This window comes from Xyrauchen texanus, chromosome 49 (assembly GCF_025860055.1).
Source record: "Xyrauchen texanus isolate HMW12.3.18 chromosome 49, RBS_HiC_50CHRs, whole genome shotgun sequence".
Taxonomy (NCBI): Eukaryota; Metazoa; Chordata; class Actinopteri; order Cypriniformes; family Catostomidae; genus Xyrauchen; species Xyrauchen texanus.
The window spans coordinates 21,492,796-21,564,884 of NC_068324.1; the positions used below are offsets into that span (position 1 = coordinate 21,492,796).

Sequence of the window (72,089 nt, forward strand, 5' to 3'; positions counted from 1 at the left end):
CGCCTGACTAGTGTGACAATGCAGCTTTCCTTCAAAGTGTCTTACGTAATATAGTGGTCAGGATTCCTGGTTTTCACCAGGTGGCATGGGTTCCTCTCCCAGATTGGAAATTGATGACACGTTTATTGTTCTCCTCTGTAAATTACCCAAATCTGTTAGAGAAAAAGCATCCAAATCTTGCACGTCTCTTATTAACTTTCTCTCAAGATCACAAAACAGTTGCTAAATCAGCATGAAGGCACTCCAGGAGATTTGCAAGCTCCTAGCAAACAGAGACCAGAGCAAGGCATACTCTTCTTAGTGTTTGTGGCATTCATTCTTCAAGACATTCAGGGAGTGAACAAACTACACCACGAGTTCTTATTCCGGTTGCACAAGTGTAAAGGTCATATATGCTCAAACGTGAAAAAGTCAGATATAATCATTTGGAAAACCAAGTCTCTTGGCCCCACTGGTTGATGTATTGGCAAATATTGCCTGGTTTTCACCCAGGCGGCCTGGGTTCAACTCCCGGTATGGGAAGCTTTTCTCACTTTTGTAGTAGCCTTTATAAATTAACTCATTTTTTACAGAAAAAAAGGATACAACGCAGGCTCGTTCTGATTGTCCATTTATAATCTCCTGTTAAGATCACCAAAGATTTCGTAAATCACCATAAAGAGATTATACCTCCTTTGAGGAAGGCTTTTTCCAAATGACCAGCAAAGTGTTTGCGGTGTGAGTTATTTCTTTTGTACAAGTTTAACTTTCGTACATGCTCAGACATGAAAAAGTCAGTTGATCAAATTTTAAAAACCAAGTCTGGTGGCTCCACTGGTTAGCTGATGAGAAAATGTTGATGCGCCTGACTGGTGTGACAATGCAACTTTCCTTCAAAGTGTCTTATGCAATATAGTGGTCAAGATTCCTGGTTTTCACTCAGGTGGCCAGCTGGTGGCTCTACTGGTTAGCTGATGAGAAAATGTTGATGCGCCTGACTGGTGTGACAATGCAGCTTTCCTTCAAAGTGTCTTATGTAATATAGTGGTCAGGATTCCTGGTTTTCAAAGAATCTCATCTTGTCTAGTGGTCAGGATTCCTGGTTTTCACCAGGTGGTTTGGGTTCCTCTCCCAGATTGGAAATTGATGACACTTTTATTGTTCTCCTCTGTAAATTACCCAAATCTGTTAGAGAAAAAGCAACCAAATCTTGGCCTTCTCTTATAAACTTTCTCTCAAGATCACAAAACAGTTGCTAAATCAGCATGAAGGCACTCCAGGAGATTTGCAAGCTCCCAGTAAACAGAGACCAGAGCAAGGCATACTCTTCTTAGTGTTTGAGGCATTCATTCTTCAAGACATAAGCTCCAGCAAACAGAGACCAGAGCAAGGCATACTCTTCTTAGTGTTTGTGGCATTCATTCTTCAAGACATTCAGGGAGTGAACAAACTACACTATGAGTTCTTCTTCCGGTTGCACAAGTGTAAAGGTCATATATGCTCAAACGTGGAAAAAGTCAGTTGTAATCATTTGGAAAACCAAGGCTCTTGGCCCCACTGGTTGATGGATTGTCAAATATTGCAATGCCTCACTGGTATCATTCTCATTTCGAGTCCCATATGGTCTAGCGGTCAGGATTCCTGGTTTTCACCCAGGTGGCCTGGGTTTAACTCCCGGAATATGAAGCTTTTCTCACTTTTGTAGTAGCCTCTATAAATTAACTCATTTTGTTACAGAAAAAAGGATACAACGCACGCTCGTTCTGATTGTCCATTTATAATCTCCTGTTAAGATCACCAAAGACTTTGTAAATCACCATAAAGAGATTATACCTCCTTTGAGGAAGGCTTTTTCCAAATGACCAGCAAAGTGTTTGCGGTGTGAGTTCTTTATTTTGTACAAGTTTAACTTTCGTACATGCTCAGACATGAAAAAGTCACCTGATAAAATTTGAAAAACCAAGTCTTGTGGCTCCACTGGTTAGCTGATGAGAAAATGTTGATGCGCCTGACTGGTGTGACAATGCAGCTTTCCTTCAAAGTGTCTTATGTAATATAGTGGTCAGGATTCCTGGTTTTCAACCAGGTTGCCTTTCTAAGAATATCGTCTTGTCTAGAGGTCAGGATTCCTGGTTTTCACCAGGTGGCTTGGGTTTGTCTCCCAGATTGGAAATTGGTGACACTTTTATTGTTCTCCTCTGTAAATTACCCAAATCTGTTAGAGAAAAAGCATCCAAATCTTGCTTGACTCTTATTAACTTTCTCTCAAGATCACAAAACAGTTGCTAAATCAGCATGAAGGCACTCCAGGAGATTTGCAAGCTCCTAGCAAACAGAGACCAGAGCAAGGCATACTCTTCTTAGTGTTTGTGGCATTCATTCTTCAAGACATTCAGGGAGTGAACATTGGGAGTACAACACCCCTTAAGTAGGTGAATCTGCTCTTCAAAAGGAAGTGCTTGACCAAGACGTGATTTGAACAAGCAAACGTCTGATCGGGAGTCAGACACACTACCGTTGCGCCACGAGGTCTGGCTTTCTGCAATCAACCCCTTTGTAGTAGCTCCTCTGAGTAAGGCTTTTTCAAAATTGTACAAGTTTAACTTTTGTACATGCTCAGACATGAAAAAGTCACCTGATAAAATTTGAAAAACCAAGTCTTGTGGCTCTACTGGTTAGCTGATGAGAAAATGTTGATGCGCCTGACTGGTGTGACAATGCAGCTTTCCTTCAAAGTGTCTGATGTAATATAGTGGTCAGGATTCCTGGTTTTCACTTTGGTGGCCCGCTGGTGGCTCTACTGGTTAGCTGGTGAGAAAATGTTGATACGCCTGACTGGTGTGACAATGCAGCTTTCCTTTAAAGTGTCTTATGTAATATAGTGGTCAGGATTCCTGGTTTTCACCAGGTGGCTTGGGTTCATCTCCCAGATTGGAAATTGATGACACTTTTATTGTTCTCCTCTGTAAATTACCCAAATCTGTTAGAGAAAAAGCATCCAAATCTTGCCCGTCTCTTATTAATTTCCTCTCAAGATCACAAAACAGTTGCTAAATCAGCATGAAGGCACTCCAGGAGATTTGCAAGCTCCCAGCAAACAGAGACCAGAGCAAGGCATACTCCTCTTAGTGTTTGTGGCATTCATTCTTCAAGACATTCAGGGAGTGAACATTGGGAGTACAACACCCCTTAAGTAGGGGAATCTGCTCTTCAAAAGGAAGTGCTTGACCCCGACGTGATTTGAACACGCAACCTTCTGATCTGGAGTTAGACGCGCTACCGTTGCGCCACGAGGTCTGGCTTTCTGCGATGAACCCCTTTGTAGTAGCTCCTCTGAGTAAGGCTTTTTCAAAACGACCCGAAAACTACACTACGAGTTCTTCTTCCGGTTTCACAAGTGTAAAGGTCATATATGCTCAAACGTGAAAAAGTCAGTTGTAATCATTTGGAAAACCAAGGCTCTTGGCCCCACTGGTTGATGGATTGGCAAATATTTCAATGCCTCACTGGCATCGTGCACATTTTGAGTCCCATATGGTCTAGCGGTCAGGATTCCTGGTTTTCACCCAGGCGGCCTGGGTTCAACTCCCGGTATGGGAAGCTTTTCTCACTTTTGTTGTAGCCTCTATAAATTAACTCATTTTGTTACAGAAAAAAAGGATACAATGCACGCTCGTTCTGATTGTCCATTTATAATCTCCTGTTAAGATCACCAAAGATTTTGTAAATCACCATAAAGAGATTATAACTCCTTTGAGGAAGGCTTTTTCCAAATGACCAGCAAAGTGTTTGCGGTGTGAGTTCTTTCTTTTGTACAAGTTTAACTTTCGTACATGCTCAGACATGAAAAAGTCACCTGGTAAAATTTGAAAAACCAAGTCTTGTGGCTCCACTGGTTAGCTGATGAGAAAATGTTGATGCGACTGACTGGTGTGACAATGCAGCTTTCCTTCAAAGTGTCTTATGCAATATAGTGGTCAAGATTCCTGGTTTTCTCCCACGTGGCCCGCTGGTGGCTCTATTGGTTAGCTGATGAGAAAATGTTGATGCGCCTGACTGGTGTGACAATGCAGCTTTCCTTCAAAGTGTCTTATGTAATATAGTGGTCAGGATTAATGGTTTTCAACCAGGTTGCCTTTCTAAGAATATCATCTTGTCTAGAGGTCAGGATTCCTGGTTTTCACCAGGTGGCTTGGGTTCCTCTCCCAGATTGGAAATTGGTGACACTTTTATTGTTCTCCTCTGTAAATTACCCAAATCTGTTAGAGAAAAAGCATCCAGATCTTGCCCGTCTCTTATTAACTTTCTCTCAAGATCACAAAACAGTTGCTAAATCAGCATGAAGGCACTCCAGGAGATTTGCAAGCTCCTAGCAAACAGAGACCTGAGCAAGGCATACTCTTACGTCGGTTTCACACTGCACGCGTTAGCAGCGCGTAAGCAGCGCAGAAGCAGTGCGTACGGTGAGCGGAAGCAGGACACGCGCGTTTTGCTTTCATACTGGCAGCGTTTGACGCGCGCGGCGTGTTTACAGACAAAGTAGGCTACTCTATAATGGGTAAGTTGGCATTGCTTTATTTCGTTTTCAAATACATTTATATTATATTATTATAATAATATTAATATAATATTATATAACTTTTGGTTCATCTTTGTTTTTGTTGACCGTGTAGTGCGAGTTGTTGATAGAAGGAAGGCCATTGCGCTGTATTTGCTATCACGAAGACTACGGAAAAGACGCAGATTTTGGGTTCACTCCATGAACCTACGAAGGAGAGAATATGGTGCATATTACCATCTTGTCGCCGAACTCCGTCTTGACCGTGACCGACACCTAAACTACTTCAGGATGAATGCAGAGCAAGTGGATCACATTCTTTCCCTGATTGGAGGCCAACTAACAAGGCAAACAACAAACTACAGGCAGTCCATTGAACCCAAGCAGCGACTTGCAGTTACATCTGCTTCTCTTATTTATGTGTGCTTACTGTGTGCAAAATGTAAATAAATGCTTACATTTGTTGTTTCTTGGAGAAAGATTTTTTATTTAGATTGTTGAAATGTCTGATACACATCTAATTTACAAACATTACCCATCATGAACATCTTAAAGATAATTCATAAATGTTTGTAATAACAAACAGCACGGTTTCTCGAAAATTCAACAAAATCATGCATACTGAATGTGTGCTATAATAACATGTCTATTCTATTTCACTTTCTATATTGAGTTAAGTTGTTTGGGCCAGGGAAAGGTTGTCAAAAACACTTTTAAATTACTTACCATCGGCACCAAGAGCTACTGCAACTTCATCCCATGCCTTTTCCTTTGCCTGTGAGTCTTTATAAAGCATATTTCGTGGATCATAAATAACTGAACGTTTCTCAACCTCCACAATGAGACGAGTGTCATCCATTATTATATTTTCAGGTGCACTCGACCATGCCACCACGTGCTTTTGTTTATGATTGTCAGCATGACATCCTTATGACAATATATATATATATATATATATATATATATATATATATATATATATATATATATATATATATATATATATATATATATATATATTAGTTATGTGTATATACATTTATACATTAAATTAATCTAACTTAAACTAAACTGGCAGTATAAATTATTTAAACTTGTTTTTGTAGTTTGGGCAACAAGTTTGTTTTTGGACATTTGTTATCTTTTTAAATTGATGAAGGTCATTTGATTGACTGTTTAAAACACAATAGATATCATCAGTGCGCTTTTGGTAACTGCTGTGTATTTTTGCCATGATCATGCATTGTCACTTTAATTCAGCGTAAGCCGCGCGTCAAAAATAGACAGGACGCCGAAACGATCGCGGCACTGCTGCTCCTGCTCTGCTCCTGCTATGCGCTGCCGCCGCGCCGCCTCTGCGTGCGGTGTAAATGCTCTAATCTGTTAACATGGGCGCCGAAAAAAATACGCGCTGCTTACACGTGCAGTGTGAAACCGGCGTTAGTGTTTGTGGAATTCATTCTTCAAGACACTCAGGGAGTGAACATTTGGAGTACAACACCCCTTAAGTAGGGGAATCTGCTCTTCAAAAGGAAGTGCTTGACCCCGACGTGTTATGAACACTCACCCTTCTGATCTGGAGTCAGATGTGCTACTGTTGCGCCACAAGGTCTGGCTTTCTGCAATGAACCACTTTGTAGTAGCTCCTCTGTGTAAGGCTTTTTCAAAACGACACGCAAACTACACTACGAGTTCTTCTTCCGGTTGCACAAGTGTAAAGGTCATATATGCTCAAACGTGAAAAAGTCAGTTGTAATAATTTGGAAAACCAAGGCTCTTGGCACCACTGGTTGATGGATTGGCAAATATTGCAATGCCTCACTGGTATCGTGCTCATTTTGAGTCCCATATGGTTTAGCGGTCAGGATTACTGTTTTTCACCCATGCGGCCCTGGTTCAACTCCCGGTATGGGAAGCTTTTCTCACTTTTGTAGTAGCCTCTATGAATTAACTCATTTTGTTACAGAAAAAAAGGATACAACTCACGCTCGTTCTGATTGTCAATTTATAATCTCCTGTTAAGATCACCAAAGATTTTGTAAATCACCATAAAGAGATTATACCTCCTTTGAGGAAGGCTTTTTCCAAATGACCAGCAAAGTGTTTGCTGTGTGAGTTCTTTCTTTTGTACAAGTTTAACTTTCGTACATGCTCAGACATGAAAAATTCAGCTGATCAAATTTTAAAAACCAAGTCTGGTGGCTCCACTGTGTAGTGACTGGAGGAATCAATGAAGGATAATCATTAACTCTGCGGGTTCGAAAAAACAAGAACTTACTGTTAAAAACTCCCTAATTACTGAAATAGCCAACTAGTCTCCACAAGCACAATAAATGTTAACACTTTTTAATCCTATATATATATATATATATATATATATATATATATATATATATATATATATATATAATCCATGTGATAAAAATATTGACATGTATCTTATGTTCCATCTCATGATTTTCCTAAATGTTGTTTGGTCTATGTTTCTTGCAAACTCTAATGGGTTAATGTTTCAGACTTTGCATACCATGGTTACCCGAAATCATATGTGTGGCATATTTGGTCTCTATAACTTGGTATTTCGAAGATTGAAATGACTGTGTACATGATATGTCGATAACAACAACATATTAGTATTACAAGTATATTTCCTAGTTTTCTTTCTTGCACATGCAATGAGAAATGTGAGAAAAAAAGAGCAATAAACCAAATTCCCGCCTGGAACCCAAACCTTTCTCATTGGTTGAGCCAATGAGAGGTGGGACACGTTTTCTAAGGGCATAAATTGCACCAACAACGGACCTTCGCTCTCTTACTTCCCTCATCTCCTTACAGCTTAGTTCTTCCTCTTAGCTCTTATCTTCTTCCTCTCTCTTCCTTTTCAACTCCTCTCCTCTTACTTCACTTCTGGACCTCCCTTGGACTTCTCCCGGATCTCTTCAAGCCATCTTACATTTTTCTCTTCTCTTCTGCTGAACATTGCAACTTCTCGGAACAACCCTTCAACTCTCTCTCAACAAGTGAGTTTCAACTCCACGCTCTGGAAACACCGAACCGAAATCCTCCATCTCAAAGGACGCCACGAGGACCTGACATACGTGCAGACTTGCTCAGCGACACACAGAGTTCCTTTATGCAAGTATTATTTCACCTGAAAATCAAACGCGTTAGAATGTGTAATTTCCTTGCTGGCTTCAAAGGGTTAATTGTTGTAATAAGTTGCTATCCTTAATCTCTTTATTTTCCTTATTGCTTCTACTCTGTTTATTTTATGTTTATTTTGTGTTTATTTTATGTTACATGTTAAGTGTCTGTTTGTCAAGTGTAGTGATATATTCTAGTTCCTTGTATTAAACCCAATTATATGCTTGATTGTCTGTGTGTGTTGATCATAAATCAAAGCCTCTTTAATGTGCGATTTTAAGCTACGAGCTGATATTATCAAAGTAAGTTAACGTGCTTTGATGAGTAGCTTATAACTAAGAATAAACCTTCAAGGGAATTGATCAGAAATATTTAGCAAAGCTGTTCGCTGGACGAATTGACTGGTTGCGGTAGCCTACGGGTCAATTCCATTGAGGGTCTAATTAAATTAATATAGCCTGTCTGCATATAATGTATATTCCTAATTAATTATAATTCGTGGTGTTTAATTATCTATATATATTTGAAGCAGACTCCTGGACTATATAAGCCCTTTTTGGGGCGTTTTTACAATGTGTATGGGTATCCGGGTCAAATCGTCTGATTAATCATTGATTACGATCATTGAAATTAATTATACATTTCCCCAAACCTGACCTGCATACCCTACAACTGGTTAGCTGATGAGAAAATGTTGATGCGCCTGACTGGTGTGACAATGCAGCTTTCCTTCAAAGTGTCTTATGTAATATAGTGGTCAGGATTCATGGTTTTCAGCCAGGTTGCCTTTCTAAGAATCTCATCTTGTCTAGTGGTCAGGATTCCTGGTTTTCACCCAGGCAGCCTGGGTTCAACTCCCGGTATGGGAAGCTTTTCTCACTTTTGTAGTAGCCTCTATAAATTAACTCATTTTGTTACAGAAAAAAAGGATACAACGCACGCTCGTTCTGATTGTCCATTTATAATCTCCTGTTAAGATCACCAAAGATTTTGTAAATCACCATAAAGAGATTATACCTCCTTTGAGGAAGGCTTTTTCCAAATGACCAGCAAAGTGTTTGCGGTGTGAGTTCTTTCTTTTGTACAAGTTTAACTTTCGTACATGCTCAGACATGAAAACATCAGCTGATAAAATTTGAAAAACCAAGTCTTGTGGCTCCACTGGTTAGCTGATGAGTAAATGTTGATGCGCCTAACTGGTGTGACAATGCAGCTTTCCTTCAAAGTGTCTTATGCAATATAGTGGTCAAGATTCCTGGTTTTCTCGCACGTGGCCCGCTGGTGGCTCTACTGGTTAGCTGATGAGAAAATGTTGATGCGCCTGACTGGTGTGACAATGCAGCTTTCCTTCAAAGTGTCTTATGTAATATAGTGGTCAGGATTCCTGGTTTTCAACCAGGTTGCCTTTCTAAGAATATCATCGTGTCTAGAGGCCAGGATTCCTGGTTTTCACCAGGTGGCTTGGGTTCCTCTCCCAGATTGGAAATTGGTGACACTTTTATTGTTCTCCTCTGTAAATTACCCAAATCTGTTAGATAAAAAGCATCCAAATCTTGCCCGTCTCTTATTAACTTTCTCTCAAGATCACAAAACAGTTGCTAAATCAGCATGAAGGCACTCCATGAGATTTGCAAGCTCCTAGCAAACAGAGACCAGAGCAAGGCATACTCTTCTTAGTGTTTGTGGCATTCATTCTTCAAGACACTCCGGGAGTGAACATTGGGAGTACAACACCCCTTAAGTAGGGGAATCTGCTCTTCAAAAGGAAGTGCTTGACCCCAACATGATATGAACACACACCCTTCTGATCTGGAGTCAGACGTGCTACTGTTGCGCCACGAGGTCTGGCTTTCTGCAATGAACCACTTTGTAGTAGCTCCTCTGAGTAAGGCTTTTTCAAAACGACACGCAAACTACACTACGAGTTCTTCTTCCGGTTGCACAAGTGTAAAGGTCATATATGCACAAACGTGAAAAAGTCAGTTGTAATCATTTGGAAAACCAAGGCTCTTGGCCCCACTGGTTGATATATTGGCAAATATTGCCTGGTTTTCACCCAGGCGGCCTGGGTTCAACTCCCGGTATGGGAAGCTTTTGTCACTTTTGTAGTAGCCTCTATAAATTAACTCATTTTGTTACAGAAAAAAAGGATACAACGCACGCTCGTTCTGATTGTCCATTTATAATCTCCTGTTAAGGTCACCAAAGATTTTTTAAATCACCATAAAGAGATTATACCTCCTTTGAGGAAGGCTTTTTCCAAATGACCAGCAAAGTGTTTGCTGTGTGAGCTCTTTCTTTTGTACAAGTTTATCTTTCGTACATGCTCAGACATGAAAACATCAGCTGATAAAATTTTAAAAACCAAGTCTGGTGGCTCCACTGGTTAGCTGATGAGAAAATGTTGATGCGCCTGACTGGTGAGACAATGCAGCTTTCCTTCAAAGTCTCTTATGTAATATAGTGGACAGGATTCCTGGTTTTCACCCTGGTTGCCCGCTGGTGGCTCTACAGGTTAGCTGATGAGAAAATGTTGATGCGCCTGACTGGTGTGACAATGCAGCTTTCCTTCAAAGTGTCTTACAGGTGAAACTCTAAAAATTAGAATATCGTGCAAAAGTTCATTAATTTCAGTAATTCAACTTAAAAGGTGAAACTAATATATTATATAGACGCATTACAAGCAAAGTAAGATATTTCAAGCCTTTATTTGATATAATTTTGATGATTATGGCTTACAGCTTATGAAAACCCCAAATTCAGAATCTCAGAAAATTAGAATATTGTGAAAAGGTTCAGTATTGTAGGCTCAAAGTGTCACACTCTAATCAGCTAAACACCTACAAAGGGTTCCTGAGCCTTTAAATGGTCTCTCGGTCTGGTTCAGTTGAATTCACAATCATGGGGAAGACTGCTGACCTGACAGTTGTGCAGAAAACCATCATTGACACCCTCCACAAGGAGGGAAAGCCTCAAAAGGTGATTGCAAAAGAAGTTGGATGTTCTCAAAGTGCTGTATCAAAGCACATTAATAGAAAGTTAAGTGGAAGGGAAAAGTGTGGAAGAAAAAGGTGCACAAGCAGCAGGGATGACCGTAGCCTGGAGAGGATTGTCAGGAAAAGGCCATTCAGATGTGTGGGGAGCTTCACAAGGAGTGGACTGAGGCTGGAGTTACTGCATCAAGAGCCACCACACACAGACGGGTCCTGGACATGGGCTTCAAATGTCAAACGTCTTACCTGGGCTAAAGAAAAAAAGAACTGGTCTGTTGCTCAGTGGTCCAAAGTCCTCTTTTCTGATGAGAGCAAATTTTGCATCTCATTTGGAAACCAAGGTCCCACAGTCTGGAGGAAGAATGGAGAGGCACACAATCCAAGATGCTTGAAGTCCAGTGTGAAGTTTCCACAGTCTGTGTTGGTTTGGGGAGCCATGTCATCGGCTGGTGTTGGTCCACTGTGCTTTATTAAGTCCAGAGTCAACGCAGCCATCTACCGGGACATTTTAGAGCACTTCATGCTTCCTTCAGCAGACAAGCTTTATGGAGATGCTGACTTCATTTTCCAGCAGGACTTGGCACCTGCCCACACTGCCAAAAGTACCAAAACCTGGTTCAATGGCCGTGGTATTACTGTGCTTGATTGGCCAGCAAACTCGCCTGACCTGAACCCCATAGAGAATCTATGGGGCATTGCCAAGAGAAAGATGAGAGACATGAGACCAAACAATGCAGAAGAGCTGAAGGCCGCTATTGAAGCATCTTGGTCTTCCATAACACCTCAGCAGTGCCACAGGCTGATAGCATCCATGCCACGCCGCATTGAGGCAGTAATTAATGCAAAAGGGGCCCAAACCAAGTACTGAGTACATATGCATGATTATACTTTTCAGAGGGCCAACATTTCTGTATTTAAAATCCTTTTTTTGATTGATTTCATGTAATATTCTAATTTTCTGAGATTCTGAATTTGGAGTTTTCATAAGCTGTAAGCCATAATCATCAAAATTATATCAAATAAAGGCTTGAAATATCTTACTTTGCTTGTAATGAGTCTATATAATATATTAGTTTCACCTTTTAAGTTGAATTACTGAAATTAATGAACTTTTGCACGATATTCTAATTTTTCGAGTTTCACCTGTATGTAATATAGTGGTCAGGATTCCTGGTTTTCAACCAGGTCGCTTTTCAAAGATTCTCATCTTGTCTAGTGGTCAGGATTCCTGGTTTTCACCAGGTGGCTTGGGTTCCTCTCCCAGATTGGAAATTGATGACACTTTTATTGTTCTCCTCTGTAAATTACCCAAATCTGTTAGAGAAAAAGCACCCAAATCTTGCTTGTCTCTTATTAACTTTCTCTCAAGATCACAAAACAGTTGCTAAATCAGCATGAAGGCACTCCAGGAGATTTGCAAGCTCCCAGCAAACAGAGACCAGAGCAAGGCATACTCTTCTTAGTGTTTGTGGCATTCATTCTTCAAGACATTCAGGGAGTGAACATTGGGAGTACAACACCCCTTAAGTAGGGGAATCTGCTCTTCAAAAGTAAGTGCTTGATCTCGACGTGATTTGAACAAGCAACCTTCTTATCTGAAGTCAGACGCACTACCGTTGCGCCACGAGGTCTGGCTTGCTGCAATGAACCCCTTTGTAGTAGCTCCTCTGAGTAAGGCTTTTTCAAAATGACCCGCAAACTACACTACGAGTTCTTCTTCCGGTTGCACAAGTGTAAAGGTCATATATGCTCAAACGTGAAAAAGTCAATTGTAATCATTTGGAAAACCAAGGCTCTTGGCCCCACTGGCAAATATTGCAATGCCTCACTGGTATCATGATCATTTCGAGTCCCATATGGTCTACCGGTCAGGATTCCTGGTTTTCCCCCGGGTTCAATTTCCGGTATGGGAAGCTTTTCTCACTTTTGTAGTAGCCTCTATAAATTAACTCATTTTGTTACAGAAAAAAAGGATATTATGATTGTCCATTTATAATCTCCTGTTAAGATCACCAAAGATTTTGTAAATCACCATAAAGAGATTATACCTCCTTTGAGGAAGGCTTTTTCCAAATGACCAGCAAAGTGTTTGCTGTGTGAGTTCTTTCTTTTGTACAAGTTTAACTTTCGTACATGCTCAGACATGAAAAATTCAGCCGATCAAATTTTAAAAACCAAGTCTGGTGGCTCCACTGTGTAGTGACTGGAGGATTCAATGAAGGATAATCATTAACTCGGCGGGTTCCGAACAAACAAGAACTTACTGTTAAAAACTCCCCTAATTACTGAAATAGCGCCAACCAGTCTCCACAAGCACAATAAATGTTAACACTTTTTAATCCTATATATATATATATATATATATATATATATATATATATATAATCCATGTGATAAAAATATTGACATTTATCTTATGTTCCATCTCATGATTTTCCTAAATGTTGTTTGGTCTATGTTTCTTGCAAACTCTAATGGGTTAATGTTTCAGACTTTGCATACCATGGTTACCCGAAATCATATGTGTGGCATATTTGGTCTCTATAACTTGGTATTTCGAAGATTGAAATGACTGTGTACATGATATGTCGATAACAACAACATATTAGTATTACAAGTATATTTACTAGTTTTCTTTCTTGCACATGCAATGAGAAATGTGAGAAAAAAAAGAGCAATAAACCAAATTCCCGCCTGGAACCCAAACCCTTCTCATTGGTCGAGCCAATGAGAGGTGGGACACGTTTTCTAAGGGCATAAATTGCACCAACAACGGACCTTCGTTCTCTTACTTCCCTCATCTCCTTACAGCTTAGTTCTTCCTCTTAGCTCTTATCTTCTTCCTCTCTCTTCCTTTTCAACTCCTCTCCTCTTACTTCACTTCTGGACCTCCCTTGGACTTCTCCCGGATCTCTTCAAGCCATCTTACATTTTTCTCTTCTCTTCTGCTGAACATTGCAACTTCTCGGAACAACCCTTCAACTCTCTCTCAACAAGTGAGTTTCAACTCCACGCTCTGGAAACACTGAACCGAAATCCTCCGTCTCAAAGGACGCCACAAGGACCCGACATACGTGCAGACTTGCTCAGCGACACACAGAGTTCCTTTATGCAAGTATTATTTCACCTGAAATTCAAACGCGTTAGAGTGTGTAATTTCCTTGCTGGCTTCAAAGGGTTAATTGTTGTAATAAGTTGCTATCCTTAATCTCTTTATTTTCCTTATTGCTTCTACTCTGTTTATTTTGTGTTTATTTTATGTTTATTTTATGTTACATGTTAAGTGTCTGTTTGTCAAGTGTAGTGATATATTCTAGTTCCTTGTATTAAACCCAATTATATGCTTGATTGTCTGTGTGTGTTGATCATAAAACAAAGCCTCTTTAATGTGCGATTTTAAGCTACGAGCTGATATTATCAAAGTAAGTTAACATGCTTTGATGAGTAGCTTATAACTAAGAATAAACCTTCAAGGGAATTGATCAGGAATATTTAGCAAAGCTGTTCGCTGGACGAACTGACTGGTTGCGGTAGCCTACGGGTCAATTCCATTGAGGGTCTAATTAAATTAATATAGCCTGTCTGCATATAATGTATATTCCTAATTAATTATAATTCGTGGTGTTTAATTATCTATATATATTTGAAGCAGACTCCTGGACTATATAAGCCTTTTTTGGGGCGTTTTTACAATGTGTATGGGTATCCGGGTCAAATCGTCTGATTAATCATTGATTACGATCATTGAAATTAATTATACATTTCCCCAAACCTGACCTGCATACCCTACATATTAATGGTGGAGATAATGCGGGCACATTTTAAGCTTTGTTTTGTGAACGAATGCATTGTCAATTTTGTGTATTTTTGTTGCTAATTTTGTACGCGAGCGCGCCGAACTGAAAGGCACAAAAAGCCCGTCCCAGTTCAGCACGATTAACAAGTTGCTAAATAATGTCGAAACATTTGTTACCACTGTTGAATGATAAAGTAAACCGCAGTTCATAATATTAAAATTGCTTCTGTAAAGACGCGCTATATTTTAATATTACAAACCAGCCCTGTTCAGAACGATGCTCTTCTGTCAGGGCGATAGAAGATTGAGTGAAGCGATGCTCCTTTTCTCATCTTAAGTAAGGCCTGAAGATTATAAACGTTATAAAAATAACTCCTGGTTTACGTTGACGTAGCTAATCAATCGGAAACCTAATACATTTTGAATAAGTGCTATATTCCTAATGTGTATGGGAGTCGAAGGACAGACGTACAATTCCTGTTGTCCACATTTACTCTAATGCAGGAAAAAAGAATCTGCCACGCCATTTATGTAAAGCAAAGCACCAGAAAGAGAGAAAAGACCCGCCGAGGTCTCAATTGAATAATTGTGATTTTGCAGAAAATCACAGCGTAACACACGCCCAGATTTGAGTCACACCGAAATATAGGGTGTTATTTTGCTAACAAACAATAGAGGGCAGCCTGTAAAAGCTTGACTAGTTTTCAAGTTACTCCCACCCCATGACGTCATCTTGCGCGTGCGCAAGTACGCCATCGTGTGGGCATTAGCAGACAGGTCATATATATTTAGTTAATTTAGTTCTCAAATTACTCCCACCCCATGACGTCATTGTGCTCGAGCACAAGTACGCCATCGGGTGGACATTCATTGTAGGTCATTTTTTTTTTTTTCTCAAACCCTTTCTCCCTGTGGAGATTTACAGGGCAGTTTAACTGTCAATACATGTTTGCATTTACAAGCTTTGCTTGTGCTAATATTATTGGATGTTAAACAATTCCTCTACCTCCGACTGTTACATTTAATTGGTTTCAAACAAAATTTGAATTTAAAATTTAAAGTTAAGTCTCATTCCAGTTGGTTTATTTCAGATACCATCACTGATATCTCACAGCAATCTGATTATCATCGGACACAATTCTGATCTCTAACTTTTCTTACACTTATTCAAATTTGGTTTGAAACAAACACATTTCGAATGTAAATTTGAATTAAGTCTCTCATTTCAATTATTATTAATTAATGTGATTAATTATTATTAATTATTTTTAAATTTTTCTTTAATTTTTTTTTTAGTCATTTTTTTTCTTCCCTCTCTTTATCTCCCTTTGTCTCTCCCTCTTTTATACGCCATTACGACTGTATCCTTACTATCTTAGATGCTACTTGACATCTCTTTACGCGCTTATTTTAAATTGAGTTTAACAAGTTAAATTTAATTTAAATTAAGTTTGTCTGTTTATCCTGCCTTGTTTACTTCTGTCTTTTCTTGTGGTCAAATTGTTTTGATAATTAACATCATTATCAAACTTCTCTATTTATCATCATTTGGTAAAGCTTTGCCTGTTATTTCTACACACATAATTGCTCAATTTGGTTTAAACAAGAAAGCCTTAATTCACTTTAAGACTTTCACTTGCTAAATCCTGTTCTGTATTTGTATGTAGAATTCCCTAGTGTGCTGTGGTGATTTGGCAGTCATCTCTGGTTGGTTCCCAGCAAGCTGGTTTGTCCGACCGGCGTTACCGACGCTGGCTGTATGTGAATCTCGGACTCTTCTGTCTCTTTTCATTGATGCGGCACGCAACGACATCAGCAATTTGGCACTCCAAAGAGAGTCAACCCCGTCAGTCGACACACACAGCAAGTTGGAATAATTACCTAAACCGGGGCCTAAAGAGGGGCCACTCTTACGAGGGTTCTAGGGAAAATCCAATCTTGTTGTGCCGTCTGACAGTTGACACCTTGGTGTTGCCGGTTGTGTTTAAAGTCAAGTTGTTTGAGAGGGCGCACCGTGATAGTAGCAGAGGGCCCGGGGACACTGCGGTCCAGTGTTCGGGACCGTTGGAAAGAGTGACCACGCGCTGGTCCCCAGCAGAGTGACACCGAGTCACCCCAGGCAAAATAAAAGAAGGTAAAATCCATCCAACAGTATAGGCCACATAATAGTAGACATTTCCCCGGTCATTTAAGCATTTGACCCATTTCTTTTCTGTTCTTTCTCTCCCCTAAGCCACACCATCTTCCTGGGGTTTATACCTCGATAGCGCCCCACCCTGTTGGTCCTATCATAAACCCTAAAAGTAGTGGTAGACTTAGGCCCTTTTTTCCTCCTGCCTACCTATTCCTAACATTAATTGTGCTCTATTTTATTCTGCTGTTCTGTTCTGTCGTAGTGTGTACTTCCAGTTCACATTAAGACAGAGCCTACAAGAGCCATCAAGGAAAACTGAATAAAGAGACAAACAGGCAGCCCGCATCCTCAGATAACCCTTGTGGGCTGCCGCCTTGTCAAAAACCTTTATTCAGACCTGCACTGACCCGCGAAATTAGGCCCACCTAACCACCTAACTGTCTACCCCAGTTAGTCAAAATTACGGCTTATAATAGCCACCTCATTGTAACTCGCTAACCCTACGCGTACTTGCATTGGCCTCTTTGTGTGTGCTGTTCTTTTCTCTCACCTACAGTAAGCCGGTATGTCCTGTTCGTCCAGACCCACAGCCAATTGGGATCACCTCGAGACCTGGTCGAGCGCAATGACGGACACCATACTACCCAAGGACGCCAGGGACCTACAGCCCCTAGGTCAAGAGCAACTGGACACCGAATTGGACAGCCTGATGGCCCACGATCCAACACAGAGCTACAACCACAAAGAATGGACCAAGATCATCGGAAGTCTTGCCCACAATCTCATCGCCCAGGCACGGATAAATGAGCAAAGCAACCTCGACCTGGAGCAGGAGGCCGCAGCGCTAAAACTCCAAGCTGAGGAGGCCCGTAGGAACCAAGACAAAACTCAGAATCATCTAGATCAGCTACGCCTCGAGACCAAGGAACAGCAAGAGGAAGTAGAGAGACTTCAAAATGCCCTGGAAAATCTTCTTCTGGATACAGACCAAAGAGAACAGACGGAAAGAACAGCCAGAGAGGAACTCGACGAAAAGCTGCAACAAGGCGAGTCTCTCCTTGCAAGAGCAGAGACTGCACTAAAAGACAGAGATGCTAAAGCCAGAGCCTGTGAAAAACACCTGAACATGGCCCGAGCTGAAATCCATGAACTTATTCAGCACAGAGACCATCTCCAATATGAACTTGACACTGTTCACAGAGAACTGAAACATTCTTATAGACTGCAGAGCGAACAGAAAAGGGAAATGCACACCACAGAGTTTCCCCTGACCAGTAAGACCAAGCTTTTCAGCCAAGAGCTCAGAGCTGAAAAGGGGGGTGAAAGCCCACTGTTCAACATGTCACCAACCAGCCTCCAAGAACCCCCGTCAGCAACAAAAGGGTGGGAGCCCGCACACCAAAGCCTGGTCACTAACCACGGCATGGCTCCCAAAGAACTTGACAAGCTGGCCAGAAACATCACTACTTTCACCCCAAATCCTGCAGGAGGCCACGACGTGCACGCCTACCTGCAAGACATAGACTTTCACTTGCACACTGTTCCCCATGTGACCATGTGGGACAGATTGTACCTGCTCAGAATTACGTCTAGCCGTGACGTATGCAGCTTCCTAGACCGTCAACCAGAGACTGTCAAAACAAACTACCAACAACTGCGAGACTTGGCCCATAAAGCTTTCATCAAGCAGAAAATTGCTTCTGAAAAGACTGTAAAAATTCCATCCATTTGCCCTGTCACTGATCAGCGCTCTGAGCAAACACTAGAGGGCTCCAACAGCACCACAGTAACAGAACTTTTAACAACGAGTCAAAACCGTTGCAAGCCAGAAGAGGGCAGCGCAGCTGTGATGGTGCTCATCCTAAGCACCAGAGCGGGCGCTTTGAAAGATCCTACGGCAGCCCACGGCCCCCCCACAAGCAAAAGGGTGGAGCCACGTGGGAAGCCAGCCGACGGCCCAGAAAGAGCCGAACCCCATCGACGAGAACGTCAAGCCCAGACAGCCCGCAGCGGAACACCTCTTGGCATGCCTCCGGCAAGTCTGAGCCTACCCCACAGAAAAACAGTGAGGCCACGGCGGAGACCGCAGAGATCCTGAAGGTTCTGAAAGAGCTTCTTCACAGAACACCTCACAAGAAAGACAAAGAAGGCAGGCCAGACACCTCATGACTAAGTGTGAGGCCTGAAACCAACACCCTGCCTGACTGCCCTCCTACTGAACCAAGCACCCAAATCACCGCTCTTCAGAAACAGACTACCGAACCAGCTATCACATCACCAAGTGACAGCGACACCCACTCACTGCAGTTGACAACCACACATCCTGCAGCTGACAACACAATCCTTCACACCAGTGACCAAGCCCCTAATATACCAGAAAGTGCTGTTTTGGTTGTGTGTCTCTGCACCGAGTCACCCGACACCGACCCTAACTGCTTATTGATCACCACACAAGCCCCAACACCAAAACTCCTGGGGAATCTGATCGAAAAGGGGGTAGCACGAAAACTCTATTTCGCCATCACTGTGGAACATGAGGTGAGACTCGAAGCCCTGGTAGACACCGGAGCAGACCTCACCTTGATGTCAGCTGAACTTTTTGAAAGACTCAAATTTGAAGCTAAAACACAAAATCGAACTCTAAACTATCAGAATTGTGTGCTGAATGTCCAGTCATACAGCCAAGATGACGTCCGGCTTGAACAGGTAGCTCCCATTCACTTGACAATTGGTCCTTTGAGTGTGGTACACCCTGTGTACATCTCGCCGATGAACACATATCCCCTCCTTATCGGGGAACATCTACTAGACCGCTTCGAGCCCCTGCATGGACTTCAGACAGCTGAAGATGTGGGCTCAAGTGCAAGAACCTCTTCCCCTTTCAGTCACTCCGAACACCTGAACCAGACTGTCAGGTCACAAAGGTCACGGGAACTCTCACAGCCAACCACAGTGACACAGCATCAGCACCAGAGCGAGATTCAAGTTCGCTACTCTGCACATTTCAACTCACCCAAGACTTTGACTCCTTCTGCCCCAAGGTCACAGCTGACCTGCACTTGAATGGTGTAACTGCCACTGACATCATACTAGCACTATGGGCAGACAACTCAGCCATCAGCCTCTCATTATACAATGCTCTCATTGAAGACACACCGGACCTTCCATCTGCCAGCAAGCTTTCACCCGCTTTCCTTTGAACTCATGCCCATCAACAATGGTGACAGCCAAAAGGATCTGCGCCTTGAACTTGAACTGGAACTACCGGTGTCTGACCCACTACTTCTTGATCCTTCCAGAACTGCCCCACGATGTCTACATTGGAGCAGACATTCTGATTCACCTCAACGCTCATGTAGACATTATTAATGAGGTCTTGAGGGCCCCACTGACTTTACAGTCTCCTGTGATTCCAACCAATACTGCTAAACTCCGGTCAGGCCAGACCATTCCAGAGGTCTGCACCTTGGTCAACGAACAGGAAACTGTAGTACCAGCATACACCAAAGGGGGCGCTGTTCGGCTCAACATGCGCTGTGGTCAAACCCTAAACCACACGCTGGGTTTCTTTCAACCTTCACCCGAATGTGTTGAACTTGGACTCACGCTGGAAGCCACGCCCCTCACTGAAGTGTCATCCCGTGCTGTTTACATCCTCTTCAACAACTGCATGGCAATGGACATCACAATTCCAAAAGCCTACCGGGCAGGATGGCTAGTGAGCCACGACTTTCATGACTTTGAACTAACATTACCAATCATTGGGCTATCCCAGCTTCAATGATACCCGAAGGACACCCAGACGACACCGTGTTCACAACCCCTTCAAGATCATCTCCGTAACTTCAGTCATGCCAGTGGACAAAGACCAGGTATGCAGAACAGAACTGACAAAGGACCAACACCTTGTAGTATACACAGTCTCCAAACAGCCTACGTCGATGGATGTTCCTACAACCAAGAGGGCATTCGTCAAGCAGGTGCAGGTGTTCTATGGGTAAATGACCTGCCGTGCCCACCACAACACTTCAAGCTGGGCCCGCAGTCATCACAGTATGCAGAAGTTGCAGCCATTCTCATAGCTCTGCAAATCGCATCGACCCATAACATCAGAGAACCCCTGATCTGCACAGACTCCAACTACGCCAGACTCAGTTTCACATGCCACCTTCCAAACTGGAAACAAAATGGCTTTAAAACTTCGAACGGCAAGCCTATCAAACACCAACACCTGTTCCAGGTATGTGGTGACATCACAAGAAATCACAACATGATTGTCTACTGGAAGAAGGTGAAAGGACACTCAAGGCAACCAGGCCTTGACAAAGACTTGAATGACCAAACCGATGCACTTGCCAAGACTGGCGCACTGCACGGTACTCTATGGTCACCTCCAACCCTCAGCGCCACGGCTTGTGGTGCCACAGTGCCTAAGGGGGGTCATGCTAAGTTATGCCCACAACGCACCATGCAAGTGGCATACTGGCCCTGCATGCAGGAACAGGCGACAGAATATGTCAGAGAATGTCTGGTTTGCTGCCAGTTTCAACCGGCAAACCCAAACCACAGAGCTCCACTGCAATGCAGGAGAGTCACATTCCCATGGTCAGACCTCCAAATCGACTGGGTAGGACCTTTGCCCAGGTCGACGAGGGGCAACAAAAACTTCCTCACAGTTGTGTGCCAGTTCACAAAGTGGGTAGAGTGTCTTCCAGCACCCAATGACACTGCCCAGACCACGGCATACCTCCTGACGAACCACATCTTCTCCAGGTTCGGACTGCCCCTGAGAGTCAACTCAGACAGAGGCATTCACTTTACGGCCGAAATTCAGACTGAGATACCACAGCTAAAAGAGCAACTCACCACACAAAGTGCATCCCTGCAGACCATCGGCAAGACCTTGAGAGGAACTGTGGTAATTCTCAACACTCACAGCGGTATGCTGAACCAGACAGTGAACTCCATGAAACAGCTGTTTACTGTCTTCCAGAACGACTTTGCTCAAACGCAGCTGGTCACAGCCCTGGTGACAGACATGCTGCGGGAGGTGAGCTCCTCCATTGACAGCCTAGCCATGGGTAGAATTCCACCGTACCTGATACCCTTAAGCCTTGTACAAACCGTGCTGGCTTCCACCATCACCACCACAACTGACCCGTTACAACTACACCTTGCCTATTCTCTGGGCAGCGCCATCCCACTCTATGTCGAACCCGAACAGAGGGAAGTGGGTTGCCTCCTGAACCTACCCATCATAGAGTCAAGCCAAATCTACCGGCTCAAAGACATTGTCAACATCGGGTTTTGGAAAAGTAACACGCACATCAAGATCCACACCCCAGACGTGGTGGCCTACCACGACAGCGACCCACGGCTGTACCTGGCCCCAAATCTGCACATGCGCACGTTGACCAAAGACATTCACTACCTCTGCCCTAGTAAACCCTTCCTCAGAGACAACACTGATGGAATCTGCAGGCTGCAACACCTGGGCAGCGATACCCGCTGCCCCGCCGATGCCAAGCCTCGCACTCAAGTCACCGAGACCCAAGCCGAGATCGTAGGCGACAGGTGGCTCGTTAACACTACTATCGCACAGCTACACTCACCTACAACCAGCATGACACCGCCACCCGTCTCACCTTGCCCAACCAGAGCATGTGGATTCAAGTCCCGAAAGGTGCCATCCTCCACCTCGACGACCTGGCACTATACCATCTCCCAGGCAAAGAATACGAAACAGAACTGGAAATCCCACCTTTTTCCAGAATCAAAACCTCACCCTAGATCCAGAACTTGAACTATGGATCGAAAGAGGGGGCTCCCAGTTAATTGACATTGCTCCTATCAACACAGACCTCCGTCCGAATAACCACCTGCTACAAAACCCTCATGATTCACCTGCCATCTGCCATTGGGATGACGGTCGCCCGATGATGTCTCCAACAGGGACATCACCTGGCGAAAAGGGGGACTGTAGTGACTGGAGGAATCAATGAAGGATAATCATTAACTCGGCGGGTTCCGAACAAACAAGAACTTACTGTTAAAAACTCCCCTAATTACTGAAATAGCGCCAACCAGTCTCCACAAGCACAATAAATGTATTGACAAAGAGACAAGGAACCATTGACAGAGGATCCTCGTGGTGCTTTTTAAAAACCCCCGCACATGTGAGACTCTGTGCTTCACCACGTGAGAAAAGGGCACGTGAAAAGTTGGCAACAGAGAATGTGTGTGTTTTCAGTTTTAAACTTAGAAATGTATTTTCTAGTGAAATATGTTTTAATCCCCGTATGTTTTGTGTGTCTGATGTTAGATCAAACTAGTAAGACTGTCTAGTAGTGTAGTAAAACTAGTTATAGTTAATAAGAGGCCTTATATTTAATAGCCTAACAGTGTAAACCCATTTTTAAGGGTACCAAATATACTTTTCTTGGTATCAAATTAAACCATACGATTTGTCCTAGCCAAATTCGAATATAAGATCTCCGTAGAATGATATTTCGGCTATGTTTACCATCTTTTGAGTCATTCAGCCCAAAATCTCTTATCGTCATAAACACAGTCATAAACATGCAAATGAGTGAGACGGGACAAAGGAATCATTCTCCTGCCCAAAGAAAGTAGAATTTTACGACCTCCAAAGGAATGCTCAGACAGGGCTGATTCTCACTCAATTCTTACTGAGAAGGAGAAATGAACACTTTTTAATCCTATATATATATATATACATATATATATATATATAATCCATGTGATAAAAATATTGACATGTATCTTATGTTCCATCTCATGATTTTCCTAAATGTTGTTTGGTCTATGTTTCTTGCAAACTCTAATGTTTCAGACTTTGCATACCATGGTTACCCGAAATCATATGTGTGGCATATCTCTATAACTTGGTATTTCGAAGATTGAAATGACTGTGTACATGATATGTCGATAACAACAACATATTAGTATTACAAGTATATTTCCTAGTTTTCTTTCTTGCACATGCAATGAGAAATGTGAGAAAAAAGAGCAATAAACCAAATTCCGCCTGGAACCCAAACCTTTCTCATTGGTTGAGCCAATGAGAGGTGGGACACGTTTTCTAAGGGCATAAATTGCACCAACAACGGACCTTCGCTCTCTTACTTCCCTCATCTCCTTACAGCTTAGTTCTTCCTCTTAGCTCTTATCTTCTTCCTCTCTCTTCCTTTTCAACTCCTCTCCTCTTACTTCACTTCTGGACCTCCCTTGGACTGCTCCCGGATCTCTTCAAGCCATCTTACATTTTTCTCTTCTCTTCTGCTGAACATTGCAACTTCTCGAACAACCCTTCAACTCTCTCTCAACAAGTGAGTTTCAACTCCACGCTCTGGAAACACCGAACCGAAATCCTCCGTCTCAAAGGACGCCACGAGGACCCGACATACATGCAGACTTGCTCAGCGACACACAGAGTTCCTTTATGCAAGTATTATTTCACCTGAAATTCAAACGCGTTAGAGTGTGTAATTTCCTTGCTGGCTTCAAAGGGTTAATTGTTGTAATAAGTTGCTATCCTTAATCTCTTTATTTTCCTTATTGCTTCTACTCTGTTTATTTTATGTTTATTTTGTGTTTATTTTATGTTACATGTTAAGTGTCTGTTTGTCAAGTGTAGTGATATATTCTAGTTCCTTGTATTAAACCCAATTATATGCTTGATTGTCTGTGTGTGTTGATCATAAAACAAAGCCTCTTTAATGTGTGATTTTAAGCTATGAGCTGATATTATCAAAGTAAGTTAACATGCTTTGATGAGTAGCTTATAACTAAGAATAAACCTTCAAGGGAATTGATCAGGAATATTTAGCAAAGCTGTTCGCTGGACCGAATTGACTGGTTCGTGTAGCCTCACGGGTCAATTCCATTGAGGGTCTAATTAAATTAATATAGCCTGTCTGCATATAATGTATATTCCTAATTAATTATAATTCGTGGTGTTTAATTATCTATATATATTTGAAGCAGACTCCTGGACTATATAAGCCCTTTTTGGGGCGTTTTTACAATGTGTATGGGTATCTGGGTCAAATCGTCTGATTAATCATTGATTACGATCATTGAAATTAATTATACATTTCCCCAAACCTGACCTGCATACCCTACAACTGGTTAGCTGATGAGAAAATGTTGATGCGCCTGACTGGTGTGACAATGCAGCTTTCCTTCAAAGTGTCTTATGTAATATAGTGGTCAGGATTCATGGTTTTCAGCCAGGTAGCCTTTCTAAGAATCTCATCTTGTCTAGTGGTCAGTATTCCTGGTTTTCACCAGGTGGCTTGGGTTCCTCTCCCAGATTGGAAATTGGTGACACTTTTATTGTTCTCCTCTGTAAATTACCCAAATCTGTTAGAGAAAAAGCATCCAAATCTTTCCCGTCTCTTATTAACTTTCTCTCAAGATCACAAAACAGTTGCTAAATCAGCATGAAGGCACTCCAGGAGATTTGCAAGCTCCCAGCAAATAGAGACCAGAGCAAGGCATACTCTTCTTAGTGTTTGTGGCATTCATTCTTCAAGACATTCAGGGAGTGAACATTGGGAGTACAACACCCCTTAAGTAGGTGAATCTGCTCTTCAAAAGGAAGTGCTTGACCCAGACGTGATTTGAACAAGCAAAGGTCTGATCTGGAGTCAGACACACTACCATTTCGCCACAAGGTCTGGCTTTCTGCAATGAACCCCTTTGTAGTAGCTCCTATGTGTAAGGTTTTTTCAAAATTGTACAAGTTTAACTTTCGTACATGCTCAGACATGAAAAAGTCACCTGATAAAATTTGAAAAACCAAGTCTTGTGGCTCTACTGGTTAGCTGATGAGAAAATGTCGATCGCCTGACTGGTGTGACAATGAAGCTTTCCTTCAAAGTGTCTTATGTAATATAGTGGTCAGGATTCCTGGTTTTCACCAGGTGGCTTGGGTTCCTCTCCCAGATTGGAAATTGATGACACTTTTATTGTTCTCCTCTGTAAATTACCCAAATCTGTTAGAGAAAAAGCATCCAAATCTTGCTTGTCTCTTATTAACTTTCTCTCAAGTTCACAAAACAGTTGCTAAATCAGCATGAAGGCACTCCAGGAGATTTGCAAGCTCCCAGCAAATAGAGACCAGAGGAAGGGATACTCTTCTTAGTGTTTGTGGCATTCATTCTTCAAGACATTCAGGGAGTGAACTGTTAGGGGTATAACATTTTTGACCCAGACCAGATATGGAGAAAGAAAACCAGGAGTCAAGAAGTTCAATTAAAGAATCCAAATTTTACTGAAGAATAGTTTGCAGTGAAATTGGTACAGCCAACGGCAAAGTCTCACGAGGAGATCGAAAGCTAACTCATACATTACACAAAATCTTACATCAATTATACCATTTGCAAGGAGTACATTCTATTATTTCACTCCTGATTGGCTAAAAGAACATAAAGTCACAACATATAGATTGCTATGCCCTATCAACATTAATCAGCGCAATTGTCGTCCTGGATCGAGATTTACATCTGAAGTGACCTCGCAGATGGTCTCAGGGTGTCTTCTAGTCTGCCTGCTGTTGATCCCTAGGTTCAAATCCTGGGTAGAAGGTCAAACGCACACACAAAACACTGATGAACAACAGTTCTTCTCTGGGCACAGGAGAGCCAGAGCACACATTATCAGGTCATTTAAGCCAAAACAAGAGAGATAAAATTTTCACTCCTCAGGCAGAGGAGAGGGTGAAAAATAACATACATTTCTTCCCTAAAGAAATAATAATAGAAAATCACACTTCTACTATTCAGGTAATATTGCATAGGATTTTAACCCATATAATTAATCATAGAAAAGTAACGATCAAACACAGAACATATGTTTAACATTCTCCCTGCCCCTCTCATCACAGCTAAGCTTATCCCCAAAGGACCTTCAGACTATGGGCAGGACAGAGAGAGAGACTCTGGAATGTTCCTTAAAAGACACTAGTTAACATTCCAACACTCATATGATTCAAAGTATATTTCAGTTATGCATAAGAAAATAGAATTGATTATGTGATCATGCATATAGTTAATTCATCACTTTATTAAAGAAGTTAAGCAACAGAATATAGATAGATATTGATATAAAAGGATATATATATGTATTGATATATCTGAAGAGACAAGGGATTTTTGACCCTCACCCTTCAGTCCCCGTTTTAGACCAATGTGGGGTCCAATACCGCCACGTCTGGTCTACCAAGTGAGGTCACTACGGAAGGTGGAGTGGTAACGCATGCTTCCCTGACGGGTCACACTTGTCTCTTCGCCTCATTGCTGGACATGCTGGATACTAAAATTCCCAGTCCCCACGCAAAGGCTCTGCCACCTTCCACTCACAACAGGGCCTGGATGATATCCTTCTTACGTTTCTGTTTCAAGCGTCTCGTCAGTTTTCTCAGTCGGTACTCCTCCTCGGAAGGGTTCAAGTTACTGCAAGCCGACCTGCATACATAAGAAAAACAGAAACGAACACACAACCACACACACAGACAGAGGACACCCACTCTCCATCCACCGACCTTTTTGCATAATGAGGGTAGTATCGGGATAATTTGGGGAGTGACCAAGCCAATAGGTCACTGTCTCATTTCCGTCCAGACGATAACAACGATCATTTACCTTTTGGTACATAGTCGGAATTAAATTTAGACCCTCAGTTGAATTTAGACATGGGGATTGTACCCATGATGGACGGTTATCGATCTCCTCGCAATCCCAATGAGTTGAAAATGCATGGAATCTCCCTGTCCAAATTGAAATTTGAATCCACATCAAAAATGATAAAGCGATCAGAATTAAAAATACCAACGAGCGGAAGTACCAATCGGATGAAAGCTCGTTTCACTTTCAGTCGTCGGATTCAGCCATCTGTAATGATAAAACATTTGTTCTACAATTTTAACATACACGACAGACATTTAATGATCCCGAGGTAGTAAGTTGTTACACTTTTCAAGTGGTTTCACCTGTGACCAATGTCTCCATACGGTACCCAAAACCCCCCTGTCCAGTAGAACAGAGGTGTTAGTGGTCAATACCACCTGATAAGGCCCATCAAATTTCGGACCTAAGGGAAACTATCTCCGCTGTAACATTACATTGTCACCTATTTCAGGCAAAGCAGGCATGTCTTTTTGCTCAACATTATCTCGATCTGCTTGTCGTGTGCTAACACTAACCCGTGTGTCTCACAGACTGTCATCCAAAGCTTTCAGATAATTTTGTAAAGCGTCTTTCAAAGGCCTGGATGGTCCCTCGTGTTGCAAGGGGGCATCCCAGGGCAGCCGCATGTAGCGACCTGTCATTACCTCAAAAGGGCTGAGCTGTGTAGTCTTGTTAGGGCTGGCTCGCATGCTTAACAAAATCGCTGGGACAACCGCATGCCACCCTTTTCCCCACTCCAACAATCTCTTTCTCAATGAAGTTTTAAGCATACGATTAGTGCGTTCAATAGATCCGCTAGATTGGGGCCTAAATGGAATGTGAAAGTGTTGCCTCACCCCCATCAATTTCATGACATTTTTTCATCACCTTCCCAGTAAAATGTGTACCCTGATCTGAATCAATTTGTAAGGGCAAACCCCATCTTGGGAAAACTTCATTCAACATAATCTTGGCGGTTGCATCTGCGGTGCAGTTTCTCAGTGGAAATGCCTCAACCCATCTGGAAAACAGATCAACAATCATTAGAATGTATGTAAAACCTCCACTAGGGGGCAGTGGACCTATGAAATCAATTTGGAGGTGTGTCCACGGCCCTTGAGGTCGAGGGGCATGTCCTAAGGGAATTTTCAGCTTAGAAGAAGAATTAACCTTAAGGCATACTAGACATCAGCTACAAAAATCATTGCAAGAAGCCCTCAGTCGTGGTCACCACCAGGTTTTGGAAATCATTGCATGTAGTTTTTCAGGACCTGCATGTGCCAAACCATGATACAAAGACATTAGTTCAGTTCGAGCAGAAACAGGACAAACAAAATGCTCATTAAATTTCCACAGTCCTTCTGCATCTTTCTGAGCTCCTAATTTTGTCCATTGTTCTATCTCTTCAGGGTCATCCTCATCATAGAGTTTAAAAATGTCTCTGGGGGTCTCACTCTCCTGAGAAGCAAGAGCCATATCACTCACACAAGTCTCAGTCCGTGTTGCAGCCTGTCTGGCAGCTGTGTCAGCAGCTCGGTTTCCTGCGGCCTCAGGAGATTTGTCCGTTGCATGTCCAGTGACTTTGATAACTGCTCCTGTTGCAGGAAGATCACAGGCATTCATAAGTTCTTTTACCTGCTGTTGATGAGAGATCGGCAGACCGGCAGTGGTTAGAAATCCTCTGCGTCTCCACACAGGGCCGAAGTCATGAACAGCACCATATGCATAACGGCTGTCAGTGTAAACATTGACTCGTTTCCCCTGGCCATACTGCTCGTGTCAATGCGACCAGCTCGGCCACTTGAGCCCCTCTTCCTGAAAGAGAACCACAGTCAACAGTTTCACCATGTTCATTTACAACAGCCCAGCCAGTGAAGCGTTTTCCCTGTTCATGAAAGCTGGAACCATCCACGAACAGCTTCATGGCATCAGAAAGTGGTTCAGATTGAAGAGGGCTCTGGCTGTCCGTCTCGATCAGTCGGGCACAGTTGTGTGCAGTTCCTTCTTCTGGAAGCAAGGATGCAGGGTTGATAGCAGTTTCAATGTCAATATTTATATCCACATTTTTACTCAAGAGAGTGGCCTCCCATTTAGCTCGTCTTTGATTAGAGATAGAGCCTAAACGAGTGTTTGTTAACAGTTTCAGAATCTGGTGTCTAGTGTGCAGTATCACCTTCTGATGAGTCACAATGTCCGCTGTAATCTTTACAGCCCACTCTGCACAGTCGCATATCAACAGGCACGGATGCTGTCCTGCCATTGAAACAGGAATAGGAGCCGAATAATATCCTACCATCCCATAGGAGTTTCTTCCTGGAACCCTTTGACCCAGGGCCGCTGAATAGGATCGAGTTCCCACCCATGTCCATAGATGGAATGGCCTGCTGGCATCGGCATGACGTAATGCTGAGGAGGAAGCAAGAGTTTCTTTGATACTCACAAACGCCTCCTCCATCTCCTCAGTCCAGTCGATCAGCTCCGATCCAGGTTTTCCTCCTTTCAGTGCCTCTGTGAGTGGTTTAGAAAGTTCAGTGTATTCAGAAACATACTGGCGGCAATAATTCAAAAGACCCATTACTTGCCTTAGACCAGTAACCGTGTTTGGTTTTGGAAGTTCAATGATAGCTTTAACTTCGTTCAGGAGTGATGCGTCTGTCGTGCACACCCACAATTTGCCCCAAATAAGTCACTTCAGGAAGTGCTAGCTGTGCTTTCTTCAAGTTCACTTTGAATCCCCGTTTTGGAGGGCATTCAAAACAGTCTGTACAGCAGTCAAATGTTTGAACTTGGTTGGACTAGCAATTAAAATGTCATCCACATATTGTAGAACAACAGATCCGTCATATTCAAGTTGTTTTCTTACCGGATCAATGAAGGATGCTAGTATCTGATGAAACAGTGTGGGTGAGTTGCAGAAACCTTGTGGCAAACGACTCCATGTCCATTGGCAACCCCTGCTGTTGAAAGCAAATCTGCCTTGGTCCTCCTTGGCTAGGGGACAAGTCCAAAAACCGTTAGAAATGTCTAAAGCAGTAAAAAGACAATGTTCAGAACCTATCTCATGTAGGATAGTTGCGGGGTTGGCCACCAGAGGGTGCATTTTCTCAGACACTGAATTCAGAGAAGTGTAATCAATGGTCAAACGCCAGCTCCCATCTGGCTTTTGACAGGCCACATAGGGGAATTAGTGGGAGAGGAACAGGGAATCACAATCCCCCGTTTGCATAATTCACCTACAACAGTGTCAGCCCCCCGAGCATCATTTTTCAAAGGATATTGTCTTTTGGCTTCATGCAAAGGACCTGGGATGCTCAGTGGCTGAATCTGTGCTAAACCACAATCATATTTATCTTTTGCCCATACATCAGGGAATTTGGAAATTATAAACTTCCACTCAGAGCGAGTCTCAGTTAGACTAACAGATCCTGCCACTGCACATTTTCGCTCATGGTGGGGGCCACTCTGAGATAAGCGAATTGTTTCATTGCAGCCAAGCACCCACAGAGAATAATAAAGAGAAATAAACTCAAAATGCCTCCAGTCAATATTCATAATTAAAGAAACAATGAGCCAAATTGTTAAATCTGCACTTATCATCTGCAAAGTATGCAATACAGTGACTTTTTACACAGTGTTAGAAGTGATCTCAAGATCGAGATCTGTAATTGATACAGTCAGCCTGTGTCAATCAAAATAAGGCATCCTTCACACTCATCATCGGCTAGCTGGAATACAAAATGAAATGTTAAGAAGCTTGCTAGAGACTGAACACCTCAGACCACATTCATCTTCATAAATGCTCCTATACTTTTGCTGTGTTTCAAGCCTGCATTTATTTAGCCCAATCTGTTGCTTTAATGCATTCTCTCACACAGGGGCCCACATCTGCTCACAGCAGACCACATTCAGTTTCATTGTGTTTTTTTTTTTTCAATGAAAGTGAATGGTGACTGAGGCTGAACAGCTCTTTGGCCTTGATCACTGATAAAGTGTCTCAGTGTTCCCTGCTATCAAAATAGAACTGCATTTGTTTTTCTGTCAGGCAAGCTGAGCACACACATTTTCTGCCCAGAAAATCTTCTAAAATTTCACACTCTCATTTTCTGTGATTTTTTTTTGTTTACCACTTCGACAATGTCTAGCAGTGTGGCCCTCTCTGTTACAATTCCTGCATCTGTCAACAGGCTTGGTACAATCTCTAGAGGTATGACCTTTTTCGTCACAATTATAGCAGGTTATGTTATGGCGGGGGCTCATTTCCACTTCAGCTGACACAGCAGATACTTTACCCACATTAACATCATCCTCACGTGTTTGCAAACAGCTCCAGCTTACAGAGCACCAACGAAGCAAATCCTCCCAATATCTAATGTCAATGGCACTGTTCAACAACATGTCTCGGTATTGTTTATTCAATCCGCCTGTAGCGGATTCTATCACTATGGCAGAATCAAGATCTTCTATGTTGTTGTTTGCAGCACAGTACGTTTCATAGGCTATGCTTGAGCGCTCAATGTATTCTAAGGGGTTTTCGCCAGCCCTCTGTTTAATCTGTGTTACACTGGTCCAGGAAAAGACCCCCGACCCAAAATATCTTTCACGCGTATCTTGTAATCTGAGTAAGCTTCACAAAACTCAGGCCAATCTGTGGGGACTCTGGGGTGGAAAGGAGCAATCTGAACCGCCCTTAATTTGCTGGGGGGAACCAAACCCTCAACCAAAGACTGTATATCTGCCATCCCCAGATTCTGTTGCCTAGCAACGGCCTCTAGCCTGTCCCATAGAATTTTGTTTGGGTTATACAACTTAAACGGTTCCAACCCTGCAAGCAAACTGTTTTCTCAGCAGCCGTGAGTCTGACCCATTGACCATCCTCACAGCCAGCCCCCATCTCAGCATTCAATCCTCCCCTATCCTGATGTCGGATTAGGCGGCGAATGCCGTCTCAATGGGTTTAGACATTTCTCTGGGGGACAAGTTAAGATTTCTGGCCCCGGTTTTTGCTTAATCTGCTTTGCTTGCACGGCAGGAATCTCTGAAATGTTATAAGGTGGGGGCTGAAACAGCCACATTCAACAATCTGCGTGCCTCAGCATATGGCCCATCGTTCTGATTATCAGTATGATCAACAGCTGAAAGCAGCCGCTGCCTGAGCAGTCTGAGAAGGGAAGGTGGGGGCCAAGGGAGGACGGAGAACTGTCTCATCTTTCACAGCACTTTCTGCTTTTTCACAAACAGCCTCAAAAACCCTTACTCAAACTACACAAATCACAGCCGACTTCCTGCCCAATAATTTTTGCCACTCTATCACGCTGGGCAATCAAACTAGACCATCCGTCCATCATATTTGGAATTGCCTTTTCATGGTTTAACGGTATACCACCCAGTTTACAAATCCATGAATAGGCAAACACGGATAAATATTTGGCCCTATCAGCGTCTTTTTTGTTCTGCAGCCTAAATATAACAACACTTATCTTAAATACACCCTTGGTTTAAAATTCAATAACTTATTTGACTTCAGTTTAGCATAATACACTCAAAGCTTTATTGTTTGTCCAGATAATGTGATTTCCCAAATACAATTCAATCGCTTTAAAGTGATCACTCCTTTTATAATCTAAATATTCTTACTCATCACTTTGATATAAAAGGAGTTATGATCTGACACATGTCCATTCAACAGCTGCTCCCTCTCAGTTTAGTTAATCTTACATCAGGCTTCATTCATGACATGAAAAGAACAGCCCAAAAATAAACATTGTCCAGTCCGCTAAGAGTTAACTTTTTGATTTCATGCACATTTCTTCGATTTGAGCTTGTCAGAGCAGAGCTGTTTACAGCGTGTGCCCTCCTCATTTTGGTCAGAACTACTCAGAAAATTTTCTTTATCAGACATTTTTCTTGGTCACAGCTGAAAATCACTACCGAAAAGATTTTAGCAGCAAATATTTTACGTGGATAAATTAACTATAGCAACAACAATACTGGATTTCTACCAATTTCACCACAAAGTATTCTTCACAAACATCCTGGTCACATATACTGATCCATACCAATTAGGGTCACAATTTATTTACTTACTTGGGACCGCTCCTGATGCATCCCTGGCAAAACAATCCCTATTGTATTTTATTTTATTTTATAACTAATATCTGAATCCCTAACTGCCTGATTCATTAAGCTCGGGGTACCCCTATCTGAGTTGGAAGAGACTGAGCAGGTTTACTGTGCCACTGGACCTCTCGTCCAGGGACGCACTCTGCCGGGGTGGTGCTTCACCCATGCCCACCTGGGCCCCCTCACAGAGCACGTTTCACTTGCGCTGTTTGCTGTTGCCCTTAAACAGCTCTCTCAGTGACTTCTTATACTCTCAATAGTATAATTAAATTACTCTTCACACGCCTCGTCGGAGTGAAGCTCTCCCGCTCCCCTTCAAAATGTCTTCCAGTCAGACAGCCCTAACAATTAATAAAAGCTTCCTTCCTTGTTTGCTGATTTGCCAGAGATGTCACCACGGAGTGATTGCCCACTAAATCCTCCACCAAACTGTTAGGGGTATAACAGTTTTGACCCAGACCAGATATGGAGAAAGAAAACCAGGAGTCAAGAAGTTCAATTAAAGAATCCAAAATTTACTGAAGAATAGTTTGCAGTGAAATTGGTACAGCCAACGGCAAAGTCTCACGAGGAGATCGAAAGCTAACTCATACATTACACAAAATCTTACATCAATTATACCATTTGCAAGGAGTACATTCTATTATTTCACTCCTGATTGGCTAAAAGAACATAAAGTCACAACATATAGATTGCTATGACCTATCAACATTAATCAGCGCAATTGTCGTCCTGGATCGAGATTTACATCTGAAGTGACCTCGCAGATGGTCTCAGGGTGTCTTCTAGTCTGCCTGCTGTTGATTCCTAGGTTCAAAACCTGGGTAGAAGGTCAAACGCACACACAAAACACTGACGAACAACAGTTCTTCTCTGGGCACAGGAGAGCCAGAGCACACATTATCAGGTCATTTAAGCCAAAACAAGAGAGATAATATTTTCACTCCTCAGGCAGAGGAGAGGGTGAAAAATAACATACATTTCTTCCCTAAAGAAATAATAATAGAAAATCACACTTCTACTATTCAGGTAATATTGTATAGGATTTTAACCCATATAATTAATCATAGAAAAGTAACGATCAAACACAGAACATATGTTTAACATTCTCCCTGCCCCCTCTCATCACAGCTAAGCTTATCCCCAAAGGACCTTCAGACTACGGGCAGGACAGAGAGAGAGACTCTGGAATGTTCCTTAAAAGACACTAATTAACATTCCAACACTCATATGATTCAAAGTAGATTTCAGTTATGTATAAGAAAACAGAATTGATTATGTGATCATGCATATAGTTAATTCATCACTTTATTAAAGAAGTTAAGCAACAGAATATAGATAGATATTGATATAAAAGGATATATATATGAATTGATATATCTGAAGAGACAAGGGATTTTTGACCCTCACCCTTCAGAACATTGGGAGTACAACACCCCTTAAGTAGGTGAATCTGCTCTTCAAAAGGATGTGCTTGACCCAGACGTGATTTGAACAAGCAAACGTCTGATACGGAGTCAGACACACTACCGTTGCGCCACGAGGTCTGGCTTTCTGCAATGAAACCCTTTGTAGTAGCTCCTCTGAGTGAGGCTTTTTCAAAATTGTACAAGTTTAACTTTTGTACATGCTCAGACATGAAAAAGTCACCTGATAAAATTTGAAAAACCAAGTCTTGTGGCTCTACTGGTTAGCTGATGAGAAAATGTTGATGCGCCTGACTAGTGTGACAATGCAGCTTTCCTTCAAAGTGTCTTATGTAATATAGTGGTCAGGATTCCTGGTTTTCACCAGGTGGCATGGGTTCCTCTCCCAGATTGGAAATTGATGACACGTTTATTGTTCTCCTCTGTAAATTACCCAAATCTGTTAGAGAAAAAGCATCCAAATCTTTCCCGTCTCTTATTAACTTTCTCTCAAGATCACAAAACAGTTGCTAAATCAGCATGAAGGCACTCCAGGAGATTTGCAAGCTCCCAGCAAACAGAGACCAGAGCAAGGCATACTCTTCTTAGTGTTTGTGGGATTCATTCTTCAAGACATTCAGGGAGTACAACACCCCTTAAGTAGGGGAATCTGCTCTTCAAAAGGAAGTGCTTGACCCCGACATAATTTGAACACACAACCTTCTGATCTGGAGTCAGACGCGCTACCGTTGAACCACGAGGTCTGGCTTTCTGCAATGAACCCCTTTGTAGTAGCTCCTCTGAGTAAGGCTTTTTCAAAACGACCCGCAAACTACACTACGAGTTCTTCTTCCGGTTGCACAAGTGTAAAGGTCATATATGCTCAAACGTGAAAAAGTCAGTTGTAATCATTTGGAAAACCAAGGCTCTTGGCCCCACTGGTTGATGGATTGGAAAATATTTCAATGCCTCACTGGTATGGTGCTCTTTTTGAGTCCCATATGGTCTAGCGGTCAGGATTCAACTCCCGGTATGGGAAGCTTTTCTCACTTTTGTAGTAGCCTCTATAAATTAACTCATTTTGTTACAGAAAAAAAGGATACAACGCAAGCTCGTTCTGATTGTCCATTTATAATCTCCTGTTAAGATCACCAAAGATTTTGTAAATCATCATAAAGAGATTATACCTCCTTTGAGGAAGGCTTTTTCCAAATGACCAGCAAAGTGTTTGCGGTGTGAGTTCTTTCTTTTGTACAAGTTTAACTTTCGTACATGCTCAGACATGAAAAAGTCAGCTGATCAAATTTTAAAAACCAAGTCTGGTGGCTCCACTGGTTAGCTGATGAGAAAATGTTGATGCACCTGACTGGTGTGACAATGCAGCTTTCCTTCAATGTGTCTTATGCAATATAGTGGTCAAGATTCCTGGTTTTCTCCCACGTGGCCCGCTGGTGGCTCTACTGGTTAGCTGATGAGAAAATGTTGATGCGCCTGACTGGTGTGACAATGCAGCTTTCCTTCAAAGTGTCTTATGTAATATAGTGGTCAGGATTCCTGGTTTTCAACCAGGTTGCCTTTCTAAGAATATCATCTTGTCTAGAGGTCAGGATTCCTGGTTTTCACCAGATGGCTTGGGGTCCTCTCCCAGATTGGAAATTGATGACACTTTTATTGTTCTCCTCTGTAAATTACCCAAATCTGTTAGAGAAAAAGCATCCAAATCTTGCACGTCTCTTATTAACTTTCTCTCAAGATCACAAAACAGTTGCTAAATCAGCATGAAGGCACTCCAGGAGATTTGCAAGCTCCTAGCAAACAGAGACCAGAGCAAGGCATACTCTTCTTAGTGTTTGTGGCATTCATTCTTCAAGCCATTTAGGGAGTGAACAAACTACACCACGAGTTCTTATTCCGGTTGCACAAGTGTAAAGGTCATATATGCTCAAACGTGAAAAAGTCAGATATAATCATTTGGAAAACCAAATCTCTTGGCCCCACTGGTTGATGTATTGGCAAATATTGCCTGGTTTTCACCCAGGCGGCCTGGGTTCAACTCCCGGTATGGGAAGCTTTTCTCACTTTTGTAGTAGCCTTTATAAATTAACTCATTTTTTACAGAAAAAAAGGATACAACGCAGGCTCGTTCTGATTGTCCATTTATAATCTCCTGTTAAGATCACCAAAGATTTCGTAAATCACCATAAAGAGATTATACCTCCTTTGAGGAAGGCTTTTTCCAAATGACCAGCAAAGTGTTTGCGGTGTGAGTTATTTCTTTTGTACAAGTTTAACTTTCGTACATGCTCAGATATGAAAAATTCAGTTGATCAAATTTTAAAAACCAAGTCTGGTGGCTCCACTGGTTAGCTGATGAGAAAATGTTGATGCGCCTGACTGATGTGACAATGCAACTTTCCTTCAAAGTGTCTTATGCAATATAGTGGTCAAGATTCCTGGTTTTCACTCAGGTGGCCAGCTGGTGGCTCTACTGGTTAGCTGATGAGAAAATGTTGATGCGCCTGACTGGTGTGACAATGCAGCTTTCCTTCAAAGTGTCTTATGTAATATAGTGGTCAGGATTCCTGGTTTTCAAAGAATCTCATCTTGTCTAGTGGTCAGGATTCCTGGTTTTCACCAGATGGCTTGGGTTCCTCTCCCAGATTGGAAATTGATGACACTTTTATTGTTCTCCTCTGTAAATTACCCAAATCTGTTAGAGAAAAAGCATCCAAATCTTGGCCGTCTCTTATAAACTTTCTCTCAAGATCACAAAACAGTTGCTAAATCAGCATGAAGGCACTCCAGAAGATTTGCAAGCTCCCAGTAAACAGAGACCAGAGCAATGCATACTCTTCTTAGTGTTTGAGGCATTCATTCTTCAAGACATAAGCTCCAGCAAACAGAGACCAGAGCAAGGCATACTCTTCTTAGTGTTTGTGGCATTCATTCTTCAAGACATTCAGGGAGTGAACAAACTACACTATGAGTTCTTCTTCCGGTTGCACAAGTGTAAAGGTCATATATGCTCAAACGTGGAAAAAGTCAGTTGTAATCATTTGGAAAACCAAGGCTCTTGGCCCCACTGGTTGATGGATTGTCAAATATTGCAATGCCTCACTGGTATCATTCTCATTTTGAGTCCCATATGGTCTAGCGGTCAGGATTCCTGGTTTTCACCCAGGTGGACTGGGTTTAACTCCCGGTATGTGAAGCTTTTCTCACTTTTGTAGTAGCCTCTATACTCATTTTGTTACAGAAAAAAGGATACAACGCACGCTCGTTCTGATTGTCCATTTATAATCTCCTGTTAAGATCACCAAAGACTTTGTAAATCACCATAAAGAGATTATACCTCCTTTGAGGAAGGCTTATTCCAAATGACCAGCAAAGTGTTTGCGGTGTGAGTTCTTTATTTTGTACAAGTTTAACTTTCGTACATGCTCAGACATGAAAAAGTCACCTGATAAAATTTGAAAAACCAAGTCTTGTGGCTCCACTGGTTAGCTGATGAGAAAATGTTGATGCGCCTGACTGGTGTGACAATGCAGCTTTCCTTCAAAGTGTCTTATGTAATATAGTGGTCAGGATTCCTGGTTTTCAACCGGGTTGCCTTTCTAAGAATATCGTCTTGTCTAGAGGTCAGGATTCCTGGTTTTCACCAGGTGGCTTGGGTTTGTCTCCCAGATTGGAAATTGGTGACACTTTTATTGTTCTCCTCTGTAAATTACCCAAATCTGTTAGAGAAAAAGCATCCAAATCTTGCTTGACTCTTATTAACTTTCTCTCAAGATCACAAAACAGTTGCTAAATCAGCATGAAGGCACTCCAGGAGATTTGCAAGCTCCTAGCAAACAGAGACCAGAGCAATGCATACTCTTCTTAAGTGTTTGTGGCATTCATTCTTCAAGACATTCAGGGAGTGAACATTGGGAGTACAACACCCCTTAAGTAGGTAAATCTGCTCTTCAAAAGGAAGTGCTTGATCCAGACGTGATTTGAACAAGCAAACATCTGATCGGGAGTCAGACACACTACCGTTGCGCCACGAGGTCTGGCTTTCTGCAATGAACCCCTTTGTAGTAGCTCCTCTGAGTAAGGCTTTTTCAAAATTGTACAAGTTTAACTTTTGTACATGCTCAGACATGAAAAAGTCACCTGATAAAATTTGAAAAACCAAGTCTTGTGGCTCTACTGGTTAGCTGATGAGAAAATGTTGATGCGCCTGACTGGTGTGACAATGCAGCTTTCCTTCAAAGTGTCTGATGTAATATAGTGGTCAGGATTCCTGGTTTTCACTCTGGTGGCCCGCTGGTGGCTCTACTGGTTAGCTGATGAGAAAATGTTGATGCGCCTGACTGGTGTGACAATGCAGCTTTCCTTTAAAGTGTCTTATGTAATATAGTGGTCAGGATTCCTGGTTTTCACCAGGTGGCTTGGGTTCATCTCCCAGATTGGAAATTGATGACACTTTTATTGTTCTCCTCTGTAAATTACCCAAATCTGTTAGAGAAAAAGCATCCAAATCTTGCCCGTCTCTTATTAACTTCCTCTCAAGATCACAAAACAGTTGCTAAATCAGCATGAAGGCACTCCAGGAGATTTGCAAGCTCCCAGCAAACAGAGACCAGAGCAAGGCATACTCTTCTTAGTGTTTGTGGCATTCATTCTTCAAGACATTCAGGGAGTGAACATTGGGAGTACAACACCCCTTAAGTAGGGGAATCTGCTCTTCAAAAGGAAGTGCTTGACCCCGACATGATTTGAACACGCAACCTTCTGATGTGGAGTCAGACGCGCTACCGTTGCACCACGAGGTCTGGCTTTCTGCGATGAACCCCTTTGTAGTAGCTCCTCTGAGTAAGGCTTTTTCAAAACGACCCGAAAACTACACTACGAGTTCTTCTTCCGGTTGCACAAGTGTAAAGGTCATATATGCTCAAACGTGAAAAAGTCAGTTGTAATCATTTGGAAAACCAAGGCTCTTGGCCCCACTGGTTGATGGATTGGCAAATATTTCAATGCCTCACTGGCATCATGCTCATTTTGAGTCCCATATGGTCTAGCGGTCAGGATTCCTGATTTTCACCCAGGCGGCCTGGGTTCAGCTCCCGGTATGGGAAGCTTTTCTCACTTTTGTAGTAGCCTCTATAAATTAACTCATTTTGTTACAGAAAAAAAGGATACAATGCACGCTCGTTCTGATTGTCCATTTATAATCTCCTGTTAAGATCACCAAAGATTTTGTAAATCACCATAAAGAGATTATACCTCCTTTGAGGAAGGCTTTTTCCAAATGACCAGCAAAGTGTTTGCGGTGTGAGTTCTTTCTTTTGTACAAGTTTAACTTTCGTACATGCTCAGACATGAAAAAGTCACCTGGTAAAATTTGAAAAACCAAGTCTTGTGGCTCCACTGGTTAGCTGATGAGCAAATGTTGATGCGACTGACTGGTGTGACAATGCAGCTTTCCTTCAAAGTGTCTTATGCAATATAGTGGTCAAGATTCCTGGTTTTCTCCCACGTGGCTCGCTGGTGGCTCTATTGGTTAGCTGATGAGAAAATGTTGATGCGCCTGACTGGTGTGACAATGCAGCTTTCCTTCAAAGTGTCTTATGTAATATAGTGGTCAGGATTAATGGTTTTCAACCAGGTTGCCTTTCTAAGAATATCATCTTGTCTAGAGGTCAGGATTCCTGGTTTTCACCAGGTGGCTTGGGTTCCTCTCCCAGATTGGAAATTGGTGACACTTTTATTGTTCTCCTCTGTAAATTACCCAAATCTGTTAGAGAAAAAACATCCAAATCTTGCCCGTCTCTTATTAACTTTCTCTCAAGATCACAAAACAGTTGCTAATTCAGCATGAAGGCACTCCAGGAGATTTGCATGCTCCTAGCAAACAGAGACCTGAGCAAGGCATACTCTTACGTCGGTTTCACACTGCATGCTTTAGCAGCGCGTAAGCAGCGCAGGAGCAGTGCGTACGGTGAGCGAAAGCAGGACACGCGCGTTTTGCTTTCATACTGGCAGCGTTTTACGCGTGCGGCGTGTTTACAGACAAAGTAGGCTACTCTATAATGGGTAAGTTGGCATTGCTTTATTTCGTTTTCAAATACATTTATATTATATTATTATAATAATATTAATATAATATTATATAACTTTTGGTTCATCTTTGTTTTTGTTGACCGTGTAGTGCGAGTTGTTGATAGAAGGAAGGCCATTGCGCTGTATTTGCTATCACGAAGACTACGGAAAAGACGCAGTTTTTGGGTTCACTCCATGAACCTACGAAGGAGAGAATATGGTGCATATTACCATCTTGTCGCCGAACTCCGTCTTGACCGTGACCGACACCTAAACTACTTCAGGATGAATGCAGAGCAAGTGGATCACATTCTTTCCCTGATTGGAGGCCAACTAACAAGGCAAACAACAAACTACAGGCAGTCCATTGAACCCAAGCAGCGACTTGCAGTTACATCTGCTTCTCTTATTTATGTGTGCTTACTGTGTGCAAAATGTAAATAAATGCTTACATTTGTTGTTTCTTGGAGAAAGATTTTTTATTTAGATTGTTGAAATGTCTGATACACATCTAATTTACAAACATTACCCATCATGAACATCTTAAAGATAATTCATAAATGTGTGTAATAACAAACAGCACAGTTTCTCGAAAATTCAACAAAATCATGCATACTGAATGTGTGCTATAATAACATGTCTATTCTATTTCACTTTCTATATTGAGTTAAGTTGTTTGGGCCAGGGAAAGGTTGTCAAAAACACTTTTAAATTACTTACCATCGGCACCAAGAGCTACTGCAACTTCATCCCATGCCTTTTCCTTTGCCTGTGAGTCTTTATAAAGCATATTTCGTGGATCATAAATAACTGAACGTTTCTCAACCTCCACAATGAGACGAGTGTCGTCCATTATTATATTTTCAGGTGCACTCGACCATGCCACCACGTGCTTTTGTTTATGATTGTCAGCATGACATCCTTATGACAATATATATATATATATATATATATATTAGTTATGTGTATATACATTTATACATTAAATTAATCTAACTTAAACTAAACTGGCAGTATAAATTATTTAAACTTGTTTTTGTAGTTTGGGCAACAAGTTTGTTTTTGGACATTTGTTATCTTTTTAAATTGATGAAGGTCATTTGATTGACTGTTTAAAACACAATAGATATCATCAATGCGCTTTTGGTAACTGCTGTGTATTTTTGCCATGATCATGCATTGTCACTTTAATTCAGCGTAAGCCGCGCGTCAAAAATAGACAGGACGCCGAAACGATCGCGGCACTGCTGCTCCTGCTCTGCTCCTGCTATGCGCTGCCGCGCCGCCTCTGCGTGCGGTGTAAATGCTCTAATCTGTTAACATGGGCGCCGAAAAAAATACGCGCTGCTTACACGTGCAGTGTGAAACCGGCGTTAGTGTTTGTGGAATTCATTCTTCAAGACACTCAGGGAGTGAACATTTGGAGTACAACACCCCTTAAGTAGGGGAATCTGCTCTTCAAAAGGAAGTGCTTGACCCCGACGTGTTATGAACACTCACCCTTCTGATCTGGAGTCAGACGTGCTACTGTTGCGCCACAAGGTCTGGCTTTCTGCAATGAACCACTTTGTAGTAGCTCCTCTGTGTAAGGCTTTTTCAAAACGACACGCAAACTACACTACGAGTTCTTCCGGTTGCACAAGTGTAAAGGTCACAAACGTGAAAAAGTCAGTTGTAATCATTTGGAAAACCAAGGCTCTTGGCCCCACTGGTTGATGTATTGGCAAATATTGCCTGGTTTTCACCCAGGCGGCCTGGGTTCAACTCCCGGTATGGGAAGCTTTTCTCACTTTTGTAGTAGCCTCTATAAATTAACTCATTTTGTTACAGAAAAAAAGGATACAACGCACGCTCGTTCTGATTGTCCATTTATAATCTCCTGTTAAGGTCACCAAAGATTTTTTAAATCACCATAAAGAGATTATACCTCCTTTGAGGAAGGCTTTTTCCAAATGACCAGCAAAGTGTTTGCGGTGTGAGTTCTTTCTTTTGTACAAGTTTAACTTTCGTACATGCTCAGACATGAAAAAGTCACCTGATAAAATTTTAAAAACCAAGTCTGCTGGCTCCACTGGTTAGCTGATGAGAAAATGTTGATGTGCCTGACTGGTGTGACAATGCAGCTTTCCTTCAATGTGTCTTATGTAATATAGTGGTCAGGATTCCTGGTTTTCACTCTGGTGGCCCGCTGGTGGCTCTACTGGTTAGCTGATGAGAAAATGTTGATGCGCCTGACTGGTGTGACAATGCAGCTTTCCTTTAAAGTGTCTTATGTAATATAGTGGTCAGGATTCCTGGTTTTCAACCAGGTTGCTTTTCAAAGAATCTCATCTTGTCTAGTGGTCAGGATTCCTGGTTTTCACCAGGTGGCTTGGGTTCCTCTCCCAGATTGGAAATTGATAACACTTTTATTGTTCTCCTCTGTAAATTACCCAAATCTGTTAGAGAAAAAGCATCCAAATCTTGCTTGTCTCTTATTAACTTTCTCTCAAGATCACAAAACAGTTGCTAAATCAGCATGAAGGCACTCCAGGAGATTTGCAAGCTCCCAGCAAATAGAGACCAGAGCAAGGCATACTCTTCTTAGTGTTTGTGGCATTCATTCTTCAAGACATTCAGGGAATGAACATTGGGAGTACAACACCCCTTAAGTAGGTGAATCTGCTCTTCAAAAGGAAGTGCTTGACCCAGACGTGATTTGATCAAGCAAACATCTGATCTGGAGTCAGACACACTACCGTTGCGCCACGAGGTCTGGCTTTCTGCAATGAACCCCTTTGTAGTAGCTCCTCTGAGTAAGGCTTTTTCAAAATTGTACAAGTTTAACTTTTGTACATGCTCAGACATGAAAAAGTCACCTGATAAAATTTGAAAAACCAAGTCTTGTGGCTCTACTGGTTAGCTGATGAGAAAATGTTGATGCGCCTGACTGGTGTGACAATGCAGCTTTCCTTCAAAGTGTCTTATGTAATATAGTGGTCAGGATTCCTGGTTTTCACTCTGGTGGCCCGCTGGTGGCTCTACTGGCTAGCTGATGAGAAAATGTTGATGCGCCTGACTGGTGTGACAATGCAGCTTTCCTTTAAAGTGTCTTATGTAATATAGTGTTCAGGATTCCTGGTTTTCAACCAGGTTGCTTTTCAAAGAATCTCATCTTGTCTAGTTGTCAGGATTGCTGGTTTTCACCAGGTGGCTTGGGTTCCTCTCCCAGATTGGAAATTGATGACACTTTTAATGTTCTCCTCTGTAAATTACCCAAATCTGTTAGAGAAAAAGCATCCAAATCTTGCTTGTCTCTTATTAACTTTCTCTCAAGATCACAAAACAGTTGCTAAATCAGCATGAAGGCACTCCAGGAGATTTGCAAGCTCCCAGCAAATAGAGACCAGAGCAAGGCATACTCTTCTTAGTGTTTGTGGCATTCATTCTTCAAGACATTCAGGGAGTGATCATTGGGAGTACAACACCACTTAAGTAGGTGAATCTGCTCTTAAAAGGGAAGTGCTTGACCCAGACATGATTTGAACAAGCAAACGTCTGATCTGGAGTCAGACACACAACCGTTGCGCCACGAGGTCTGGCTTTCTGCAATGAACCCCTTTGTAGTAGCTCCTCTGAGTAAGGCTTTTTCAAAACGACCCGAAAACTACACTACGAGTTCTTCTTCCGGTTGCACAAGTGTAAAGGTCATATATGCTCAAACGTGAAAAAGTCAGTTGTAATCATTTGGAAAACCAAGGCTCTTGGCCCCACTGGTTGATGGATTGGCAAATATTTCAATGCCTCACTGGCATCGTGCTCATTTTGAGTCCCATATGGTCTAGCGGTCAGGATTCCTGGTTTTCACCCAGGTGACCTGGGTTCAACTCCCGGTATGGGAAGCTTTTCTCACTTTTGTAGTAGCCTCTATAAATTAACTCATTTTGTTACAGAAAAAAAGGATACAACGCACGCTCGTTCTGATTGTCCATTTATAATCTCCTGTTAAGATCACCAAAGATTTCGTAAATCACCATAAAGAGATTATACCTCCTCGAGGAAGGCTTTTTCCAAATAACTAGCAAAGTGTTTGCTGTGTGAGTTCTTTCTTTTGTACAAGTTTAACTTTCGTACATGCTCAGACATGAAAAAGTCAGCTGGTAAAATTTGGAAAACCGTGTCTGGTGGCTCCACTGGTTAGCTAATGAAATTTTTTTGCTGCGCCTGACTGGTGTTACAATGCAGCTTTCCTTCCAAGTGTCTTATGTAATATAGTGTTCAGGTTTCCTGGTTTTCAACCAGGTTGCCTTTCTAAGAATCCCATGTTGTCTAGTGGTCAGGATTCCTGGTTTTCACCAGGCGGCTTGGGTTCGTCTCCCAGATTGGAAATTGATGACCTTTTTATTGTTCTCCTCTATAAATTACCCAAATCTGTTAGAGGAAAAAGCATCCAAATCTTGCTTGTCTCTTATTATCTTTCTCTCAAGATCACAAAACAGTTGCTAAATCAGCATGAAGGCACTCCAGGAGATTTGCAAACGCCCAGCAAACAGAGACCAAAGCAAGGCATACTTTTCTTAGTGTTTGTGGCATTCATTCTTCAAGACATTCAGGGAGTGAACATTGGGCGTACAACACCCCTTAAGTAGGGTGATCTGCTCTTCAAAAGGAAGTTCTTGACCCCGACGTGATTTGAACACGCAAGCTTCTGCTCTGAAGTCAGGAGCACTACCATTGCGCCACGAGGTCTGGCTTTCTGCAATGAACCCCTTTGTAGTAGCTCCTCTGAGTAAGACTTTTTCAAAACGACCCTAAAACTTCACTATGAGTTCTTCTTACGGTTGCACAATTGTAAAGCTCATATATGCTCAATCGTGAAAAAGTCAGTTGTAATCATTTGGAAAACCAAGGCTCTTGGCCCCACTGGTTGATGGATTGACAAATATTGCAATGCCTCACTGGTATCATGCTAATTTTGTGTCCCATATGGTCTAGTGGTCAGTTCAAATTCCGGTATGGGAAGCTTTTCTCACTTTTGTAGTAGCCTCTATAAAACTCATTTTGTACAGAAAAAAAGGATACAATGCATGCTCGTTCTGATTGTCCATTTATAATCTCCTGTTAAGATCACCAAAGATTTTGTAAATCACCATAAAGAGATTATACCTCCTTTGAGGAAGGCTTTTTTCAAATGACCAGCAAAGTTTTTGCTGTGTGAAGTCTTTCTTTGTTACAAGTTTAACTTTCATAATGACCAAATGACCAGCAAAGTTTTTGTTGTCAGGATTCCTGGTTTTCAACCAAGTTGCCTTCCTAAGAATCCCATATTGTCTAGTTGTCAGGATTCCTGGTTTTCACCAGGCGGCTTAGGTTCCTCTCCCAGATTGGAAATTGATGACACTTTTATTGTTCTCCTCTGTAAATTAGGGTTAGGGTTAGGATTTAGACCTCTTGTCTTTTTATCCTGAAAACTTGGAAAATGAATTAATAATTCTGTGGATGCAAGGCATACACTCACCTAAAGGATTATTAGGAACACCTGTTCAATTTCTCATTAATGCAATTATCTAATCAACCAATCACATGGCAGTTGCTTCTGCTACAGCAGAAGACCCCACCGGGTACCACTCATTTTATGCATTTGGCAGACTCATCTCCACTACAAATAGGAAAAAGAGGCTACAATTTGCAAGAGCCCACCAAAATTGGACAGTTGAAGACTCGATTTCTGTTGAGACATTCCGATGGTAGAGTCAGAATTTGGCGTAAACAGAATGAGAACATGGATCCATCATGCCTTGTTACCACTGTGCAGGCTGCTGGTGGTGGTGTAATGGTGTGGGGAAGTTTTCTTGGCACACTTTAGGCCCCTTAGTGCCAATTGGGCATCGTTTAAATGCCACGGCCTACCTGAGCATTGTTTCTGACCATGTCCATCCCTTTATGGCCACCATGGCCATCCTCTGATGGCTACTTCCAGCAGGATAATGCACCATGTCACAAAGCTTGAATCATTTCAAATTGGTTTCTTGAACATGACAATGAGTTCACTGTACTAAAATGGCCCCCACAGTCACCAGATCTCAAAACAATAGAGTATCTTTGGGATGTGGTGGAACGGTAGCTTCGTGCCCTGGATGTGCATCCCACAAATCTCCATCAACTGCAAGATGCTATCCTATCAATATGGGCCAACATTTCTAAAGAATGCTTTCAGCACCTTGTTGAATCAATGCCACATAGAATTAAGGCAGTTCTGAAGGTGAAAGGGGGTCAAACACAGTATTACTATGGTGTTCCTAATAATCCTTTAGGTGAGTGTAGATCTAGAAGGGTCAGAGACAAATAATAAAATATAATCTGCGTAAAGCAAATGCTTATTTTCCATATCTCCCACCACCACTCCTGGAAAATCATCCTCCTTTCTTATCGCAGCTGCTAATGCTTTCAGGGCCAGACAGAACAATAATAGGGTAAGAGGGCAACCTTGCCGGGTGCCCCTATATTTGAGTAAAATAATAAGAAATTAATAAATTTCCACCGCTGCTACAGGGTGTCTATAAAGTAACTTAATCCATCCAATAAAAGTACTCCCGAACCCATTCATTTCCAAAATCTTAAAAAGATAATTCCATTCTACCATATCAAACGCCTTTTCGTCAACATCAAGTGAGATGGCAGTGACCGGAGACTGATCGTTCGCTACTGACCACATGATATTCATGAAACGCCTAATGTTATCAGAAGAGCAATGTCCCTAAATAAACCCCACCTGATCTATATGTAGAAGAGATGTCATAACTTTACTTAATCAGTTTTTGACATCTAGCTGGATCAGGGAAATTGGATGGTAACTTTTACACTTGCTTGGATCTTTGTCCTTTATAAGAATCAGACTGATCCAGGCTAGTGTCATGGTTGGTGGAAGCTTTCCGTTCTTTAATTATTCTGTATAAACTTTATCAAAAGTGGAGCCAATTCTGTAGCATAAGATCTGAAAGATTCAGCGGCAAAACCATCTGGCCCCTGAGCCTTGCCTGTAGGCAAGGACTTAATCAATCGGAGGGCCAGTCTTCTATCTCGTCGTTCAGCGCATTCAACAAACTGACTTACTGCATTAACGGTGCCATTGGCACGTGTCAAGCTGTTTCCCTCGGGTATACATGAATGCTGCTTGATCGAAATGAGGCCGATTTAGCTGGAGATCGGCGCCAGACACACAGTATTGATTCAATGGTTGCTGTTTTGCCTGCACTGCTGTGTTTTGCATGCACTGCAGTTTTGCCTGCACTGCTGTGTTTTGCCTGCACCGCTGTTTGCTTTATGCCTGCACCGCTGTTTGCTTTATGCACATGCATTGAACATTGTACCAGCAACTGGAGCAGATTGTTGTGCGCTCATCTTGCCATTATAACCACTGGGCAGTTACGGCTACATGGCCAGAAGAATGTGCCATTTGTTTCATGTGGGTCAGTGTTTTTATGATGTTTGAATATAGCTTGTTTTGATTCCAATATAGCTTGTTTGGCAGTGGTGGCTCAGTGGTTGAGGCTCAGGGTTACTGACCAGAAGCTTTCCGTTCTTTAATGATTCTGTATAAACTTTATCAAAAGTGGAGCCAATTCTGTAGCATAAGATCTGAAAGATTCAGCGGCAAAACCATCTGGCCCCTGAGCCTTGCCTGTAGGCAAGGACTTAATCAATCGGAGGGCCAGTCTTCTATCTCGTCGTTCAGCGCATTCAACAAACTGACTTACTGCATTAACGGTGCCATTGGCACATGTCAAGCTGTTTCCCTCGGGTATACATGAATGCTGCTTGATCGAAATGAGGCCGATTTAGCTGGAGATCGGCACCAGACACACAGTATTGATTCGCTAGTTGCTGTTTTGCCTGCACTGCTGTGTTTTGCATGCACTGCGGTTTTGCCTGCACTGCTGTGTTTTGCCTGCACAGCTGTTTGCTTTATGCCTGCACCGCTGTTTGCTTTATGCACATGCATTGAACATTGTACCAGCAACTGGAGCAGATTGTTGTGCGCTCATCTTGCCATTATAACCACTGGGCAATTACGGCTACATGGCCAGAAGAATGTGCCATTTGTTTCATGTGGGTCAGTGTTTTTATGATGTTTGAATATAGCTTGTTTTGATTCCAATATAGCTTGTTTGGCAGTGGTGGCTCAGTGGTTGAGGCTCAGGGTTACTGACCAGAAGCTTTCCGTTCTTTAATGATTCTGTATAAACTTTATCAAAAGTGGAGCCAATTCTATAGCATAAGATCTGAAAGATTCAGTGGCAAAACCATCTGTGCCCCTGAGCCTTGCCTGTAGGCAAGGACTTAATTACCTCGTCAATCGGAGGGCCAGTCTTCTATCTCGTCGTTCAGCGCATTCAACAAACTGACTTACTGCATTAACAGTGCTGTTGGTTCAAGCCCCAGCACCACCAAGATGCCACTGTTGGGCCCTTGAGCAAGGCACTTAACTCCAGGTTGCTCCGGGGGGGATTTTCCCTGTAATAAGGGTGTATATATGTAAGTCGCTTTGGATAAAAGCATCTGCAAATGCATAAATGTAATTTAGATTAAAGTTGTATTTATACCTTTTTGATTTCTTTCTTTGCTGATTACTGAATTTATATATATATTCTTTTTGTACTGCCTTTTTAGAGCCATTGCTGGTTCTGGCAATTTATATTGTGTGTATCTTGAGATAAGTTTATGTTAGTTCTTTTCATTTAAAGATTACGTATATATAGATTTTCCTTATTTCTTGTTTTGGTGAATCTCTGTTAATTGAGTGTGTGTGTGTGTGTGTGTGTGTGTGTGTGTGTTTCATTCTTTTTCGTTACAGAGAGCCGATGGTGGTGTTGGTGTCTGGGTGGTAGCGTCCCCTTCCGGTGCGTTGTGTTGAATTCCTCGATTTCCTTTGTGTTCACTGTGGTGTGGTTGTGTGTTTACTGGGGGGACTTTCCCTGGGATTTCATACTGCCTTTGACTCCTTTTCTCCTCCATCGGTAAGCCTCAGCAATTATAAATTATATATTTTTTGTTCTTTTTTTAGTTTTTTTCCTTTTTATTGTGCTCTCTTCCCCGAGAGATGCATGTGTTTTAAATTGTTTTAAATGATTGAAATAAAAGGTGTTTCTTCTTCAAAATTGAATGTTGTCTTTGGCTGAATTGTACATGTACCTTTGTGTCCTTAATTGTATTAATACCATTGCAATTAGGTAGTAAAATCATTCCCTGGGTGAAATTCCCAGGGTGGCGTAGTCGGTGTATTGTCTGTTCTCGTTTTGATCGCCACATTTGGCGCAGTCGGCAGGATACAATTTAACTCCAAGAAGTGTTCAATTTTGTTGTATTTGTTTCTTTTGTCTTTCTCTTCTTTTCTCTTCTCTTTTTGCGTTCTAGGCAAAACAGCAGCTGGCGTTATTCCTCCGCCTTCCTATCTCCTAATGGTAGAGTTCCCCTTTGTTGGTAGGGTAAGTATGCCCTACCTATGGCTAGAGCCCCTATAACTGAGAGACTGGTTTTTGTGCCCCGTGATCGAAAATGTTCAGGGGAAGATCAGGTATAGGTTTAGCAGAATGGATTGAGGAAGTGCAATCTTGTATGAGGGCGTGCCATTTGTCAACATCTGATCAGGCATTCTTTTTGTTTGATCACCTAGAAGGAGAGGCCCGCGATGAAGTAAAGTTTCGTCCTAGTGCGGAACGTGAGGAACCAGCTAAGATAATTGCCATTTTACAGGAGCTTTACGGTTCTTGCGAGTCCTACGTAGCTTTGCAGGAAGCATTTTTCTCCCATCGGCAGTGGGAGGGGGAAACCCTGCAAGAGTTCTCCCTCGCGCTGATGAGTCTTATGACGTCGATGTCGCCCCCGGTGTAATACCAAATGCTAAGTTTTGCTACGCGATTAATTTGTTGAGCATGTACTTGACGGCACCCTCCGTCATGATTTGAAACAGTGTGTGCGTGGACAGCCAGCCGCTACCCTGCTAGAAGTGAGGGCAGAAGCGATCCGGTGGGAGCGAGAGGGTTTGCCAGGGGGCGTTAGGGGACGGAGTCATTCTGTCCCTTCAGCCCTTGGTTTTCAGTTTGGTGTTCAGAGTGATTCTCGGTCGGTTGTTAATTCACCCCAAGTATCTGAGCAGAGTGAAATGCGAGAGATGCTAAAGCGGCAGCAGGATTTAGATGTGCGTATGGGTGGGGTTGAGGTTCCCTGCTTGGTACCGGGTCAATGGTTTCTACAGTCACAGAGAGTTTTTTTCTCCAGCAATTGGAGCCATGGGGTCAAGAGAGGCTTCAGTCCTGTCACTGGCCCCAGCTCAAGGAAGCTAATGGGCTGGCCATTCCCTACCGTGGCTACTTGGAGCTTGACATTGAGCTTTGTGGTAAATTAATGCAGCGGTGTGGGCTGCTGGTAGTTAAAGACCCCCCTAGGGGTGTGTCTTCTCAGGTTCCTGGTATTTTGGGAATGAACATTATTCACAGATGCTACAGAGAGCTTTTTAGTCGGCATGGCTTAGCCATGTTTGACTTACCGGTGGTGGCCAACAGCCCAGAACCTGTCGTGAAGGCGTTGCAAGGGTGCCAGCAGGCCAGCCCTCATTCCCTTTGTGTGGCTGGTAAGGCAAGAGTGCGAGGTGGAAAGGCTTGTCGGATTCCTGGGGGCGTGATGAAAATTGTCCCCACCACATGTTCCGTGCAGTACTCTGAGAATACTGTGTTGTTTGAACCTCTGAGCTCTGGCTTACCAGGTAGTAAGGGGTATTGTCTACATCCCAGTTGTGAATGTAGGTACCCTTGATGTGCTGCTTTATCCACACACGGTGGTAGGTACATTGGACGAGATTCGTGTTGTTAGCATGCCAACGGGAGTCACGGAGGTACCTTTAGGTGTGGCCACAGTGGCATCTCAGACTGTGGCTCCCACGGTGCAGGAGCAGATAGATTCCATGGACCTGTCATCCTCGTCTGCTGAAGAGCAGGGTCCGGTGAAGTCCCTTCTGGGGAGATATAGCTCTGTCTTTTCTGTCCATGATGGAGACCTTGGTTGTACTAATCTGATTGCCCATGATATCCCTCTTTTAGACAATGTCCCTGTCATGCAGCGTTACAGGCGTATTCCTCCGTCTGAATATGAGATGGTTAAAGAGCATATTCACCAACTTCTCGAGGCACAGGTTATCAGGGAGAGTAGCAGTCCTTACGCTAGCCCCATTGTTCAGGTTAAGAAGAAGGATGGGACTCTAAGAATGTGTGTTGACTATAAGCAGCTCAACAGTAAAACCCGGAAAGATGCTTTTCCTCTTCCTTACATCGAGGAATCTTTGGACGCACTTACGGGTGCCCGCTGGTTTTCCACCTTGGACCTGGCTAGTTGGTATAACCAGGTCCCAGTTACTGAGGCAGATTGGCCCAAGACTGTGTTTTGCACCCCTTTTGGGCTTTTTGAATGGAACCGCATGCCCTTTGGGCTTTGTAATGCCCCTGGCACCTTTCAACTCAACTCAACTCAATTTTATGTATAAAGCACTTTCAAAAACCACACTGGGTACCAAAGTGCTGTACATGGAGTAATTAAAAATTAATAAAATCACATTAATACAGCTTAAGAATGCAAAAAACATTTAAAACCTATAAAACAAGAATAAGATAAAATTTCTCTAGAACAAATTATAATGCAATTAATTAAAAGCTAGGGAAAATAGATACATTTTTAAGGCCCCCTGGAAAGAGAATAGAGACAGAGATGATTTTATGACCAATTGAAGCTCATTCCAAAGTCTAGGGGCTACCACCGCAAAAGCTCTATCACCTTTAGTTTTTAGGCGAGATCGAGGAACTGACAGACACAGCTGATCACCAGAGCGGAGAGACCTTGAAGGTTGAGTCAAACTTATTAAGGCAGAGATGTACTCAGGTGCAAGACCATGAAGAGCCTTAAACACATACATCAACACTTTGTACTTGAATCTGTATTGGATCGGTAACCAATGTAGTGAAATCAAAACTGGGGTGATATGGTCTCTTTTCCTGGTTCCAGTTAATAGCCTAGCAGCTGAATTTTGAACCAGCTGCAGGCGAGAGAGAGAGGCCTGACTCACACCCAGATACAAAGCATTACAATAGTTCAATCGAGAAGACACAAAAGCATGCACAACCATCTCCAAATCGTCAAAATAGCCATAGTTCTAAGATGGAAAAAACTATTTTTAACAACAGCATTTATTTGTCGATCAAACTTGAGCTCAGAGTCAAATATAACACCCAGGTTTTTTACATAGGGAAGTTTTTTCCCTGGAAGCAGTGACAAATTTCTTTAAAAATTTACCTCACATCCCCTTTGACCAAAAACAATAAACTCTGACTTATCCTCATTTAATTGAAGAAAGTTGTTTGCCAGCCCACACTTAACATCAGCCATGCATTTATGCAGAGACTCAAAAGAATGGTGATTCCCATGTTTAATAGGAAAGTAAAGTTGAGAGTCATCATCATACAGATGGTAGTGTATGCCATGCTTATCAAAGATCTTTCCTAACGGAAGCATGTAGAGGGAGAATAAAACGGGTCCCAAAATGGAACCCTGAGGAACCCCACATGTTAAAGGAACGACTGATGAAGAACAGTTCTCTAAACAGACTGAAATCATTCTACCCTTGAGATATGAAGAGACCCAATCCAAGGCTAACCCCTGAATACCAACCTGGTCTCTTAGGCGATTGATAAGTATGTCATGATCAACAGTATCGAACGGGGCACTAAGATCCAGCAGCAGAAGACCAACAGGACTACCAAAATCCACACCTAATAAAATATCATTTAAAACTCTCAACTCTCTGTGCTATGACCAGCTCTGAAGCCTGACTGAAATTTATCGTGCAAATTATTGATGGCTAAAAAAATCATTTAATTGTGCAAGCACCGTCTTCTCTAATATTTTTGACATAAAGGATAATTTTGATATAGGTCTAAAGCTGTTCATATCAGATGAATCAAGGTTTGCTTTCTTAAGCAGAGGCTGAATAACAGCATGCTTGAAGCAGTTGGGAACAATACCAGTGGTCAGGCTACAGTTAACAATCGATAACACGCTTGGGCCAATTGATTCCACCACCTCCTTAAACAAAGTGGATGGAATTACATCACACGTAGAACCCATAGGGCTTCATATGTGCAATTATATGTTTGAGTTGAGACAGGGACACAGGTACAAAACAGGTCAACAGATTTTGAGGAACTGTATAGGTAACAGGATCATTACTAGCAGGTAAGAGCCGTGAGCGTATACCAGAAATTTTAACAGTAACATTTTTTAAAAACTGCTCACATGTGTCCACCGAAGGGGAGATGGGAGTAAGGGCAACTGGATGAAGAAATTATGTAATAGTAGAAAAAAGAACTTTAGCATTATGACAGTTCTTTGAAATTATATTAGAAAATTAGCTTGATCTGGCTAATTTAACTGCTCTTTGAAATTTAGTCAAACAGTCTCTCAAAATTTCATAGGACACTTGTAGTTTATCTTTAAGCCACTTTCGCTCAGCCTTCCTGCACTCCTAAGAGCACGGGTATTACAATTCAACCAGGGCTGAGCCTTGACTTTTTTCTTCCTAATTTTTAATGGAGCCACAGTGTTTAAGATGCCAGAACATGACAAGTTGAACTGGGAGACCAAATCCTCAGGCCCCATATCAGAAAAGACTCCAGCAGTGATTTCAGTGGAGAAACATTAAAAGCAGCTGAAAAACTACTAGCAGTAGAGGGAGTGATAAAACGAGATGTGACAGCAACAGGGCCATCATTAGCTTGATCACTGCATGAAAAATGTGGGTTAAAAATAACAGTCTTGTGGTCTGAGAACACAGTGTCAGCAATTTGCACATTGCTGATAGAAAAACCCAGAGATAAAACCAGACCAAGGGTATGACCACATATATGTGTAGGGCCAGCAACACTCTGAAATAAACAAAAAGAATCTAATAAATTAACAAACTCTTTGACCAGTGGTCTCGAAGGACAACACACGTGAATATTAAAATCCCCCAAAATTAAAATGTTATCTGAGCAAGGAATAATAGCAAATAAAAAATCTGAGAACTCATTTATAAAATCTTTGTTATATGACGGTGGTCTGTAGATGAGGGCACATAACACATATTTAAATGAGTTTAGCATAATAAGCTGAGCTTCAAATGTAAAAAACGCCTCAGTTGACAGAAGCCTGCATTTAAACTTGTTTTTAAAAATAACTGCAAGGCCCCCACCCCTACCGACTGCCCTAGGTGAGCTAAAATAACTACAGTCGGGAGGCAAAAGTTCTGAAATAGGAGCCATGTCGCCGTTGCTGAGCCAAGTCTCCGTAACAAATAAAAAAGTCAAATTTCTGAGAGAGAAAAAGATCGTTCAGTATAAAAGACTTGTTAGAGAGAGATCTTGCATGATCAAAGCCATTGTGAGATAGAGTCAGACGAAAGATGAGAAGTCACATATGTATTTCCCGACCTACCGCTACCCAGGGAACGTAGGTTGTTTAGGTTAGCACCACAGCCTTCATGCCGCCACCTCGAAACCACGGTACGCGATGGTCGCCACCCTGATCCAGATGAAGTTGGATATACAGGCACCAAGTATGAACCCCTCAGAGTCGGCAGCACTTCAACACCATCCTGCCACAGAAGGCCACAGATGAGAAGAAAGTAATCCTTTGCGACTTCTTCGACCTCACTAATCGTCCAGCCCGCTTTCGACGCTTCCTTCGCCGTTTCCTTTTGCAAGCACATACACCCAGGCAGGTGGCAGACTTGCGTCAGCGTGACCGGCGCAGCATTAGAAGGGAACCACCAGTTGACACTGGGATCGCGTATCAAACAGTCAGTTACCTCCGTTCGTAAATTTAAAAGAGCCAAGCGATCATAGCCCAGAACACAGCAAACCGTGCGAGAAATAAAGCCAATGACAAAGATAAAAACTAGTGTTAACATAGATAAGTCACGTTGGCCATGACTGCAAGCCGGTAAACAACCTGGCACCATCATGTCCCCCAATAATAATAATCATGATTTAATTAATAATAAATCATCAACAGGACATCATGTTATAACGCTGTAATTTATAATTATGACAAATAAAAAATACACAGAATACAAACTTGCAATAAAACTTTCAGAGGTTGATGCAACGGCTGTTTGGTGATCAACAAAATCAGTCTTTGTTGCTTTATCTTGACGACATTGTGGTTTTCTCCTCCACAATTCAGCAACATTTGGAGAGGTTGGAAGTGGTGCTTGGCCGGCTTCAACGGGAGAACTTAAAGGCAAAGCTCACCAAATGTGCCTTTTTCCAGAAAGAGGTGTGTTATTTGGGGCATGTGATTTCCAGCAAGGGGGTTGCCACAGATCCAAGCAAGGTAGAGGGGGCAGCCAACTGGCAGCCTCACGCTACAGTTTCAGAGTTTCAGTCATTTCTTGGGTTCGCCAGTTATTATCGCCGCTTTGAGGAGGGTTTCGCTAAGCTGGCGGCCCCTCTACATTTGGTGGCACATCTGGGGGCCACGAAGTCTAAGAGAGGGACAGCGCAAGCTGTCATTGAAAACTGGACCGCGGAGTGCCATAGCAGCTTTGAAGCACTGAAAGTCAGGCTCACTAGTACCCTGGTGCTCGCTTATGCCAACTTTTTGCTTCCTTTTATCTTTGAGGTGGACGCAAGTCATGGTGGCCTGGGGGCTGTGTTATCACAAGAGCAGGATGGTAAGGTTAGGCCCATAGCTTATGCGAGTCAGGGTCTGAGGCCCACGGAGCGTAACATGGTGAACTACAGCTCTATGAGACTGGAGTTTGTGGCACTTAAATGGGCCATGACAGAGATATTTCAGGAATACCCGCTGGGCCATAAGTGCGTGGTTGCAGCAGGCTCTTCAGGGAACACAGGCTGAAGCAATTCAAACTGCCGTCATGGCCTTGCCTCATCACACAACTTCTGATATTTGTGCCCTCCAGCAGGCTGATCCAGTTATACAGGAGGTCTTGTTGTTCTGGAGACGTGAGCAACGTCCCAACTTTGAAGAGCATCAAGGGGTGTCCCAACCTGCACTGGCATTGCTCCGACAGTTGGACAGGTTGGTGGAGAGGAGTGGTGTCCTGTATCACCGGGTATTTCGTCCTGACGGCGCGGAGATGGTCTTGCAGGTGGTGGTGCCTGTTTCCCTAAAGGAAGAGGTGCTAACTAAGGTCCACCAGGAGCATGGCCATCAGGGTATAGAAAGGATGTTAGAGCTCCTACGCCAGAGCTGTTATTGGCCAGGTATATCTGTAGACGTGTCTAAGTGGTGTCAGGCATGTGAGAGGTGCCAAGTTGCCAAGGACACTCAACCTCCTAATTCCAGTTTTATGGGGCACTTATTGGCCTCCCGGCCTAATGAGATTGTAGCCATTGACTACACCATGTTGGAGTCCACCCAGAGTGGGTTAGAAAATGTACTGGTCATGACTGATGTGTTCAGCAAATACACACTTGCTGTTCCCACTTACGACCAATGAGCTCCCACTGTGGCTCAAGCTTTGGTGGTAGAGTGGTTCTCTAAGTTTGGTGTCCCTGCTTGTATCCACTCTGACCAGGGCCGTAATTTTGGGACTCCCTGATCCAACAATGGATGGCTGGTAATGGCCAATGTGAACGGTTTAATTGGACGCTCCATAATTTGTTGCGTACTTTGCCAGTGTCTCGGAAGAGGGACTGGAGTTCTTGTTTGCCAAAGGTCCTCTTCTCTTATAACACTACTCCCCATCAGGCCACTGGTGAGTCTCCGTTCTTTTTAATGTTCGAGCAGGAGCCTAGTCTACCGGTTGATTTCCTCTTGGGTAGAGTCCAGGATCCTTTGGGTGGAAATATCCATGAGTAGATTCAGGAGCACTAGACCCGCTTGCAGTTGGCTTTCGAAGGTGCCACAGAAAGGTTGCGGGTTGCCGCAGAGCGTCGTAAGCATAACCATGATCGCGGGTGAGGGAGGTGCCTCTTAAACTAGGCCAGTTAGTGTGGCTTCGTGATTTCGCAGCACGGGGCCGTCATAAGCTCCACGACCTTTATGGTCCCGTACAGTACAGAGTCCTTAAAGTGCCCAGAGAGGGAGGGTCAGTGTATACAATTGCACCAGTGGACGAACCGACCAAAGCCAGGCAGGTCAACCGTGCACTGTTGAAGGCGGTGGTAGGGGAGTCTCCTTTAAGTGGGGCTGCCTCACCTTGTTCACCTCTTGCTGACCAGCCTCAGTTTGAGGATGAGTTGACAGGGGAAGATCTGTTGGTGTGGAGGCATGAGGCCCCTCTGGTAACTCCCACTCAAGTGTCTGTTACCCAACTCACCCCTCAGGTGCAGCTCTCACCAGTTGCCCCAGTACCTATTAGGCAAGACTTGTTGGTGACTCCTATTACCAGGGCAGCAGAGAGATCCCCTCTTTCTTTGGCCCCTTTGCCTACAGCTGTCCCTGCAGTCAGTAAAGTGGCTATACGTCGGACAGCACGGTCAACTGCTGGTCAGCATTCCAATGTTTATCACCTTCCAAGACCTTTAGCGGCAGTGGATAATGCTGCTGATCCTCTTGGCCCGGTGTCCAATGTAGTAATGGCTCTTTTTTGACCTTGGAGTTAGTATGGGATATCTTCGGCTTTATTTATCCATCATCTGGGCGATGATGAAAAAGGTGGGGTAGATTGTAGCAGTATGAGTTAAAGTATAATGAGCTGGCATACTTTTGGCCAATCCCCGTGAGAGGCTCCGTCCTATAAATAAAGCGAGCAGTCCTTCTAACGCCCTCTCTTGCTCGTCGGTGATGGAAGTTGTGTTGTACTTCCAGGTCACTCTCTCGTGTGCTCTGCTGTGCTAACAGATCTCCGGTTGAAGGGCCAGTCTTCTATCTCGTCGTTCAGCGCATTCAACAAACGGACTTACTGCATTATCGTGCCATTGGCACGCGTCGAGCTGTTTCCCTTGGGTATACATGAATGCTGCTTGATCAAAATGAGGCCGGTTTAGCTGGAGATCGGCACCAGCCACACAGTATTGATTCGCTAGTTGCTGTTTTGCCTGCACTGCTGTTTTGCCTGCACTGTTGTTTTGCCTGCACCACTGTTTGCTTTATGCGCATGCATTGAACATTGTACCAGCAACTGGAGCAGATTGCTGTGTGCTCGTCTTGCCATTATAACCACTGGGCAATTACGGCTACATGGCCAAAAGTATGTGCCATTTGTTTCATGTGGGTCAGTGTTTTTATGATGTTTGAATATAGCTCAAGGGGTTGGGGCTTTATATTATAATTTTGCTGATGAAGAAGTCTTTTTCTTTTCTGTTTGTTTTGATTCCAGTTTAGATTAAAGTTGTATTTATCCCTTGTTTGATTTCTTTCTTTGCTGATTACTGAATTTATATATATTCTTTTTGTACTGCCTTTTTAGAACCATTGCTGGTTCTGGCAGTTTATATTGTGTGTATCTTGTGATAAGTTTATGTTAGTTCATTTCATTTAAAGATTATATATTGATTTTCCTTATTTCTTTTTTTGGTGAATCTCTGTTAATTGAGTGTGTGTGTGTTTCGTTCTTTTTCGTTACAGTGGCTGAGAGCCGATGGTGGTGTTGGTGTCTGGGTGGTAGCGTCCCCTTCCGGTGTGCTGTGTTGAATTTCTTGTTTTCCTTTGTGTTCACTGTGGTGTGGTTGTGTGTTTACTGGGGGACTTTCCCTGGGATTTCTTACTGCCTTTGACTCCTTTTCACCTCCATCGGCAATTATAAATTATATATTTTTTTGTTCTTTTTTTGTTTTTTTTCCTTTTTATTGTGCTCTCCTCCCCTAGAGATGAATGTGTTTTAAATTTTTTTAAATGATTGAAATAAAATGTGTTTCTTCTTCAAAATTGAACGTTGTCTTTGGCTGAATTGTACATGTACCTGTGTGTCCTTAATTGTATCAATACCATTGCAATTAGGTAGTAAAATCATTCCCTGGGTGAAATTCCCAGGGTGGCGTAGTCGGTCTATTGTCTGTTCTCATTTTGATCGCCACAGACTGATGAAATTTTTTTTATAATCCCTACCAGATGGGTTCAAAAGTCTCAAAATATATGTAAGACCAAGATTTTTCCACATTTTGTGAAGTGTCAATGTTGCTCTAGGAGGCTTACACACATTTGCTTCATTACGATCAAGGACAGAATCTATCAAAACAGTAAAGTCTCCTCTCGATATTATATCATCAGGGGTGTCAGCTGCTTGAAACATCCCTTCAAGATCAATAAAAAAAGCCCTGATCATCAGCATAAGGTTATAAATATTAGCAAAAATGCCTGTTTTGTTTCTTTTTGTGTTGGTTCCACCTAGCGGCTAGAGCTTGTTCTGTTGAATAACACTGCTTCGGAAAAGCTGGTGATGAATCTTTTCGTTCTTCATGCTTATTCTTCCAGCTGGCTGGAGTTTGTTTTGTGGAGTATTTTACGGGACATTGGAATGATTACGTCATCTGCTGAACTCATAACAGCTGGCTCACTGAGCATTCGTTTGACTGTCCGAGGAAACTGAACAGTTTTATATTGGCTAGAATTTGTTTTGTGGAGGATCAAACCTTTGAGACAGTTCTGTGACTGAATCTACACATTATTTGTGTTCATTCTGCCTATTGGCTGGGGTTTATTTTTACAAAGTTTTTTCTGTTATGTCATTTTGCCTCAAAATTTTGTGAGGCAAAATTGAGCAATCCAATGGCAAAGTTGTCACAGGAGCTCTCGTAGGCGTACATGGACCTTTTTAGTTTATAGGGATTGATGCCATTAACCCTGTGCACGTTTTTTCAATTTTAACATTACTTTTTTGATGGATGCGCTTTTTTGGGCTTCAAAATCTAAGGTACCATTCACTCCCATTATAAAGCTTGGGACCATGCCAGGAGCTTGGGACCATGCCAGGATATTTTTTAATATAACTCCGACTGTGTTTGGCTGAAAGAAGAAATACATATACACCTAGGATAGCTTGAGGGTGAGTCAATTATGGGATAATTTTCATTTTGGGTGAACTCACCCTTTAAAAACCATTTATACAACAATGATAAGAACAGTATTTGAGCTATTCAATCATGCTGTGTAGTGGAGTCCACCACAAAGCAGGAATGGAGCTTGATCCAACCGGTTCTGGTGACCTCAGGATAGGAGTCCCGAGGTTGAGACAGGAAAACATATAAAATAATATTAGCATAGATGCCATTCAATTTATTGCAGAGTTACAGATCATGATCAATGTTTCTGGTTCCAGCAGAACTAACTAAAGCAGCTTAACTGTGGGTTGAAGGATAAATTAGGTGTATGCCTGGCTAAACACACACTAGGGGTCTCTCTTTAGCGCCAAATATGCCTCTGATCTATGAAAAAAGGCCAATGAGAAGTTGCATACCCCGCCCCCGGACATACGGGTATAAAGGCGAGGAAATATGTCGAATTCATTCAGAAATTTTCTTCGGAGGCGATGGTAGTGCATGCAGTCTGCTGCGAGTCACACCTGTTCCTGTGTTTTTCGTCTGACACTCTGCATGCTGTTGGATCGATGGCGCATTACAGCGGCTATTTTCTCCTTCTTTGCACGGCAGTGCAGTTTGCCCCTGGGTGCTTCGACAGCGCAGAAAAACTCTAAAGAGTTATTTAAAAGAGTGATTTTCTACTAAAAGAGTATATGTTACTAAAAGAGCAATACACTGCGACGTTAAACGTCCTTTTCAGGACGCGTCTTTTTAAAGATGCCTTTCCGTCCCTGTGTAGTTCCTGGATGCGGTAGAGTGCTCTCCGCTTCAGATGGCCACAGGCGTTGTCCCGTGTGTCTGTTCAGCGATCACACCGAGACAGCGTTTGTGGATGGTTCATGCTCTCACTGCGAGAACATGACCATGACAACGTTGCGGTCGCGGCTCGCTTTCAACAGACAGCAAGCCACTCCAGCCGCCCCCGCATTGCTCCTTCTTCCCACGGGATTGAGGACGATGCGGCTGGCGATGGAGGTGATCTGGGGATGGCAGCGGGTGCAACTCCACCGGGTATGCCCCCTCGTACCATCCGCCCCCCCGCACACTCGTTGATTCCCGTCCGTGCTCGAGGCAACAGCGGCTTGCCTCACAGCCAGCCTGCTTATCTTCTGGAGCTCGAGGTGGATGAGCTCGCCGCTACATCGGATAGCGCGGTATCTGACGCGGATGACTCCCTTGGGCTGCCGACTTTGGGCCAGCACACCCAGGCTGAAGCTGACGCCCGGATGACTGACATGCTTTCCCGGGCCGCCACCAGCATGGGCTTGGACTGGAACCCTCCGTCCTCCCCACAGCCATCGCGGTTGGATGACTGGTTCCTGGGGTCTGGGCGCCGCTCACAGCCTCACCCCCCCGGTCCCGTTTTTACCGGAGGTGCATGATGAGCTGACGTCATCGTGGAGAGCACCCCTCTCCACTCGTCAAAAAGCCACTCACTCATCCGCTCTCGTTACCCTCGACTGCGGAGCGGCCCACGGGTACGCAGCGATTCCCCAGGTGGATAGGGCTGTTGCGCTCCACCTGTGTCCCGGAAACCCTACCACCTGGCAGGGTCACCCTGTGCTCCCCTCAAAGGCCTGTAGGACAACATCCTCCCTGGCTGCGAAAGCCTACAGCACCACCGCGGAAATCCTACAAGTCAACCAGGCCAAGGCGCTCAAAGATCTGCACGTGGGTAGCCCTGATCCCGATGTGCTGCAGGAACTGCACTCAGTGACAGACCTCGCCCTCAGAGCCACGAAGGTCACAGCACAGTCACTCGGGCAGGCAATGGCCACGCTCGTGTTCCAGGAACGTCATCTGTGGCTGAACTTGGTCGAGATACATGAGACCGACAAGGTTCGCTTTCTCAACGCCCCTGTCTCCCAGTTTGGCCTCTTCGGTGACACTGTTGAGGACTTCACCCAGCAGTTCTCCACAGTGAAGATGCAGACGGAGGCCATCTCTCACATCCTACCCCGCCGCAAGCCTGCCGCCATGGGCCATGCCCCGTCTGCTTGCCGAGGGCGTCCTCCTGTGGCTAAGAAGCACCCTGCTCTGCCTCAACCCTATCCTGTTTCCAGTGGTCAATTCACTGCTGCAGTCAGCAATAGAGCAAGAGCCCATGCCTGCCACGGTCAGCGAGCCAGAGCCCATGCCTACCCCGGTCAGCGAGCCAGAGCCAGCGCCTGTAGCCTCGACCATCCACGTAACCACGCTCCCTGCTGGCCGAAGGAGAAAGAGTAGGAAGAGGGCACCTTCTCTTCTGTTTCTGCCAGTGCTCTCCACTCCCTCGTTATCCTGTAGTAGTATCTGCCAATTTTGTGAAAAATCACTCAACATCTTTGGGTTTTGATTTCAGAAGAATAGACTTTATTGTCATACCATAAAGCTGAGTTGCCTGCAGTAAAACCACAACAACAACTAATGCATCTCTGGGTTTGGTTCACTTAAATACTTCTCCTCAAACAAGGTGGGGCTTATACTTTTTTAAACATGCATTATCTATCATCCTCTTCTTTGACTCTGGTCTGACCATTTTAAGAAGTGAACAGGAAACACCTGCCTCACCATATATTTTCACAGCAGTCATGACAGCACATATATGAGGCTATTCCTGTTCCTGCACATACCTTCAAATAGTCACACACATGTTGAGCACACCTTCCATCATGTCCACAGGCCTTTACACACACACAGTAAACTGCATGTTTGCCCGTCAGACATAACTGTGGTACAAATCAACAATGTTTACATTGATTACACCTGATTAATGTATACTTAACTTGATAAAAATATACTACAATCCCCACCTGTATGTCATTCCCTTATTAAGTTCCAAGTGTACATATACCCTCTAGTTTTGTCAGTAGTTGTCAGTCCTTGAATTGTATTGTTATGTTACGCCAGTGTTTGTTCCACTCCAGTTATTGTAATTAAAGGATTTAAGGTTCCTAGTCCTGCGTCTCCTCTTGACTCCTAGGACACCAAGCGTTACATTATGTGCATTCAAATCCCTACACAATATCACCCTTTCACCACTTTGACCTTTTATATTTTATATTCTTCATTGTACATTTTTTGGCATGGTGTGATAGGGTGGAGGGCGGGGCTGGGTAATTTTACACGCCTGGTCCCTTATCAGGCTAATCAAGCCTCCAAAATAGATAAAGGCCGACTGCGGATGGTGGTGCGACAGAGAGAGAATGTTTACGGGCAGCTGTCCATCCTATGTGTGTGTTTGTGTCTTTTGGTTTAAGTTTTATATTAAAATATTATTTATATTGTCAAGCCGGTCCTCGCCTCCTCCTTTGCATTGAGCTCCCTTTACACTGGTGCCGAAGACCCGAGAAGGAGGAGGGATACGCCGTAGTGGAGTTCATTAGCACATAGATTTATGCATTCCATGTTATAATTAATATCGTAATCAATGTTATCCAACCCATGACTCCTGACTTTGTTGACTGTCCATTATAATATAAAATATTTGTATTTTATTAAAGATAATAATGACAAATAATATTTAATTTACATAGTTAGGATTACATTTACAATATTCAGGGATCTACAGTGCCAGCAAGTGAAAATGACTGCTTGCGAATGCAGAAAATTATTTGGCGCGAGTAACAGCTGATCTAACGTCCAAAGTTATGAACTTATTATTTCAGCCTACCATCAGACTGATACTGCCATAGACTGACATAGCAGAAGTAGTAATATTAGTAAATTAAGTATGTAATTGCGACCACAGCCCATGAAACGCGTGTAACCGTTGTCATGTGAGTCTGGCCAATCGTGAATAAGCTGTGTCACTGCACAGGCCGGCTGCTCTCACGGTACTTTGATGGTTCAAGTCCGATCAGTCTGTGCAGCACTGCATGAAATCGAATGAAAAGAAATAGACAAAAAGGTGAATGAGAATGAAAGGATTTTTTTTTTAATGTATATATTATCAGGCATGTTAAGCCAGCAGATAAGGCTTTGCTGGCCCTGAGAATTCACCACTGTTCCACAGTTTATTTATCCTACATTTTCAGCTTCATCTGGTGAGAAAAAAATACAATAACAATCTAATAAAAAAAAGATTATTATTATTATTATGGTTAGGATATTATTATGAATAGGCATATACAAGGCATATTTTATTAATAGAAACTCTAAACGTAATAGAGTTACACTTAAAAATGGGCGTTTTATTTAGTTTCGATGCACTTCCTGTTTAAGCCCCATCCATTCCTGGTTTTATCCAAATAGAAATACAGATAATGTCTTTGCTGCACACCCCAAATGAATACCTGTAGTTCCAAAATGTATTTAAAGAGCATCTATTATGCTAATTTACAGGTTCATACTTTTATTTTGGGGGTCTATTAGAATATGTTTAAATGATTTAATGTTCAAAAAACACATTATTATAATTTATTTAATCAAAATAAATGTGAAAATGTCTTATAGTGCAGTCTGTGCATATATATATATAGAGTTTCCCACTCTAACACTAACAGGATGTACTGTATTACAAGTCAGAGAACAAAAATAGCTCTGGATGAACAGGATGTTTACCTACAATCCATTGCAACAAACCACAGAATGCTACTTTTGTGATAAGTAATTTTAATACACATACACCATTCAAGTAATAAATGAATACAAGTGCTTGAAGGACTTTAATAAAATATAATCCACAGGCTTCATAGGCCCCACAGTTTCTTTCTTTTCAAATGAATTCCCCTTTTTCTCCAGCCAGTCCAGCTGTTGTAAAATCTATACCAAAAGATCAGTACATATGGCATGAAGATTTTAAGAATTGTCTACCTTTTAATTCATGAGTTTGGCCTTGCCCCACATTATTTTTTTATTTATTTATTTATTTTTATGCATTTGGCAGACGCTTTTATCCAAAGCGACTTACAGTGCAATTATTACAGGGACAATCCCCCTGGAGCAACCTGGAGTTAAGTGCCTTGCTCAAGGGCGCAATGGCGGTGGCTGTGGGGTTCGAGCCAGCAATCTTTCTGATTAACAGCCCTGTGCTTTAGCCACTACGCCACCACCACTTCACACATTATGAGTGGGAACATTAATTGGAATGGCCTTTAGCCAAAATGTAAATACATAATTAATTTATGACCCATTATGCCTATTTATTCCCTAATATGTAGATTGTTTTTCCTCAAATGATTAGACATTTGTCTCTAAATTAAGTTAAATAGTGTTCAAAATCATTAACACAGCTACCAAATCTAATATTGCCACACAGCACCACAAAATGTCCACCACATTGTTTTCAAATGAGTTTTTAAAAAAAAATTTTGACATTCAAATTTGAATCTATTGATTTAATGTCAAATAACAAATTGAGTAATGTAGAGCATTCCGGAAAAATAAAGTGCTCTTTCATTTCGGTTCATAAAATGAATTTGAAATCATTAAATATTCTACAAAAAAAAATATTTTAAGTCTCTTAAGAAGGGCTGGTTACAATGTAAATTAGAACTGCATTTATAGTAGGCCAACAAATGGAGGTCAGTTTTTGTGTTGTCTCACAGACATTTCTGTTGGCACAAATACTTTTTTGATATTTTCGTATTTCACCTTTTATATATTTATGTTTCTTAAATTATTTTTTCTTTCCCAACTGTGTAATTGTTTCGATTTTGCTTAACAGCCAGCAACAGGATATGTACAGTACTGTACAGTAATGACAGGATGGCATTGTGACAGCACACCACATAGAGTGCGACAGCATGCCTGGTCTTTGTTGCTAACTGTCCTGTGTTATACAGGTGGTTGAAATGATTCATGGTTGAAATAAAGACAGAAAGATTGGCTGAAAGATTGGCTCAATGTGTCCCATATTCAAGTGGTGAGTCGCTTGAAGGGGACTAAACCCCAACAACAACAACCACCTCCCTGATAGGTTACTCTATAAACACACCAAATTTTACACAGCCAGTTGAATAACAGTCGTTTTGTTAGCTTTCTATTCTTATATTCCAAGCCTGGGATGTGCACAGACATTTGGGGGGCCCTTCTCATAATTATTTATTTAAAAAAAATATTAAACAAACGTTAAATATATTAACACAACTCTGGCTTCCTTACCAATTTATTTTAATTCCCTCACACTCATGCAATTGTTTCATACTCAACAGATTTCTACAACATCATCAGTTCACACAGAGACCATGGTCTTCTTTAGTATTCACTAGGTTTATCAAAAGAGCAGGCAACAGCAAGGGAAACTATGCCTGCATCACCTCGGTCTAATGATGAACTACAATCTTGAAATGGAATACATAGGCAGGGGTGGGCAACTATTTTGGTAAAGGGGCCACATCAGGCTTTAAGTAGTGCATGGGGGACCACACTGTATTCCTTTTGAGATACAATGCTCTGCATTGATTTGGTTTTTTAATCTTTTAAGCCCAGAAATAGTTGTGTACTCAATTTTCTGAAGTGTATAAGTGACTAGTGAGACTATTCTGCAATTGCCTAAAGTATTGAATTGCTCTACAAAGATAGATACTTTTCTATCAGGCATTAAAAAACCGAATAAAGGCTGAGCTTATACATTTATTTTACCATCTCTACTTCCCTGTTAATTTATTATTAAATTTAACAATCTCTACATCAGGAGTCTGTTTTAATAAATAAAATAAAAATAATTTATAGAACTTTTAATGTTTGGGCAAAGCGGCGAGTTTACTTATTTATTTCTAAAACATTACCCGTTTACATGCTGAAAGGGTCATGATGCTGGTCTCCTCGATGGTGTAACTTCATCACACAACTGAATAACACCGGCTGCATGAATATGATAAATGATTACTGCAAGAGTTAGATTAAAATACAAGTGCGATGGGACTTCAACATTTCACAATTGCACAAAAAAAAAAAAAAACATATTTGTCTCTGGCTAGCTTGTGCTCTATCAATTAATTTATATATTCTAATAGACCCCCAATTAATTGCCAACAAAAGCCTTCATCAACCAACCATGTGAACTTCTGCAGTTAATCCAGGATGAACTTCAAAGACCTTGGTCATTAATCTAACAGTTCAAACTAAATCGATGTTTAAACGCTGACCGTTAATACTTACTTAGTTTTATAATTTTAAACTATGACTTTAACTATACATAAGTAATATTTTCATTATATTCATGATGTTAGCCAGAGGGGAACTGGCTCCCACAGCGAGTCTGGTTTCTCCAAAGTTTATTTTTCTCCCACTAACCAACATCTTATGGAGTTTTGTGTTCCTTAGCACAGTGGCATTTGGCACAGTGTCATTTGGCTTGCTCACTGGGGTTATTATTTTTAAACACAATTCACAATAATTTTTTATCAAACTACACAGTGATGACTCTGACATTATAGACATTACAGTTTTATCGTCTGTTAATGCCTGATCTTCTGTAAAGCTGCTTTGAAATGATGTGTGTTGTGAAAGGTGCTATACAAATAAAATTTAGTTGAAAATGAATTGACAATGTGCATGTTTTATGCTAGTTTCAAGAATATATTTAGAATAAGTGACTGCACCAAGGAGAGGGACATAGTTTCACTAATAATTTGTTTATTTTGCACAAAGCAATAAATTGTTTTAATTCTTTTGGTGTTATTGGAATACATCAGCAAAAATCTTCACACTAAACTGAAAAAGGCTGTTTCTGCTGTTGTTAATTTTACAGGAAAAAACAAGCAAAAAATTCTTGAAAAATATAGCAACTTCACTGAAATTATTACTAAAAAAAGGTCTTGAACTTTGAAATAATCTAGTAATTTTGTTTATCCTATTCACTTGCTGTGCCTTGTCAAAATGTGTGCAAATTAGCACTTTTTAATTAGTTAACACCTAATTTGCATATCAATGCGGCAATTGTGATGACTTTATTAGAAACAAATTTGACTCTAGTCACTTGTAGTGACTCCATTAAGTACAGTACATTAGCCTGTATGGTCATGATATATTGCCTTAGCTAAACTTTAGCTAACTTATTACATTAGCTAGTAGCTCATGAGTCATGCATGTTAGCAAGACCCAGACAAGCCACAAAAACACAACTGGGATAGGAGCTGAGAGGGACTGCTGCCTGCCTGTCTGTGTGTCTGATGTGCCGATGTGTGTCAAGCCCCCTTTGATGTCTACTTGTGCACAGGCCTGTTCCGTGCCACCCCGCCACAAGATGCCACCCTGGGCACTGCCCTTGTTGCCCATGTCTAAATCCGCCACTGCTTGAATGGAATGCCACACCAAGCTTTATGAAATTATTTCCCCTAGAAGGTAAACGTCTGACTGGGAAAGTCTCGCAAGGGTATCGTTTGATTTACTAAGGTTAGGGTTATCGTTACACTTAGGAATAGGTTTAAGGTATGGTTAGATTAGGGGAATGTGTATGGTTTCTGTGGGACTCCAAATAAACACAATAAACACTGCATTAATTTTCCATGTGACTCTTGTGAGACTTCTTCTGTTGTTTATATGGCAGTTGGCAACCAACTAGAAGGTGCATTTCCGCCACCTACTGGACTGGAGTATGGAGCACAACTTGGTTGAGGAAAAAAATAATGATAAATAACTATATAAAACTAATTATTATAATATAATTATAATTTTCAAAAATCTAAATATTTCACTAAATAATCTGTTTCTTCTCCTAATATATCCTTGAGAGAATAACTACTTCCCTTTCTTTTAGTGCTTGGAATAATTGCAACACAGTAAAAAGTGATTCATGTGTCAAGTAAATTTGACTAAAAAAAATAACATGAAATGTATCATTATTACGGATATTTTATATTTTAAATTATGACTTTGCATTTTATAAAAAATACTGGGTGCATTTCACTCATAAATTTAAGAGAGAAGACAACTACATTATTTTGGGAAAATCTGAGCAATTTTGAGGTTTAATTTATGGACACCAATTCAACTAATAAAATTAAGAAACAATACAACTAAATATATCAGGAACATTTTAGCAATTTTGTGGTTTAATTTATGGACACCAGTTCATTTGAAAGTGAGCAACGACTGATTTGACGACATTTTGGCAGACTGGTCGACACAAGTGCACGCTAAAAGGTAAGCCTTAATAATTTGTACTTTCCTTTTATTTCTTAATTGTCTCGTTAAATGTTGACCAGGTGTGTTCAATCCAGATATGTAGCACCACATTACACATTTTGGATGGCTCCCTTATTTTATATTCCCAGTTTATGTCGATGCCTGTTGAGCTAGTTGAACCAGGTGTGTAAAATAAGAGAGACATCTAAATGTGCGGTGTTTGTGGAAAAAATTAGAAATATGGTCTGATGAAAAAGAGCGATGATTGTTTTATAGCGCTACCCCCTTTCTTCACCGTTTGCACGGAGACAGCACATAAAGATGGTTATGCCATGTTAATTGTAATTTGTAAAAAAAGAAAATGGAAGATGTGCTTCAGAAACGGTTTCAAACCAAACGAGACCAGACTAAACAAATGGTCACTGTTTGCTTTATCTCAGTTTTTGTACTTTGAAAAAAATTTTTATCTCAAGTGACGCAAGAGTGTTGATAGAGACACGGGATTGTCCCGCGTCTCGGTGAGGTTACAAAACTTCATTTGCTGTGCTTTTTTTATCATGAGCAACTTGCAACAACTAATGAGAAAAACATGAATTCCTGCTGTCTCATAATCAATAGCACTTATCTTTCCCCCTCAATGTTCCCTCTCACTTCTGCTGCTTTCTGTCAGCAAAGAGTTTTCCCCAAACGTTTTATGGACTGTGCGTTCCCGCGCCGATAATTATTAGAGTCTAATCTTCTATAAAATGCCCTGAGGGGGGAGGGGTGCACCGGTAAAAGTAGTCTGTAAACCTTAAACCAGTGGATTTCAAACATGCTTATGGGGACACACAACGCACATGTCTTATTTAACACACCTGATTGAAATCATCAGATCGTTAGTAAAGGCTCCATGATCTGGGTGTGTCAGATAAAAGGGATTTACAAAATATGCAAAGCTGGGGGTCCCCATGGTGCTTGAACCCGGTTTTAAAGTGGTTTTTAAAGACTAGAAATTGTAAACTAGAAAAGACACGCTTCACAACCTCTGATGAAGCTTTATGGAGGAGAAAAAACGCCTAAATTAAACATAAATAAATACAATTCCAAATAAATGTAAAAAAAATTGTACATATGTGATGAATGTATGTTGTTACACTAGATTATTGACATAATTTAATCAATAACTGTATTATTTTATGGGACTCTTATTTTGAAAACATTTGTTTTGGAAGTTTCACGGTTGTCAGTGTCATGTGATATAAACTTAATAATTTGCGTTGTTTTCAATTCTTCATAACATGTATATTTCTTATTTTTTTTGTATCGTTTTTGGTCTCACTCTTGATAAATATTTCTGCACTAAATTAAGGAAGCACTATTACGTAAACTTCGTCATGCATGAGAGTAATGCTGATGTAATTTGCGTACGCGCTCTCTCTTTCGCTGGATGTCGTGGCGAGAGGTATGTTTTTATCTGCTCCTCAGAGAAGTGTGTAAATGTGCTTTATTGAGTGTTGTATAGGGATTTTCTGTATGTAATGAGTTTATTTGTTGTCTTTTCTGTACTGAGAGATCAACAATCTGGGTTATAAATGTTATAAGAGTATGTTTGATCGAAGTACGCATTTGATTAATGGCCGCAGTTGCACGTGCGGTACGCTTGTGAGTTTAGATCGTTAAAATCTTTACAGTTGAATTTAATATGAGTTATACATTTGTAATTGTGTAAAGTTGTATTTGTTTATTTTGAAGGATCCATGCAATGTTTAAATGTATTTTCTGTATATGAATTTACATTGAGATATCGTGTGTTGATTGACAGGCACGGCTAGACCAGAAATGGCAATTAACTGTGCTTGAGTGTGATCGTGTCTGTTATTTCTTTTGACACAGGTATGTAGATGGATCATTTACTATTGTTATTTTTCTATATTTCTTATTTTTCTCTCTTTTATTATTTAATTTATTTCTATAATTAAGTGCTCTCTTTCGCTGGATGTCGTGGCGAGAGGCACGGCTAGACCAGAAATGGCAATTAACTGTGCTTGAGTGTGATCGTGTCTGTTATTTCTTTTGACACAGACACAGCGAAGCTGAGAATAA

At 42.0% G+C, this 72,089-nt stretch overlaps 4 non-coding genes across 4 annotated transcripts; 2 read left to right on the top strand and 2 right to left on the bottom strand.

Moving 5' to 3' along the window:
- Positions 1 to 3,204: 3,204 nt before the first annotated feature.
- On the bottom strand, positions 3,205 to 3,276 carry trnaw-cca (transfer RNA tryptophan (anticodon CCA)). Its single transcript has one exon. It is a non-coding gene; the product is annotated as a tRNA-Trp (tRNA).
- A 231-nt stretch (positions 3,277 to 3,507) lies between these two features.
- On the top strand, positions 3,508 to 3,579 carry trnae-uuc (transfer RNA glutamic acid (anticodon UUC)). Its single transcript has one exon. It is a non-coding gene; the product is annotated as a tRNA-Glu (tRNA).
- A 35,987-nt stretch (positions 3,580 to 39,566) lies between these two features.
- trnaw-cca (transfer RNA tryptophan (anticodon CCA)) lies at positions 39,567 to 39,638 on the bottom strand. The gene has a single exon. It is a non-coding gene; the product is annotated as a tRNA-Trp (tRNA).
- Positions 39,639 to 44,714: 5,076 nt separating this feature from the next.
- On the top strand, positions 44,715 to 44,786 carry trnae-uuc (transfer RNA glutamic acid (anticodon UUC)). Its single transcript has one exon. It is a non-coding gene; the product is annotated as a tRNA-Glu (tRNA).
- Positions 44,787 to 72,089: the final 27,303 nt, after the last annotated feature.